Genomic DNA, 72,089 nt, shown 5'->3' with positions numbered 1-72,089 from the left:
AGATGGTAGATGGGACAGACGGTATGGCTACCGCAGCTGGTCGTGTGATGTCCCTGGCCACAGTGGCGTTGTGTCACGTGGGTCTGACCGCACTGTCCAAGAAAGACCGGGATGATCTCCTTGGGGCCCCCGTATCCACGGAAGGGCTCTTTGGGTCGATCACCTCGGTCACCCAGCCGAATGCTGCCGCTGGCTCGTCCTCAGGCTCTTCCTCTGTGTTTTTATTGCATGTACAACACTTTTGGCTTGACCAAAAATCGTTTTAAAAATGTGCTGTATAAATAAAACTTGACTTGATTTGATTCCTCAGGGGGGAGAGCGCTTTGTGGTAAGACGGAGAGAGAGGCGCCGGTATAGAGCCCCCGTGGCTCCCGTTGCTCCCTCTGCCTCCGCGGTTTGTCCCGGAGAACCGGCTCAATACTGGCCCCCCCCTCGGCAAAGGGCTTCAGGGTGGGGTGCACCGTCTTTCAGAAGCTGACTGGCGGAGAGTCACTTTCTGCACCCAGGACGCGAGGGCGAATCCCGCCTCCTCCCTGTATGATGCTACTGTTTTGATACGATCATCTTTTAAAAATAAAAATGATTGCATGTATCCTAGTCTAAGTGTCATTTCTCTCCACAAATCCACACTTCCATATAATCTTAACTGTACAGATTCCCCAATCGCTGCCCCAGTTGTAACTCCAGTAAAGGAAGCAGCTAGTGGGCATGCGCATTTGAGAGTGATAAACCGCGCTATGTGGGTAGAAGGACATCATGGCCTGCTTAGCAGGTTTAGGAGACACACAACGCCAAGTGTAAAAACTCTGCTTGATGCATTTCACCGTTTGGGTGAATGTATCATGGCGGAACGCACGCTTCAAAGACCTCATTAGATTATCGGCCTTTCTGTGTCGACCCTCCATGGGCAGAACTTCCCTTCACGGGGAGTTTTGCGGTGGAACGGGTCACCAGAGAGAAACACAGCTTTATAGCTGGGGCCCAGCAGCTGATTGCACATTCCCTAACGCAATGTTATGGGGAATGGAAGCACAGCTGTGTATTAACGGAGTGACTGGACAGGACGCTGAGACTGTGTTATTCACTCCAGTTTTGCAGCATCCCTCCTCCGTTCAAAGGCATAAAAGAGGCTCATCCCGAGGGGAGATAGGTTCCCTCTCGGCAGAGATTCAGGCCCTGTTGCAAAAACAGGGAGTGGCCGTTTCTCAATGTCGAGTACACATGCTGCAGAGCCACTATTTCAATATACTACATCATCGAGTGGCGCCGAAGGACTGCTTAAATGCATGTTGAATGCCCAGCATTCTGCGTCACTCTATGACGTAGCATACTTGAAATAGTGTCTCTGCAGCATGTGTACTCGACATTGAGAAACGGCCAGTGTCTTTTGTGCACTCTCAAGATAGAGAGGAAGGGCACTATTCCCTGTACTTCCTGGTTCCCAAGAAGACAGGAGAATTCAAGCCCATTCTGGATCTTCACAGCCTGAATCTCCACATTGCATGCAGAAAACTGTTAACCGTAAAACAGTTGATGGGACTGGTGCAGCCAGGCGATTGGTTCACAACCGTCGACCTTAAGGATGCTTACTTTCATGTCAGCATTGCTCCAAAGCGCAGAAAGTATTTGCGTTTTGCATTCCAGGGGTGTAGCCTACGAGTACAACAGACTATCGTTCGGCTACTCCCTATCCCCACGCACGTTCAGCAAATGTGTGGCCACAGCGCTTCAGCTGATGCGCGACCGTGGCATGATGGTGTTCTTTTATCTAGACAACCTCATAGTCATGGCCAGGTCCAGGGAATGGGCAATGTTTCACACAGCCCAATTGATCCTACGCCGAACCAAGTCAGGTTTCGGGGTCAATTGGAAGAAGAGCTCCCCCATACCTCTGTTCCTTCACTTTATTTTTATATACATTTATTTTGGACGAAAACTTAGCGTGAGAAAAGGCAAGTGTGGCGTGAGTGCGTGAGATATGGGTTAATTGCGTGACTCTCACGCTCAATGCGTGAGTGTTGGCAGCCCTGCTTTTAGGTGTGTAAGGAGGGACTGTTAGAAATTAAAATCAATGTTTTATGGCGTAATTTAGTTAGAACATACCGTCAGTTTAAATGCTATTTTATTCTGGAAAAAAACGGAAGTTCTCAATACCAAGCTTTTATTCTGAAAATCCTTCATGACGACATCCGGGACTACCGTCCTTTAGTATCATTAAAGTGGCTATTGACGCCGTTAACATGTATTACATATAAAGTTATGAAAGAGATAACCAGGAGAAAAGGCATGTGGAAGTAAGCAATGAATGTAAAATGTCGAAATCCTCTGTTTAACGCAACAACGGACATTAACCTCTTAAGCCCTGAGCCTGTTTTTCAGGTTTCAGGCTCCAAAATGCCACTAACACAGCAAAGACTATATATTCACTTCTAAAAGGGGTAAATTAATAATCTTTTCTCTCAAAGCAAGGTTACATCTGTGAGTTGGATGTAGAAGTGTCGGAATCAATCTAGATGTTTTTATTTTAAAGTAAATTCAGATGGAACATAGTAAAAACATGTAAATTATAATGTCCGCCTAAAAAAAACCCATTACTTATAGTGAAAACCACCCTTGAATGATGGGTTAGTAGACTAACAGCTCTGGGAATCCAAACTATAACATATAATAAGTACCCTGTATCAAGATTGATGCAAAACAAGTGAAATTTGACCTTTTTAGAGAGGTTTAGAAAAATAAAGTCCAGACGGACTCACCTCTGGATAATTTGGGAACCATCGGTTCCATTTGACCTTTTTCACTGTAAAAATAATTGTATTACTTTGAATTATCACTATAGGAATTCATTCCATCCAAATACAATTGTTGTGAAAAAATTTAAAATTAAAAAATTTAAAAAACATACTCTGTTATCCTCTTAGGCCCCACAATGCTAACAGTGAGCCTCTGGATTAGCCCCGAGCGAAAAATGCTAACCTATTACTTCACCGAAAATCACTCCTAGCTCCCTTATTACTTATCCCAGCTGCACATCCAACACATCGTTTATGATCGTAAAGACACAGAATCTAACGGTGCCCAGCTCAACACTGAAAGATACACACTTGCAACGTTATAAAAAAAAACGTAAATCAAAAGAAGTGGCGCTAGGTAGCTACACAATGCTAACGTGGCTTACCTTTGTCTTTGTCTGGTCTAAACTGGTCTTCAATGTTATTAAAACGATAACAACGATGATGTAGTTAATCCATAGGTTAATATCCAATGTGGCTGTGTCCCCTTTGAAATGTTCTGATAATCTATAAGCAATAAAACTGCAATTCCGTTATCTGCTGTCCGCTCTGTGCTCCGTGCACTCTGGGTCCTGCAATTCCTGCTTCCTTACGGTAGTAAACAATAAATTGAGTCGGCTGCGTAATGTTCTTACGCTGGCTGGCATTCTTCATACTTTACGCAGGACCATATCTCTGGAACCCATTGGTCGATTTGGGTGATTTACACCTTTTTCTTAACCAAAATATCCAATAGAATCGAGGGGCAGTTCCCAAATCCACCTAACATTACCACAGAACCATATAATAGATTAGCAAACAAAGCACATCTGAAAGTGAAAAATGGGACTCAATAAGTCTCCTTTTTTAAAGCTTCTCTCCCGGACGCGAGAAAAACGAACACAGTTAACAAGTCTCTTGAACCCGCACAGTGCTTTGTCAGAACTCGGTTTATTCCACTCACGTGCACACGACCACCTGCTGGCTTCCTATTCTGGGGTTTATAGCAGGGGCGGGGAGTGTAGGACAGTGTTTCTTCCTCTGGGGATGGGCAAGAAGCAGCCACGCTGCGACTACTCCTCATCCCTTGAGCAAGGAGATCGATCCAAAGAGCCCTTCCGTAAACACGGGGGCTCCCAGGAGATCAACACGATCCTCTTCGGAAAGTGCCACGCGGCGTGATATCCCAGGGACATCACACGGCGGGCAGCGGCGGCGGCCTGTGAGGAAGTAGGGTCGACCCTATATCATGTGAAGCCACCGAGCACCGGTCCCCAGGGGAACCGGGCCTGGGACAAGGCCCGTGGACCAAGCTACTTATTCGGCCTTGCGGCCCAATAATTGCTCTGACCTGGTGAGGCGGGGGCATCTCTAGCAATGAGTGAGTAGCCCACACACCCGCCGCCATGATCATCATCCAGGGAGACTACAGCCCTGGGCGGTGGACTTCCATGGATGCCAGACCCGGAAGGAATGGCGAACGTGAATGGCACCGCCTCGGCCATATCCTGGTCCCCCAAACACTCAAAGCAAAGGTGGTGGGGATCAGCGCCCGCTATTTCAGCCAGGGCATGAAGGACAGGCCCGGGTCTCTAGCAATGACGACTCCCTGGAGGTATCATAACTCTTTCTTCTTCTTTCAAACGTCTCAGTCTCTCGTGGAATCACTTCCGCTGCTGAAGAGAAAAGGATGCACGCGCATTCAGGTAGGCCCCCCAAAGGCCGGCTACATCTATAGAAGTCTCAGTGGGAGAATGCTCGCAGGGTAAAGTAGTACCCATAGAGTCCAGTAGAGGACGGAGCCTGTGAGAGATATAACCTGAACAATGTCTAGAGCCTTTAATATTCCTGGGCAAATTTTATCCATACAGTGGGGCATTTAGTCAGCCACCAATTGTGCAAGTTCTCCCACTTAAAAAGATTAGAGAGTCCTGTCATTTTCATCCTAGGTATACCTCAACTATGCAGACAAAATGAGAAAAAAAAAAATCCAGAAAATCACATTGTCTGATTTTTAAAGAGTTTATTTGCAAATTATGGTGGAAAATAAGTATTTGGTCAATACCAAAAGTTAATCTCAATACTTTGTTATATACAATTTGTTGGCAATGACAGAGGTCAAACGTTTTATGTAAGTCTTCACAAGGTTTTCACACACTGTTGCTGGTATTTTAGCCCATTCCTCCATGCAGATCTCCTCTAGAGCATTGATGTTTTGGGGCTGTCGCTAGGCAACACAGACTTTCAACTCCCTCCAAAGATTTTCTATGGGGTTGAGATCTGGAGACTGGCTAGGCCACTCCAGGACCTTGAAATGCTTCTTACGAAGCCACTCCTTCGTTGCCCGGGCGGTGTGTTTGGGATCATTGTCATGCTGAAAGACCCAGCCACGTTTCATCTTCAATGCCCTTGCTGATGGAAGGAGGTTGTCACTCAAAATCTCAAGATACATGGCCCCATTCATTCTGTCCTTTACACGGATCAGTCGTCCTGGTCCCTTTGCAGAAAAACAGCCCCAAAGCATGATGTTTCCACCCCCATGTTTCACAGTAGGTATGGTGTTCTTTGGATGCAACTCAGCATTCTTTCTCCTCCAAACACGTCTAGTTGAGTTTTCACCAAAAAGTTCTATTTTGGTTTCATCTGACCATATGACATTCTCCCAATCCTCTTCTGGATCATCTAAATGCTCTCTAGCAAACTTCAGACAGGCCTGGACATGTTACTTTGGTCCCAGCTCTCTGCAGGTCATGGACTAGGTCCCCCCGTGTGGTTCTGGGATTTTTGGTCACCGTTCTTGTGATCATTTTGACCCCACGGGGTGAGATCTTGCGTGGAGCCCCAGATCGAGGGAGATTATCAGTGGTCTTGTATGTCTTCCATTTTCTAATAATTGCTCCCACAGTTGATTTCTTCACACCAAGCTGCTTACCTATTGCAGATTCAGTCTTCCCAGCCTGGTGCAGGTCTACAATTTTGTTTCTGGTGTCCTTGGACAGCTCTTTGGTCTTGGCCATAGTGGAGTTTGGAGTGTGACTGTTTGAGGTTGTGGACAGGTGTCTTTTATACTGATAACGAGTTCAAACAGGTGCCATTAATACAGTTAACAAGTGGAGGACAGAGGAGGCTCTTAAAGAAAAAGTTACAGGTCTGTGAGAGCCAGAAATCTTGTTTGTTTTTAGGTGACCAAATACTTATTTTAGGAATTTACCTATTAATTCATTAAAAATCCTACAATGTGATTTCCTGGATTCTTTCCCCCCATTCTGTCTCTCATAGTTGAAGTGTAGGATGAAAATTACAGGCCTCTCTCATCTTTTTAAGTGGGAGAACTTGCACAATTGGTGGCTAACTAAATACTTTTTTGCCCCACTGTACATGTCACTGTGATATTGGGATATGGGTAAAGCTTCCTTATAATCTTCCAACTTTTCATTATCCATCGACAAATTTTGGATGTGTTTGGGAGCCCTTCAAAGTGCCTGACAGTATCAGGATATCAGCAGCTCTCCTCCTGAGCTGAAAACTCTGAAACCCTGTGTCCGTTTCCTGAGTCATCTGGGGGCTGCCAGAACTTTCTTGAGACGAACAAACAGTCAATCTCATTGGCCTTCCCAATGTCTTGCCTTTATGTCGTTTTTGTTTCAAAATAACCCTGGAACAACCAGGCCCAAAAGGCTAAATGACCTAATCCATTGTCTCGAAGCAAGTTGGCTTCATTGATCCATTGACCATAACTCTGAGGAGCCACTCCCACAATGTAATTTATCAGCATGGCCCACTTGGTTTCAATACTTAACGAAACATTTTTAATCTTTTAAGATTCTTTACACTGTAAAACCACTCTTGATGAGAAGGAAAAAGTGGCATCGATAATCAAATAAGATGATATCAATGCCGGAAATTATGAAAAAAATAAGTTGCTTGAAAGTGATGAAGACTGAGATGAAGATGACTGCAGAAAACAAAGTAGAGCTTAGGGATTTCAGTCTTAGCTAGAGAGAAAGTAATAGTAGGGGCAGGACAGATGAGAAGAGATATATCAGCTGTAGAACAGAGAGCTTTGCCAGAACACAGCAGCTTCTCAACAGGTCTCTCTAAAGATGGAGACTTCCCAAATGAATGAACTCTGCTTTCCACAACTCTTCAACAAATCCTGTAGGAAGCCTACGCCAGCTAAGTCAGATGTCCTGCTCCCTTACATCCTGCTGTCCTTCATCGCTCTGATCACCGCAGCTCTCAACCTGCTGGTCATCATCTCTATCTCCCACTTCAGGCACTGACAAACTTTCAGCTTAAGCTTGTATATGTTCATGATTGAAAATTAACATGATTTAGCAACGCATATATTCCTTTCAATTAATGTTTCAGATAATAGTTGTGCTGTTTTAAATGATAAAATATTCTAACCTGACGTTTTGTGACAAAATATTTAAAGCAGGCACTCCTCAAAAAATGCATATCCATTCAAATGTCTTTTTTTGTCTTTTACTGCTGTTTGTTGTGACAAGCTATTGTTGATAATTTTATTTATGATGATGTTCTTCCTTTCCAGGCAGCTCCACACCCCCACTAACCTCCTCATCCTCTCCCTGGCTGTCTCAGACTTCCTTGTGGGCCTAATTTTGATGCCTGTTACAATCCTTTTAACAGAGGCTTGCTGGTACTTGGGTGACCTGATGTGTGCTCTGTATAATATCGTTAATTTTATCATTACCTCTTCTACGGTTGGAAACATGGTGCTCATATCCATTGATCGCTATTTTGCTATTTGTGACCCTCTACATTACACCACCAGAGTTACTCTGAACAGAACAAAAATCTGCATCTGTCTTTGTTGGATTTGCTCTGTTATCTATAATTGTCTAATTTTAAAGTACTTTCTAAGACAACCTGTTTCACAGAATTCTTGCCATGGAGAGTGTGTAATTGTCATTGACAATATCACAGGAGCTGTTGATTTAGTTGTTACCTTTATTGCCCCCATTACTGTTATCATAGTTCTGTATATCAGAGTGTTTGTGGTGGCTGTGTCTCAGGCTCGAGCCATGCGATCTCATGTTATCGCTGTCACTATGCAACGTTCAGTTGGTGCAACTGCTAAGAAATCTGAGATGAAAGCAGCCAGGACTCTTGGTGTTGTTGTCCTTGTGTTTCTAATATGTTTTTTTCCATATTACACTCCATCCCTTATAGGTGAGGATATTGAAAATAGTAGTTCAGCCTCACTCATTGTAGTCTGGTTGCTGTATTTTAACTCCTGTCTGAACCCATTGATTTATGCCTCGTTATACCCCTGGTTTAGAAAATCTATCAAGCTCATTGTTACCCTTAAGATACTTAAGTCTTACTCGTGTGATTCTAAAATACTGTAATGACGGACTGTGGTTGAGTTATATTCTAAAAAACCTCTGTTCAGATGGACATATTTTTGCTATTGTTGCTGAGTCGGAATGCAATGTGTAATGGCTGAAGAAAGATAAGACATTATTTATTGAAGTAAAACATCTGTAAAATATATTAAATAATAGTTTTATACAAAATAAAACTTGAAAATATTACATTGTGTGGAAGAAGTAGTAGTTTTTGACCTGTGTTGATTTCAGTTTGACCAGTATTCTGGTAATGATATGCTCAATTGTTAATTTTATAGACAATATGCAGTACAGACTGATTGAGTATGTCGTTGGCAGAAGGTCAGTCTGCAACTTCAAACAAAAAGACAGAGCCGTTGCGTGTGTGTGTGTGTGTGTGTGTGTGTGTGTGTGTGTGTGTGTGTGTGTATGTGTGTGTGTGTAGGGGGGGTGTGTGTGTGTGTGTGCGTGCGTGCGTGCGTGCGTGCGTGCGTGCGTGTGAGCGAGAGAGAGAGAGAGAGAGAGAGAGAGAAAGGAGGGAAGGTTTTACTGACACATAACAGATTTGGTTCTCCAACACACTGACGATAAAATATAACAAGAACAAAAATAAATCTTGTTGAGTGCTCACACATGTTTATTTTACCATTGCCCATGATCATTTACATGTACTGTCTCTTGAAATAATGAGGGATTAAAATGTAGGAAAACATTCATAATATTTAGGCTGATAATAAGAACTAAAGAATGCAATTCCTGAAGAAATTGCGAGTTGGAATGCTTTATGCTGAAATGTAATGTGTAAGAAGAAAGTGAAGAATTTAGATTGAAATGATACATGAACACGGGGGCTTGATTGTGTGATGAGAGAAGAAAAGAAAGTAAAAAGGCTTGGAAAAGCAGCAGAATATTTGAACTGCAAACTTTTGAACTAACTTGATGGTGAATGATCTGTTGCCATGCCAACGGCATTTGATGACATCCCATAATACGCTTAGACGCGTTGATCGTTGACAAACCTGTGAAGTTTTGGGCCGTTTGGAGCATTTTCACTGAAGTTATGAGAAATCCGTGTTTCATGGCGGGCATTGTGTTGCCATGGCAACGGCATGTCCCATAGATGTCTTCACGACTGGACTGTTAGCATACATGTGAAGTTTGATTACTTTTTGAACCTTTTCATAGGAGTTATAGCGGCATCGTGTTTTATGGCGAGGGATGCGTTTCCATGGAAACAGCATATGGTGAGATCTCAGATTTGGCGTAGAGCTGTTGAGGCATGGACTGGTGATACACAAGTGAAGATTGGGGGACGATTGGACCGTGTCCATTGGACTTACAGCGACATCGTGTTTCACAGCGAGTGGTCTGTCGCCATGGCAACGGCATTTGATGACACCGGCATTTGATGACACCTCATAATACGCTTAGATGCATTGATGGCTGCATCGTTACCAAACCTGTGAAGTTTTGGGCCGTTTGGAGCATTTTCACCGAAGTTATGAGAAAACCGCGTTTTTAATGGAGAGCATTGTGTTGCCATGGAAGTGGCATTTCGAAGAAATCTCAAAACTGTCCCGTAGATGTCTTCACGGCTGGAATGTTAGCACACATGTGAAGTTTGAGCACTTTTTGAACATTTGCATAGGAGTTAATGTATAGCGACATTGTCTTTTATGGCGAGGGATGCGTTTCCATGGAAACGGCATATGATGACACCCCATAATTGACGTAGAGATATTGAGGGCAGGACCATTAACCTTTATCTGAAGTCTGCTGCTCTGAGCATGTCAGTTGGAGTTATGACATCATCGTGTTCCATGACACAGCTGTTTATATTTGAGCTAACGAGGTGTCCAGAGATCACAGGTTTCCATTGTTCTGAATGAGAGATAAACCTCTTACATGTGAATGTTTTGTTGAAGAACCGTAACAGATATCGGTGAAATTTCAAAGCTTGAAGCATCTCAAGGACCTTGAGTATCTGAAGTGTGCTTTTTGTGTACTTTCGGGTCAATAATGTGGCCTTTTTGGCAGATTAACTAAAAGGTGTGCGGCTGCTGCTGTGAGGAAATATCAGCCTGAAATTACAATGGGCTTTAATGGAGACATGTTGAAAGTTTTTGTCACTTCATGCCCTCAAGAGGCATTTTGATGAATTATTTCTGCCTAATTATTTGTCATTGTTCAAGCTACGAGATGTTTTCCTACGTTTGTCATGAACAATTATGTCTCAGGAATGTAGGGTTTGGGAATTATGGCAGTTTAAAAAAAATATATGAAGGCAAATTTCAAGATTTCCTACATCTGTGACATCACGGACTCTAGTTAATGTTAAAATCTGAAGAAGGCCTCTGCTCTGTACCAAGATCTGAACAATGTTTAATATCTCTAAAGATAAGAATCAGATTTAAAAGTTGTGTTACATGAATAATGTCAGAAAGATGTGTAACATTTTAACGTTGGAATGAGGTTTCTGAGTGAAAGCATGAATGAACAGTTAGCAGTTGAAGTCGCATAAAGATTTGTTGAAGTCTGAAGATTTTCTCCATTGACTTCAATGGTTAAAAATGTGATGAATTATGGGATATATCTCGGGAATTATGAAAGTTATGAATGAGAAAAGTAATAGCAATCGATTCCCGACCGAGCTGAACATTTTGATGTTTGAACTGAGTTTCTGCGATGTGTAATGTGGGAGAAAAAGACCAGTAAAATAACAGGTGGAATAATAAGAATAAAGAATTTTGTGCGTAGAAGAACAGATAGTCCACTAAATTAAAGCTTCAAGCAGCGATGATCGGGACCTCGCTAGTGCTGCTCGATTAAGGCAAAAATCATAATCATGATTATTTTTGTCAATATTGATATCCCGATTATTAAATACAATTATTCATTGACTTTGAAAACATCAATATATTGAACTTTTAAAAAAAGATAATAATAATTTGAACAGTATCTTTTTAACAGTTGATTACCCTGAACTTTAATTCAACTGAGAAACCAATATAAATAAAATAAATGATACATTTATATCTGCATTTAAATAAATAATATCAAATTAATAAATACCAATAAAGAAGATCAACACATATTTTGGGGCGCACTTCCGCAACCTACTGAACATAATACATATAATAAATACAAATAAATTAGATTATTGGCAAAGTATTCAGCTGAAGCCACATCTTTTCAACTTCCCCACGGCCTTTGTCATAAATGGCAAGCCGGGGTTCAAGTTATGTGGGAGCCTACGGCAGCTGAGCTCCCATGAACGCAGTGAAATCATACATCTGTGGGGATCGCTAATACATGAACAACAACCATTATTTTAATCACAAATAATGCATATGTCAATGTAACGAGTATTATTGACGTTAACGAGGTAAATAGGCTAAAAGAAAAACATATTTTCCAAAATAACTATTCATCGTATTCTCTCTTGAATGAAAATATGCCTGCACTTCACCTCCAAGGTGCGCAATACATACCTGAAATCATTCCTTTCTCGTTTGCAAGTATTTTTAGGTTCATATGTGTTCATGACAACCTATCTTTATACCTTTTGATGTCAAGTATTTCATATTTGATTTTAATTGTATAAAGGAGAAGAAGAGGGATTGATTCAGATTAAAATTGTCCAACAACACTGTGAATGGAATTATGATAGTATTTTTACTATTTGCCCAATGTGTTATATGTCTATTGCTTGCATATGTATATTATTCAATGGGTTACCTCCCGCTGTGAATAGTGGGTTTTTCCATAATGGACATGAAGGGAGGGAAATACCAGTGATGCCTCCTTTGTACAGATTTAACCACACTGATAGAAAATTGATTTAATGGATTATTCAGACTGGATTTGGGGGAGTGCCATAATGAATTTAAAGATATTGATTTATTATTTTCTGTAATTATTCGTCCTTCCAGCCAATCCCAGTTAGCTTTTTTCAGTGTCACTCCATAACCCCATAGGGAATCTGGCATTTTATGAGAGATAATATAAGTATAAATTGGGTACCCCCAGTCCACCAGTTCTCCTCGGCATAGACAACTTGTTATGGTTTATTTGTGGTTTTTGATACTTCCATTTGAATTGAGAGGATATAGTGTTTATTTCTTTAAACCAATATTGGGGGTTTGAAGGGGAATTGAGGATATTACTGTATAGGTCAATCTTGGAAGGACATTCATTTTTAACACATCCACCCATCCCCACAGCGATAGGGGTAAAGAAGTCCATCTTCTCAAGTCATCTTTAATAGTTCTAAGTAAGCCTGGACCATTCATTTCGAAATTATTGTTAATTGGTGATCTTATGTTTAAGTATCTCAATCCATCAACTTTCCAAACAAATGAAGCAGAGCCTGTGATTAGAGTGAGTCGGACAGTTTAGTGGCATGGCTTAACTTTTACTCCAATTTATTTTATATCCTGAAAATAAGCTAAATTCTAGAATAACCTCCAGCACCTTAGGTATAGAGTTTAGTGGGTCAAATTGTGGGTGGCACAAGCCAAGGGCTCAAGAGCTTGTAGGGGGAAAGGATCAGAAAGCATGTTGTTGCTTCTGACTGAGGAGACTGGCTTATTGTAAAGTGATTTAAACCATCTCATACAGACAAGGCCAAATCCAAATTTGTATCGAACATTAAATAAATATGGCCATTCTATTCTTTATAAGGCTTTCTCTGCATCCAGTGATATTGCCATTGCTGGGAGATGGAGGGGGATAGCCTGGAGCAGCCTTCTCATGTTATTAGCTGACTGGCGTCCAGCTACAAATCCTACCTGGTCTAGATTCACTAGGGATGGAATAAGTTCCTCCAAACGAAGGGCTAGGATTTTTGCAAGGTGTAACAATTATTACACCTTGTAATCATTGTTAAGAATCTTAGGGGTCGGTAGTTGCCCATGTATTGCTGATCTTTCCCAGGTTTTGGAAGTAGACATAATGTGGCGCTGGTACGCATTGTTAGGGGCATTGATTGATTTTCTATCATGTCGTTATACAACATAACCAACAATGGCGACAACACTTCCAGAAAGCATTTATAAAATTCAATACTTACTCAGAACCAGTGGCGGCTGGTGCATTTTAACATGATTAAATGCAACAAATGTAACATGATTTAGCAACGCATATATTCCTTTTAATTGATGTTTCAGATAATAGATGTTCTGTTTTCAATTATAACACATTCAAACCTTACGTTGTGTGACAAAATAGTTAAAGCAGACACTCCACAATAAATGCATGTCAATTCAATTGCTTTTTTTGTGTTTTAGTGCTGTTGATTGTTACCAGCTATCATTGATAATTTTATTTATGATGATGTTGTTCCTTTCAAGGCAGCTCCACACCCCCACTAGCCTCCTCATCCTCTCCCTGGCTGTCTCAGTCTTCATCGTGGGCATACTTTTGATGCCTGTTGAAATCAAACTGAATGCAAGGTTTAAGCATGGATTTAATCAACTGATATATCCTAAAGATGTCATGTTTTAATTCGGACTAAAGTAAAGTCACATTTTGATTTAAATGAGAGGACTACTGCCGCTGGCGGAGGAACTCTGTGGAACTGCAGCGGGGATCCAATTGAGGCGGAGTGATACGTGAACCTATACAGTCTGAAACCAACCCAGTCTCACAAAAAAACGTGTAATAACTATGTTGGTCCACAACTTGGGACTACAAAAACGCCTCTGAAATTGAAAGATCCCTACGTTTTTTTTCACCACTCATTTCCAATGGCTGGCGTCTATGTCACGTGATCTTCAAATTTCTCCCTGCAGAAAAAAAAAACATGGCCGACATTCGTTTTATTCTCAGTGGAAAATGCCTATTTTAAGGTTAGTTTGGCCATTAAAATGCGTTTTGATGTCATTTGATGCGAGAAATATGAGTTGTTATTTCAGATTATGGGTGCAGTGGATGCACATGATCTTTATTTTGCTAGTTATTACGAAGATTACTTCAAGAAATTGTGTCCATTCAACGTTTTCATTGTTACCAAGGTGGTTGCTAGGGACGCTGCTATCAATATTATTTCTGTTATGTTGTGTAACTGTTTAATGGTGTTATCTTTATTGATACCCCCTTCCCCGTCCATTTATAGTGTTGGTCCACAGCGCAAACATATTAGTTTAACAAAAAATCTGCTTCTAAAAAGGTGGCATAGATACGTTATTTTCCCCTGTGCAATTCTCCAACCCAGTCTCACATCTCACATCACATCGTCATAAACAAATACCGAAAACAGACCGAAAACATTTAAAAAAAAAAAGAAAATACTTTATTCCGAGTGTGCTTGCTTTTCTCTATGAAAGTCATCACAAAATGGCATTGTAATACACGGTTCGGCTGCATTACATATTAAATATCTGCCGTAGTTCTCTATTTATAGAGCCCTGATGAGAAGACTTCTAGACAAACATCAGGAACTGCCGCCAAAACTGAAAACGTGACGTGGATCATAAATATATCAGCAATTAAACAACATCTTACATTTCTTTTCACACAATACGTCTCTTTGCAGGATCAACACTAATTCGGTTGACTTTTATATTTGATCCAATTGGTAGATAGGCTGTATTTACACCATAACGGTGCACAGCTGATATAAAGGGACACCTAGTGGTTAAAGCATGTTATTGAATTTCATTATTTTTATTATTAGATATTAATAGGATCCCTATAAAGTATATTCATTACTCGTTATTCTCTACTAATAGTTAATTAAAGACTGTATATAATGACTATTTTGCACATCCCTTTCAAGATTTTCTAAGGTTTATTGACATATCATATTATAAACAACTACGGTGTAGTTATGCATTGAACGAAAAACTTGGGTCGCAGGTTCCTCAACAGTGCATTACAACACATATATAAATATGTGTGTATACCTCCAGCAATGTTATGTTGAAGCACTTATTTTAACTGATATTATACATATGTATTATACTCTTATAAGATGTATGTAGATAGTATAAGAAATGTGCAGAATATGACAGTTTAATGGTGGAGGTACACACATATTGATAGATGTCTTGTAATGCACTGTTGAGGCACCTGCGACCCAAGTTGTTCATCTCCGACCTTGTCAGGTGTTGAACAATCAATAAATAAAGAACACAGAATTATTAAATATAAAACATAGAATTTGTGTGATTATACGAAATGATTTACAAATAAACACGACTGCATATTTACAACAGTTACACATGCTGATGTAACGCAAGATGATCGATGGCTACTGCCATATTTGCAAAATTTGCCTCTGAACCTTGACAAGTGCATGTTTCAGGCTTATCAATGAACAACAGGAGGGGTCATAGACGTAAGATCAGCTGTTAAATAAAAATCTTCTGACCTTAGCTGGCATGTGGGTATTATTAATGCTGCCCATTATGGGCACAAGCAATTTTCACCCATTTGTTAATTATATCTTTTACATTTGAGTGTTCCTATCCCCTAAACCTCCAGGGATGTTCACAGTTTAATACTGGCAACTTCTTATTATGGGAAATACGAAAACGTCTTTTTAAACTACAATTCCCAGGAGAGACGTGCCATAGAGAACATGTTGCGAAACACAATAGCCAGCATGTGTAGTTCTGGGGACGGTGTGGGGGAGGGGGGGACGAGGTGGACCCATTCAAATCCAGTTTTGGAAAGTCTGCCGTGCTTCCATCCCATTTCAAGTGCTGTTCGACGCTCGGCGTAACCCTCGGAGCACACTCAAACATCCAATCACAGAGATTTGAGGACTATCACGGGGTTTGTCCATGGGTTTTTGTCAAGCGAAGCTGAGAGAATACTTACTTCCGGGTGTAATATTCTCTAAAGCAAATGAGCTGCTCCGACCCTCGGTCCTGACGGACTCCAACTTGTGTTTATTAATCAAACAAATAAATATACACAAGGATAATTATGTGTTATTGTTGAGTAAATGGAGAATTGCACAAGGGAAAATAACGTATCTAGCAGCGTCCCTAGCAACCACCTTGGTAAGAATGAAAACGTTGAATGGACACAATTTCCTGAAGTAATCTTCGTAATAACTAGCAAACTAAAGATTGACTGCACACATAATCTGAAATAACAACTCATATTTCTCACATCAATTGACATCAAAACTCATTTTAATGGCCAAACTAACCTTAAAAAAGGCATTTTCCACCGAGAATAAAACGAATGTCGGCCATGTTTTTTTTTTCTGCAGGGAGAAATTTGAAGATCACGTGACATAGACGCCAACCATTGGAAATGAATGGTGAAAAAAACGTAGGGATCTTACAATTTCAGAGGCGTTTTTGTAGAAATACTACGTCCCAAGTTGTGGACCAACGTAGTTATTACACGTTTTTTTGTGAGACTGGGTTGGAAACACCGGCTAGGACCGTGACGGAGGGTAACTGTGTGGAATGTGGTTACCAATTCACAATGAACCCTCTTTTTCGTATTCAGTAGATTTTCTAAAAACTGTTCGGAAACTATTGAACCATTATGTAAACACTCAAATTTTTTGTTTTGTATTTGAAACAATGTACAACTGTTTACAATGTATGTAAAGTTGCAATTAAAGTTAATATAACCAATAGATCTAAGTTTAAATAAATGTATTATTACAATCTTCTTAACTTGAAATGATGAGTTATATAAATGTAGAACTTGAAAGTGTGAGTTATAATAAAACTGAAATGTGAGTTTATTTGACTTGTTAAATCACGTTTTCTTGCACTGATCAACTCTGAGTATAAAGGGTAAATCAACTTAGACAACTTAAAAAACAATGTTAACACAACTACAACTAGGCTTGGGCGGTATGACGGTATTACCGTATACCAGGGTATTTCGAAATACCGTCGGTATGATTTTCAATACCGTGACGTCACAGACTGTGCGCCAAGTCACAGATGCGTTTCATTCCATTACACTGACACGGAGTTTTGATAGGGACGACATTGGTTGTAATGCACAGCACGCGCCGGCAGAGGGCAGGGGAGGGCAGTCCGTCTTTCCCGCTCTCAGAGCTCAGCACAGAGCTGAGCTGAGCAAGATGGCGGCAGCATTTGCCGACCCCGAACTCGGACAACTAGTAAAAAAGAAAAATGCCTCTGCGCCTGTTTGGGACTATTTTGGGTTTACTCGTCGCCAGTGACTTCATCCAGCACAACGAGAGACAGAGGCACTTCTTTGGGAATGTTTAAGACGGGGTGAGTGAGTGTTGAAATGTTTTAATCCTATGCAACTGGTTGATGGTTTTGTAGTGGAGGTCGGACGGTTTTAAAAACGAAAGCATTAACGTGCTAAACATTCACGCGAGTAATCCAATGAATCAAATGGAAATAAGGTTTTTAACACATGCACGGAATAATATTGCCAAACTAGTTAGTGAATATAGCAAACTTTATTCAATAAGTCAAGTATTTACTCCCGGAAAATGTTTATGTATGATGATATATTGTTAACTTAGCTCACAATGGAAACAACGTCGGACATCTACAAACGCGTCCTGTATCCGATCTCAAAATGTGCCATTTGCACAATGTGTCATGTATGCAGCTCTTTTTTTGCACTTGCGCGCACGTCGCGGCCCTTTGCGAGCGTCTACCGGCTCGGGCTGCATTTTACACCGAACATATAATATACCGTTCGAAACATCTATGTTACGATGTGAGGTGCAGGTGAAAGAACGATACGTGGAGAGAGGGTTTTCTTGCAAAAAATAAACAGGCGTTTTATTCTTAGCCTTCCACATTATTCCACAGAAACACAAACTGCATGCCTGGTGCTGCATTCACCAGCAAGGAACAAACACAAAATGCCCCCTTCCCCTCTCTTCCCAACAACATTTATAGGAGACTGCCCGCCTTCCCACTCCAACCTGGCCAATCAGGTCATGGTTCTGAAAGCGGTGGGAAGGGTTAAATACAAACTTAAACACTGTTGTCTACATTTAATAAAACCCTAACGGCTTAAGTAAATTCATTATTGCATCAACATACATATTATACCTTCAAAAACAACAAGGTCTGCTTAAAACGGATAGTTTTTAACCTAATTGACACTCATAAAATCACACATTTCCTGACCAATCGCGTCCAAGACTCCGCCTACTCATACGCCACATATAACGAGTACTTTGGAGGCGTGCTCCCCCTTTGAGCACTGGGACAAGATGGCCTCCAGGTCTGAACAAAGGAAATGGTGATTACTTGGTGCTTGTGTATTTTACAGACTGACAAATTAATTTAGATGCATTTTATTAGTTTGTCTATGTAAACTGTTTTTATAACTTAAACTGAACTAAAGACAACTCTCAAAAAACATGTACTACCTTTCTTAACAAACAAATAGTTAAGACCAACATGTTAGTGAGGGAGTGTGTGCGCTTCCTCACAATCTATTTGCCGCCGAACGCCACCTCGCTCAAGTCGACCCAAGTCATACCGTCATATACCGTATACCACGGTATGATGTCAGCAAGGTATGACAGTATGAAAAAAATGATACCGCCCAAGCCTAACTACAACCTTTAAATCATATCAATGATATGTACTTGAGTTCATGAGTTGAAACAAAGACAGCGACGTCAGAGTCTAATCCCGCCTGCTCCAAATAAGGGCAAAGAGGCGGAGCCGAGGCGGGACCTGCTGCCTCCGAACTGGAAGTAAACAGAGCTAGCTCAGACTAAGAAGCTAAGCTAACATGAAATACATGCATACCAAGTTACTGCTAACAGTGTAGTTCCCATATATAAACGTTACATTCATAATCAAATGAGACAATCTGCAAGAGAACTAGCTATATTTTGTTATTCTTAATGCTTGTCATTCACACGTTAAGAAAATAAGTACCGATACATAGCAGAACAATTGTGGCGATGTTCAGCTTAATAAGCCTTGTTCAACATAATTTATTTAGCTAATACTACAGCAGGCGAACCAAGTCTGCGTTTCGCTGCATTCCTCTATCTCCAGTTATAACGACGGACTCCATCGCCCGGATCTAACGGAGCCGCAGTGGGCTAGCTCCGTGACGCCGGCTGGAGCTAGCCCCCTGCGGCTCCGTTGGCTCCGGCGGCCACCACTGGGATAATTGGGTCCCATATTAACATTTGCTCCCATTTAGCATTATGGGCGTCATAGCCATAGATTATAAAAGTCTTACCCAAGGCTGAATCATAAACTAAAATGTATATGTATGGATAAAGGGTTACGTCCTTAGCTGGCTAATAAGTAACAAGATAAGCTACCAAGCACACAAACACCTGTGAACGGGACATGTATAATATTATCATTTTAGACTTCTTGGAAGTTCTGTTAGTACATTCAAGCGCACAGCACAACATTTTAATTGTCTGGTATTTGTAACAATATTCCCTAAAAGGCACAATCACCACGAACACGGCTAAAGCTAAAGGGTCAAGTACAGTAACTACAACTAACTAACGTTGTAGCCTCTATGGTTGTAGCCTAGCATAGTGGACAAGTTGCTGTTAGCTGACAGTGAGGCATGTACATGTCCATCAAAGTGACCACGCCCTAATTTATGCAAAAGCTTTAAGGCTTAATATTAATTAAACAGATGAGTAGAGAAAATATTCACCCCCCCAATCCATATTCATGAAGGGGGGATCTAACTATACAGAGAATATGGTTTTTTGAACCACGATGTAAACATGTTTAATTCTGCTCTAAAGTTGGGCATTTTAACATTGGGGTCTATGGAAATTCTGCAGACTGCTCCTACTGGCCACTAGATGAACTGCAGTTTGAGACACTTCCGCATTGGCGTCCCGGCTCTTCCCCAGAGTTTGCCGCTTGTTAGCAACACGATATCTTGATATGAAGAGGAGTTAGCCCTTAACCGTCACTCAAGATGGAAGAGACATGTCTGCCAGAAACCTGAACAATGTCTAGAGCCTTTAATATTCCTGGGCAAATCTCATCCATACCTGGCGCTGTGATATTGGGATATGGGTAAAGCTTCCCAATAATCTTCCAACGTTTCATTATCCATCAACAACATTTTGGATGTGTTTGGGAGCCCTTCAAAGTACCAGCAGGGACAGACATTTGGAGGGACTATTGCTCTAAACTAGAAAAAGGGCCCGGCCCCCCCCCCCCCCCCCGAAAAAAACATAAGAACTTTTGAATTTGTTTCTAAATGAAATCCAGGGACATTTTTTGTTTTGCGGTCCATATCTCATTAAAATATCTAATGTTACTAACTATTAAAGAAAAAATGGGGACGATTCTGTTTTAATGTAGGCTAGTTTGACCATTGTAACTTCTGTGCAGACATACTGATAAAATAGGGCTTCTAAGTAACTTTCTTAAATAAACTCACTAATTAATTAAACCAGTTCAATAAGCATTATTCGTATTCTTATCATTCTTTATGAGCGCAGTAACGGTAAGGTATCTAATTACTTATTTCTTTAGTATTCCATGACTTAATAAAGGCGTTGTTAAACTAAAGTGGTAGAGACATGGCAGAAATCGTACAATAAAGCGGGACAGTGAAGTGTTCTCCGTGAGAGGGCGCTCAAGAAAAGAGAGCGAGCGGCCGTTGAGGGAGTATACGGAGCACATGAAAATACACAGAAAGACAGAAGCACAATAACAAGTATATTTAGTTTTTTGTGTGTAAATAACCGATGGTTTCAAGAGGAAGTAAAGTCCCCTGGTTTGTCCCCTACTCTAAGTGCCATGAGAAAACTCAAAATCAATTTAAGCATATTTAAAAACGGGGACATTTCCGGGGACAGATTGACTTGCATTTGGTATGATCACCATAGCCATGAGGCCAGATTGTAAACAAAGTCACGTGACTGGGGGCAGATGACAGCTCTGACAAGGTGTGTTTAATCGCAGCGAGACGCTACAATAGTAATTGTGGGCTTATCATGTTTATTCGGCCACAACAGAAAAAAAATGGGCAGGTCAGCCAAAAAGGGCAAAAGGGCCGTTGCCCGGGCAACATTAGCCCGTACCTGCGCACGTCCCTGCCTGACAGTATCAGGATATCAGCAGCTCTCCTCCTGAGCTGAAAACTCTGAATCCCTGTGTTCCTTTCCTGAGTCATCTGGGGGCTGCCAGAACTTTCTTGATGCGAACAGTGGTCAATCTCATTGGCCTTCCCAATCTCTTGCCTTTATGTCGTTTTTGTTTCAAAATAACCCTGGAACAACCAGGCTCAAAAGACTAAATGACCTAATCCATTGTCTAGAAGCAAGTTGGCTTCATTGATCCTTTGACCATAACTCTGAGGAGCCACTCCCACAATGTAACTTATCAGCATGGCCCACTTGGTTTCAATACTTAATGAAACATTTTAATCTTTTAAGATTCTTCACACTGTAAAATCACTCTTGATGACTAGGAAAAAGTGTCCACCATAATCAAATAAGATGATGTCAATGCCGGGAATTACGAAAAAAAATAAGTTTCATGGAAGTGATGAAGACTGAGATGAAGAGGAATGCAGAAAACAAAGTAGAGCTTTGGGATTTCAGTCTTAGCTACAGAGAAAGTAATAGTAGGGGCAGGACGGATGAGAAGAGATATATCAGCTGCATAACGGAGAGCTTTGCCAGAACACAGCAGCTTCTCAACACGTCTCTCTAAAGATGGAGACTTCCCAAAGGGATGAACTCTGCTTTCCACAACTCTTCAACAAATCCTGCAGCAAGCCTACTCCAGCTCAGTCAGATGTCCTGCTCGCTTACATCCTGCAGTCCTTCATCGCTCTGATCACTGCAGCTCTCAACCTGCTGGTCATCATCTCTATCTCCCACTTCAGGCACTGACAAACTTTCAGCTTAAGCTTGTATATGTTCATGATTGAAAAGTAACATGATTTAGCAACGCATATATTCATTTTAATGAATGTTTCAGATAATAGTTGTGCTGTTTTAAATGATAACATATTCTAACCTGACGTTGTGTGACAAAATAGTTAAAGCAGACACTCCACAACAAAAGCATTGTTGTTCCAAGCTATTGTTGATAATTTTATTTATTCTTCCTTTCCAGGCAGCTCCACACCCCCACTAACCTCCTCATCCTCTCCCTGGCTGTCTCAGATTTCATTGTGGGCCTCATTTTGATGCCTGTTGAAATCATTTTAACAGAGGCTTGCTGGTACTTGGGTGACCAGATTTGTGTTCTGTATAATATTGTTACTTTTACCATTTTATCTGCTACTGTCGGAAACATGGTGCTCATATGCATTGATCGTTATTTTGCTATTTGTGACCCTCTACATTACACCATCAGAGTAACTCTGAACAGAACAAAAATCTGCATCTGTCTGTGTTGGATTTGCTCTGTTATCTATAATTGTCTAATTTTAAAGGACTTTCTGAGACAACCTGATTCACATAATTCTTGCCATGGAGAGTGTTTAGCTGTCATTGACAATATCACAGGAGCTGTTGACTTTGTCGTTACCTTTATTGTCCCCATTACTGTTACCATAGTTCTGTATATGAGAGTGTTTGTGGTGGCTGTGTCTCAGGCTCGAGCCGTGCGATCTCATGTTATCGCTGTCACTATGCAACGTTCAGTTGGTGCAACTGTTAAGAAATCTGAGATGAAAGCAGCCAGGACTCTTGGTGTGGTTGTCCTTGTGTTTCTAATATGTTTTTTTCCATATTACACTCCATCCCTTATGGGTGAGGATATTGGAAATAGTAGTTCAACCTCACCCATTGTAGTCTGGTTGCTGTATTTTAACTCTTGTCTGAACCCATTGATTTATGCCTTGTTATACCCCTGGTTTAGAAAATCTATCAAGCTCATTGTTACCCTTAAGATATTTCAATCCTACTCGTGTGATTCTAAAATACTGTAATGACGGACTGGGGTTGAGATATATTCTAAAAAAACTCTGTTCAGATGGACATATTTTTGCTATTGTTGCTGAGTCACTCAATTAAAGTCAGAATGCAATGTGCAATGATTACACATTACGTACTGTAGTAAAACATTATGTAACAATAAAATATTCAATCATTTTTGGAAAATATTACATTGCGTGGAAGAAGTAGTCGTTTTTTACCTGTGCTGACTTCAGTGTGAACAATATTCTTCTTAATTTAGTAGACAGTATGCATTACAGACTGATTGATTAAGTTGTTTGCAGAAGGTCAGTGTGCAACTTCAAACAAAAAGACAGAGCTGTCGCATGTGTGTGTGTGTGTGTGTGTGTGTGTGTGTGTGTGTGTGTGTGTGTGTGTGTGTGTGTGTGTGTGTGTGTGTGTGTGTGTGTGTGTGTGTGTGTGTGTGTGTGTGTGTGTGTGTGTGAGAGAGAGAGTGAGAGAGAGAAAACGGAGAGAAGGTTTTACTGACACATAACAGGTTTGGTTCTCCAAAACACTGACGATACAATATAACAAGAACAAAAATAAATCTCGTTGAGTGCTAACACATGTTTATTTTAACATTGCCTGTTATCATTTAGATGCACTTTCTCTTTCAACAATGAGGGATTAAAATGTAGAAAAACATTAATAATATTTAGGCTGACATTAAGAATTAAAGCTTCAGGCAGCGATGATCGGGACCTCGCGAGGGCTGCTCGATTAAGGTAAAAATCATAATCATGATTATTTTGGTCAACATTGATATCATGATTATTAAATATGATTATTCATTGACTTTGAAAACATCCATTTATTGAACTTTAAAAAAAGGAATAATATTCATTTGAACAGTATCTTTTGAACAGTTGATTACCCTGAACTTTAAGTATAATTCAACTGAAAAACCAATATAAATATAAATAAAATAAATTATACATTTATATCTACATTTAAATAAATAATATCAAATTAATAAATACCAACAAATAAGATCAACAAATATGTTGGGGCGCACTTCCATAACCTACTGAACATAATACATATAATAAATGCAAATAAATTAGATTATTGCCAAAGTATTCAGCTGAAGCCACATCTTTTTCAACTTCTCCAAGGCCTTTGTCATGAAGGGCAGGCCAGAGTTCGAGTTATGTGGGAGCCAATGGGAGCTGTGCTCCCATATGGAGGGGTCTGAGCTCCCATAAGTTCTAATATTACACTAGATAGTAAACTAGAATGCTTTTCAGCCATAAACCTTGAACAATTAAATTCAATGATTCTCTCTTCTAAACCATCAACGTATATCTTAGACCCGATTCCAACTAAGCTGTTAAAGGAAGTTTTTCAATTAATTAGCACTTCTTTATTAAATATTATGAATATGTCTTTATTATCCGGCTATGTTCCACAATCATTTAAAGTTGCAGTAATAAAACCTCTTCTTAAAAAGCACAACCTCGATCCAGAGGTTTTAGCCAACTATAGACCAATTTCTAATCTCCCATTCCTCTCAAATATTCTGGAGAAAGACAGCTGTGTGATTACTTAAAAAAACAATGATTTATTTGAAGATTTTCTGTCTGGCTTTAGAACACATCATAGCACAGAGACAGCTCTGGTTAAAGTCACAAATGACATTCTAATAGCCTCTGACAAGGGACTTGTCTCTATTCTTGTTTTGCTCGATCTCAGTGCTGCATTTGATACTATCGACCATGATATCCTATTGCAAAGACTAGAGCACTTAGTTGGCATACAGAGAACTGCTTTAGGCTGGTTTAGGTCCTATCTATCTGAACGCTCTCAGTTTGTACGTGTCAACGGTGGATATTCCATGCAAACCAAAGTTAGCCATGGAGTGCCACAGGGCTCAGTGCTCGGACCTATTTTGTTCACACTATATATGCTTCCAATAGGCAATATTATAAGGAATCATTCTGTACATTTCCACTGTTATGCGGTAGATACTCAACTATATTTATCCATCAAGCCTGATGAAACCAATCGCCTATATAAAATTCAAGACTGCCTCAAGGACTTAAAAACGTGGATGACCTTAAACTTTTTGATGTTAAACACGACCAAAACTGAAGTTATTGTACTCGGCCGAAATAATCTACGAAACAAATTATCTAAAGATATACTAGTTATGGATGGCATTCATTTGGCCTCCAGTGAGACTGTAAGGAATCTTGGTGTTATATTTGATCAGGATTTATCCTTTAACGCCCACATAAAATCAATCTCAAGGACCGCCTACTTCCATCTACGCAACATTGCCAAAATCAGGCATATCTTGCCTCAAAACGATGCAGAGAAACTAGTCCATGCATTTGTTACTTCTAGGCTGGATTATTGTAGCTCCTTATTATCAGGGTGTACCAAGAAGTCAGTTAAGTTGCTTCAGCTGATTCAAAATGCTGCAGCTCGTGTACTAACCAGAGTTAGGAAAAGGGACCACATTTCTCCTGTTCTGGCTGCCTTACACTGTCTCCCTATAGAACACAGGATAGAATTTAAAATTCTTCTTCTCGCCTAAAAAGGCCTTAATTGGCAGGCGCCATATTACCTTAAAGAACTCATTATACCCTACTGTCCTACTAGGGCATTGCTTTCCAAGAATGCAGGGTTGTTGGTTGTTCCTAGAGTCTCTAAAAGTACAATGGGAGCCAGAGCCTTTTCTTATCAAGCTCCACATTTGTGGAATCAGCTTCCAGTTTGTGTTCGGGCGGCAGACAGCCTATCTGTTTTTAAGAGTACGCTTAAGACCTTCCTTTTTGATAAAGCTTTTAGTGATACAATAAAATAATCTAATAAGAGTGCATTGACGTAGCTACTGAAATTATTTCATTATTCACACACAAATAAAACAAAAATGTTCTGCTCCTTAAAGGCGACATTTACCATTTCATTATGTACCTTTAGGTTAATATGAACCGACTTCGGCCGAGATGGGCGCCTCCAGTGTAAAAAAACTACAGTAGCCATACTAATGCAATGAGTACAACTTTGTACGGAGCCATACACATCAGCGTTGCGAGCTCATTTCCATTGGTTTCATGTCTGTGCACTGCAGCAGCGCGCACCGCTCACAACCGAGAAACATCTCAACTTCCGTAAACACAAGTGTACGGCAAATATGGAAGATAAATTCATTTCACAGCGGGTGGATCGTAACCCTTACTTGATCTGTCCGGCATGTCCCCCATATTCATGGTATGTGCACCGCTGCTAAAATGTAACACAATCATTAATATCCTCCACTTTCCAGTATCAAGTGTCGTTTTCCGGGACACACCCCCACACACAATATTGTGTCTCTGTTTTGATCTGTTTTGATCTGTGTGTATTTACGGTATTTACATGAGCACAGAGCGGATCAAAGCAGAGACATAAACACCGTTTTTTAGGGAAAACACTGCGGTCCCACAGACAATATTGTATCTTTAACAATCAACACCTTAAATGGGTAAAGATGGTCGCTTAACGTAAGGTATGCCTACAACCTGCATCAGCGCCCTTACAAGTCGGCACAAGAGTAGACATGCAGAGCCGGACCGACGCAGTAAAGTTCCACACCGCCTGACAGCAGACATGAAACAATCATTTAAAACAAGACGTAGCCTATAGACATGCAAACATACCGCAAGCTCATCCATCAGCTATGACTCCCCCCTCCCCACTGAGCTCGGTTTACTGTGCATAACTTTGGGCAAGGTTCATAGTTTTAAATATTGTAAATCAAGCAACTGCCGGTGTTACAGTATAAGTTGAGTCATGACAACTGGCGACATTCTATTATTTTCGTCATAGGAATCCGGGGCGTGTACATTGAGGACCCATTGTTGACTTACCAGGAAAGAAACATCGTTTGTCGTTTACGTTCATCTTTTGCTATATCTGCCTTCCTAAGATCACTTTGCTGCACATTCAGTACTCGTATGTGAGGTTGTGGGTGAGAGTCCGATATCGTGACGCTTACAGGGAGTTATCGAACATTACAAAGTAGGTGACTGTGTGGATGCCTGTTCAAAACATTGCAAACTTCAATAAATCATTTAAATTATATATTTGTGTCCGACTTTCATTTGTTCATCTTTCTTAATGTGATGTATAGTAGCTTTGATAGCTGTCCATACCTTCAGACAGCCTAAAAGTAAAACACAAGTTGTTTATTCACAGCCCGAACGCTCATCGAGATGACTGGATCAGTCATGAAACTTGTGATCAGCTCCGATTAAATTGTGATATCAATTCTGTAGCTAACCTCCAGGGAGCACGTTTATTTTATGAAATACCTGTATCCCTCTCATCACAACAAGACTCTACACTGTGCAGGAAAAACAATTACATACATGAAAATAACCTTGATGCATGGGAATTAAACACACAAACTATCTTCCGTGGCTATACTGATATGTCACAGTAACGGTAAACCACAGAAAAGTAAGTCCAGCGGGGCACAAGTTGAATACATATAATACGGTAGTTCTATTATGCCTTTAAGCCTATACGTTTAACGTTTATTTCATAAAATAAACGTGCTCCCTGGAGGTTAGCTACAGAATTGATATCACAATTTAATCGGAGCTGTGATGTGATGCTAGTTGTCATGACTGATCCAGTCATCTCGATGAGCGTTCGGGCTGTGAATAAACAACTTGTGTTTTACTTTTAGGCTGTCTGAAGGTATGGACAGCTATCAAAGCTACTATACATCACATTAAGAACGATGAACAAATGAAAGTCGGACACAAATATATAATTTAAATGATTTATTGAAGTTTGCAATGTTTTGAACAGGCATCCACACAGTCACCTACTTTGTAATGTTCGATACCTCCCTGTAAGCGTCACGATATCGGACTCTCACCCACAACCTCACATACGAGTACTGAATGTGCAGCAAAGTGATCTTAGGAAAGCAGATATAGCAAAAGATGAACGTAAACGACAAACGATGTTTCTTTCCTGGTAAGTCAACAATGGGTCCTCAATGTACACGCCCCGGATTCCTATGACGAAAATAATAGAATGTCGCCAGTTGTCATGACTCAACTTATACTGTAACAACGGCAAATGTGAACTCTGCTTTTTGCAAACAATGCGTCTTGTGATAACCTGTAACTATGACGAACATTTTATGACATTAAATAACTTTAAATAACTTTTACCTTGTAGATATGTTCTCGGGACAGAACCAGCTTACTCCTCCGATGCGGGAAGAAAATATGGTAGAACCCCTCCCCCCCTCAGCTTCTAAATAATCATTATAAAACGGACAAGTCAAATCAAGCAATCTGATTGGTTCTTAGCCGTGATATACTGAGCGTATACCACGGGTAGAATTGTAAATTACTTTTCACAACAAGTCAGTATCCCTCCGCGTCTGAGAAAAACAGTATACCGTTGGGCTGTTTGCTTTTCATACTGGAACAAGAAAGCAGCGGAGAAGCAACGGGGCAGAAGCCCTCCTTTTTGACGCAGCGGTCCAGACATAGACATCAAACGCCAAAACATATTCAGTGTGCAGTTCCTTTGGCATTAGGGCAGGGATATCTAGATACTTTTGAAGGTTTAACATAATGAATTGTGCTACTTTTAAAGCAAGCAACGATGTTTTCAAATCTGTAATCAAAGAGGTCCGCAAAAACGCTATTGACCAATCAGATTGCTTGATTTGACTTGTCAGTTTTATAAATATATTAAAATGTCTTCCGTTACGAAACAAACTTACAAAGCATAAAATGGAAACATTTAAGATTAACTTCGACCTCCGGGGGGGTCTTACTATAGTATTGAGGAGTGGATTGAGCAGTGCCGATCTCCAGAAAAAAAGCACCTAAACTACGACATGCAGAGCTACGTGAAGAGCAGGTAGACCAACTGGAAAAGTAGCACCACTCAAAGCTTTCTGATGCGGGTCTTGAAACAAAGCAGAGAAATTATGACCGTTAGTAGCCAAAGGTGCTAAAGCTCTCTCCAGAGCTACTGGAAGCCGAATCTCGGGGACCGGAGAAAGTGGAGCAATATTCTCGCCACGCCAAGCAACAGCCTCGAACAACCTCAACCTATACAAGTGACCACGTAAGCCATGCTACTGATGCTGGACAGTTTTTCAGTGGATGCACAATAAACAGCAACATACACATTAATGTAAGTAAACAGCCAAATAATGGATCAACGCTCTCTGTCTAATATGTTCGCTTGCTGTTAGTGTTGTTGCATAGCAACCACCTTGCACTATGTTTTGTGCAGAAGGCAACGGAGGGACTATTTTTTTTTGAACATCATTATTTACTAATAAAAAATATTTAAATTAGAGTGTGTATTTTTCTTTCATATTGCCACACTTCGTAACCGTTTTATAAAAGCAATAGCTCACTTCAGGCCGTGATATATGCTCATTATATCACAGCTAAGGGGGTTGTCGACCCGACGCTTCGCGTCGGGCCGAACCACGCCCCTTAGCTGTGATATAATGAGCATATACCACGGCCTGTCGTGAGCTATTGCTTAATTAGAAGCTGAGTAATCGGCTGCAGAGCAAGCTGCTGATGTATGTGCTCAGTGGGCGGAGTTACAGAGATAAACATAACTTTGTTCTTATTTCTTAACATGATTGAGATTTATAGAACGTACAGCACTCAAGATTAAAATAGTTCTACATGATTGATTCATGTTTCGACGAGAAACATGAATAAATGATGTCTCATATATTAACTGCATATTTGCAAATTGAACAACCCCACTTTCCCCTTTTTTTCAGTGTGGCCACTGTTCCTTAGTATAGTTGTTTGTGCTCAGTTTTCTCCATCTTTTCTAAAGTGCTCTATCATCTGAAGCACTTTGACATAAACATCTCAAGGTCATACCTACATCCATAACCTACATCTTGATTATCATTTGCATCTCTAAAATGTATTTTACATTTGTGCCAACTGTGATGTTAGAGTGACTCCAAACTTGATTTAATCTGTAAAGCACGTGGCGATTCAAAGTGCTATATAAATTAAATTGCCTTGCATTGCCTTGATAGAGCATTAATCACAGAAGTTGTCATGAATGCTTGTTTAAACATATATATATATATATATATATATATATATGTATTTGTATGTATAAAGTATGACATAAACATACATTTGCAGATAATCCATCAACACAAAGCCTCTTCTGAGCATCTGCCGCTGGTGTAAACAATGTTGTGTGTTGGACGTTTGGATATGTTACAGTGTTCAAACACATTACATGATGCATTGATTCCGATGTACAGCATTTAAAATATTGTGATTGACATGCATATCACAGGTTTTTTCACTATTTACTACCTTTAAACTTCTTTCAAAAAGAAGCCACTGTTAATTGTATTGGGTTTATTGAGCTGTCAATATAATGTAATGATTTGGTACAGCAAATGTTGCTCCCTAGCTAGCTATCTAGCATCAATCGTGTGTAGGGCACAGCATCCATGTGTGATTTGAGACAACGCTACCTGGTTGACATTCACGCAATGCGCAAGTGTTTACATTATTTAACAAGACATTGTTCAAAGGGAAGTATTTGAATTGTGACACAGCAAGGGACTCACATCAGCATGCACGAGTGGCCGGCGCAGGTGCAAAACAAATCAAGAAGCTCAGATTTGAACAAACACAGAGGGGGTGTTATCATCTATTTGCTGCGGGCTAATGCACTTTAAACTTTTTTTAAAAATTGCAACTGCATAAAAAGTATAATTCACAAGTTTGTCTTTTCAGTGGAAGATGCAACTTCCATCATGGGATGATAACTATTTTCATCTCCTCACAGAGTTTTCATCATGTGTTGATGTTTGGATCTTACATCATTTGCTTTGGAGCATGGATGACGTCCTTTACACCTCTGATTGGGAGGATCCCTCTGAGATGAGAGTTTGAGATCATCTGACATGAACACAAGAAGGTGTGAATTCTTAATGAGAGCAATGCGCTGATGTTTGTTGTGTAAAGTTCCTGACAAAAAATCCAGTCTAATGGGCTTCATTAGTCAGGTAGAAAGGTGTGTGTGTGTGTGTGTGTGTGTGTGTGTGTGTGTGTGTGTGTGTGTGTGTGTGTGTGTGTGTGTGTGTGTGTGTGTGTGTGTGTGTGTGTGTGTGTGTGTGTGTTTGGTAATGTAAAAGCTAAAGGAATGGTGAAAAAACATATTGTAAGATGCACATATTTACCATAATTTGTGAATTCCATGTGAAAAGTTAGGAATTCCTTGTCTCACCACACCGAGGACTCTGACACCGTTTCATTAATCATTACATTACATTGCATTTAGCTGATGCTTTTATCCAAAGCGACTTACAATAAGTACATTCGACCAAGAAGATACAAACTTGAAGAAAACAGAATCATTTAAGTAAATCAGGTTTCATAGAGCCAAAACATTTCAAGTGCTACTCAACTAGCTTTAGATAAGCCAGTCCTTTATCAGTATATACATGCTTTTTTAGTAATTTATTTCTCGAAGTGGAGTCGAAAGAGAAATATTTTTCAGTCTGCGCCGGAAGATGTGTAAGCTTTCTGCTGTCCTGATTTCAATGGGGAGCTCATTCCACCATTTTGGAGCCAGGATAGCAAACCCACGTGTTTTTGATGATGGGAACTTGGGTCCCCCTCGCAGTACGGGTGCAGCAAGCCGTTTGGCTGATGCAGAGCGGAGTGCACGTGCTGGGGTGTATGGTTTAACCATGTCTTGGATGTCGGAAGGGCCGGATCCATTCACAGCATGTGAAGTACAAGTACCACTGTCTTGAAGTGGATTCTAGCAGTTACCGGAAGCCAGTGAAGGGAGCGGAGGAGCGGTTTGGTGTGGGAACATTTTGGAAGGTTGAAGACCAAACGAGCCGCTGCATTCTGGATGAGCTGCAGAAGTCGGATGGCACATGCAGTTAGACCAGCCAGGAGGGAGTGGCAGTAGTCAAGGCGTGAGATGGCGAGAGCCTGCACCAGAAGTTGCGTCGCTTTCTGGCTCAGGAGGGGACGTATTCTCCTGATGTTGTAAAGAGTGTATCTGCAGCAGCGGGTTGTAACAGCAATGTTTGCGATGAAGGACATGTTGTTATTTAGGGTCATACCCAGATTCCTTGCAGTCTGAGTCGGGGAAACAACAGAGGTGCCAATGTTGATTGTTAGGTCAAGAGTGGGACAATCTTTTCCAGGAAGAAAAAGCAGTTCAGTCTTGTCAAGGTTGAGCTTGAGGTGGTGAGCAGACATCCACCGAGAGATGTCAGTTAGACAAGCAGAGATGCGTGCGACGACCTGGGTTTCTGAACGGGGATAAGACAGAATTAATTGGGTGTCGTCAGGGTAGCAGTGGTATGAAAAACCATGCGGGCTAATGAATGATCCGAGCGAGTTTGTGCACAGAGAGAAGAAGAGGAGGGGACCAAGGACAGAGCCCTGAGGGACCCCTGTAGTTAATTGACAAGACTCGGACCCTCTCCAAGTTACCCTGTAGGTGCGGTCTTTGAGGTATGAGATGAGTAGGGAAAGTGCAGAGCCTGAAACTTCAAGTCATATCTAACACAGGCTCCGCCCTCTATTGGACTATATGGGTACTACCTCTCAACCATACTATGTGAGCATTCATCAACTGTATAAGCCGACCGTATAAGGTGGCCTCGCCTCCTGACTGTCATCATTTTCTCTTCAGCGAGCAAGGAAACAACTGAGCGCAACAATGGACTCACCACTTTTAGAGAAACAACGCTGCCCTTCGTGCACGGGCTTGATCGCAGGTGCTGATTTCCACCACCGCTGCTTCCAGTGCCTGGGGCCTGACTACGCGGCTGGCGGCCGGGCTGATCCAGTCCCCGGCCAGCAACGCCTGCCGCCTGATCCCGCGGCTCAGCCACCGCCGGCGTCTGGAGCCCTTCCAGGCGCAGTATGTCTCACCGGAAGAGGCGGAGGAACGGGACCACGAGGTGGTGGAGATGGACGAGCAGGATGTCGGTGTGCCCTTCGTGTTCGCCATGCCAGTTCGCTGTGCAAGGCCGCTCGGACACGGAGTGTCCCGGTTTGCCCCCCCTTGATGAGATCCTGGCGGCCCATCTGCTATATATATATATATATATATATAAAACTGTTAACCTCTAATAAGAAACAAAGAACTCCTATAAGGAGAATTACAAATAATACACAGGCCTACTTTAAAATAAATTAAACACAGCACTTGGGGAGTCCTCTGCACATTTGAAGGAAAAAAATATATTATTAAAATGGGCCCACTTTGAAATAAATAAACATATAGCTGCACCCTAAAAAGAGTTAAAGGTGGGGTAGGTAAGAATGGAGAAACCAGCTCGAGTGCGCTAGAATTTGAAAATACACAACCGGAAAAAATAGGCCTCTTCCTTCAGACTTTCTTACAGAGTCCCTCCTCCAACACATACGAACGCGCATCATCAATGAGGCCACGAGATAAGTTTGTGCACAGATGGAAGGCTGACAGGCAGGTAGGCCATCCAGTTATTTTAGCCGGGTCGGCTAAAATGATTGGTCGTGCTTTTTACAGCGCTACGGCTTCCAGAGATGAATTTTTGTATGTATTTATTGTCAAAGCATTTAATATATTCATTGCTATCGGGACGTTAAGAGCATTCCATGGAATATAACAAAAAGTGTTTTCTGAAATAAATTACATACCCCATTGAATTATGACTGAAGATTGTCAGCTGTCTTCCTCTCCCGTGTTGTTCCTCGATACGTAAAGGCTGCAGCACCTTTGACAACTTCTCTCTACATATCAAACATACCGGTAAACCAGCATCGTTTGCTGTGAAAGCATATAACTCTGTCCACACAGAATGAAATCCTGTGTTCCTCCGGTACTTTTCTTTGATTTATCCAAAGTTCGCTCATCGAGCCGGGGGTCCCCGCGCGAGTGCCTCCAAGAAAAGGCGCTCGCGCGGGACCGTAGCAGGATGTGACGCATATTTTAGTTGACCTAATTAAAACCGTTTTGTTTTTTATTTATGTGTCACAGTATCACCTCAAAATACAAGATACGAAACATTTTCAACAGTGCAACAAAATATAAATAGTCCTACAAATACTTTTATTTTATTTCCTTCTTATTTTTGTCTAAGCTCAAGGGAGCCAGAGCAGAGGGCTTAAAGGGCCGCATGCGGCCCGTGGGCCGCGGGTTGCCGACCCCTGAAATAGGGGCATGAACCTATAGCCCTCTTCAGGCAGGTCCCTCCCCATCCTGTTCTGGATGCGTCCGTGAACACTGTGATGTAGGAGGTCATCCGTCCCAGTGGAGACCCCCTCCGGAGGTGATCCGGGGACCCCCAAAACCGGAGGTTGCCATCCACTGAGGGGGGGATGGTCACCAGCCGCCGTTTGTGCCTCTTGGGATCCAAACGCAGGCTGGAGAACCACCTCTGTAGGCGGCGCATATGCAGTAACCCCAGCGGGACCACAATGTGAGACTCAAAGCCTGCATGACCGTTAAAGCTGTCACTGTTGCCCCCTGTCGCAGCCTGTGAACCGCCGGGAGAAGGGACGCACTTCTGGTCTCTGACAGGGTGGCGCGTAGCGCGCCTGCATCGAGCACCACTCCCAACTACAACGCCTGTTGGTGTGGTATGGTGGTGTTCTTTTTTCAATTGATCGCAAAGCCTAATTTGGTTAGATGTGTGATCAATTGTGCTGTGCAAAACATTGCCTGTTCCCGGGAACCAGCCATGACTATGAGGTCGTCTAGTAAAAGAAAACTCTCATGCCGTGGGCGCGCAGCGGTTGAAGCGTTGTGGCCACACATTTGCTGAATGTGCGTGGGGATAGGGAACAGCCGAACGGCAGCCTGTTGAACTCGTAGGCTATCCCCTGGAAGGCAAAACGCAGACACTTTCTGTGCTCTGGAGCAATTTCTACATGAAAGTACGCGTCTTTCAGGTCGATGGTGGTGAACCAGTCGCCTGGCTGCACAAGCCAGTAACTGTTTCATAGTTAACATGCGGAATTTCCTGCAGGAAATGTGGCGATTCAGGACGCGGAGATCTAGAAAAGGTCTGAATTCCCCTGTCTTCCTGAGAACCAGGAAGTACATGGAATAAAGATCATCCTCTCTGTGCTGAGGGTGCACAACAGACACAGCCTGTTTCTGTACCAGAGCCTGAATCTCTGCTGAGAGGAAACACATCTCCTCCCGGGAGGACATATTTACCTCTTGCATGCCCACAAAAAGAGGTGGGTGTGGGACACCCACAAGACAGTGGTCCATGTGATACAGTGGTACAGTGTATTGACATGTGGTACAGTGGGACGCTGCAAAACTGGAGTGAATAGCCCCGTTTCAGCGTCCTGTCCCTCCACCTTGTTAGTACACAGCTGAGTTTCCATTCGCCAGAACATTGTGTTAATGGACAAGCCCTCAGCTGTGGGGCCGCAGCTATGAAGCTGTGATACTCTGATGACCCGTTCTGCCGCAAAACTCCCCGCGAAGGGAAGATTTGCCCATGGAGGGTTGGCACAGAAAAGGCCGATTATTTACTGAGGACCCTGAACGCACCGACAAGAGCGCGCGCTCCACCCTAATGCTGTTCTCACCACTACGGTACACAGCATTAATCGGAGTCTTTATAGGCGTAGTGTGTTTTACTAAGGTCCCTGAACACACCGCCCCGCGCTCTTGTGTGAGTGCGGGCTCCGCCATAATGCAGCCTTTACCACTACGGTAAACTGGATTGGAGTCTTTGCTCTAGGCGTAGTGTGTTCTCTGACAGTAATACGCTGGCCTTAATGTCCCTTTACCCGCATAGTGCTCTCCTTCAGTGTTGCCAACTTGGCGACTTTTTCGTTAAATTTGGCGGCTTTCCAAACCATCCGGCTACTTATTTTTGTCAAAAGCGACTAACGACTAATCTAACGACTTGTAATGGTGTTATTAGGGACTTTTCTGGTGTTTGGAGACTCACGTATTGTTCTGCAGTTAACGAGCTGCCGTGAGCCCCTCAGCCCTCCCTTAGTACTCACAGGCGCGCAGACTCACAGTTGCCTCCCGTAGCAGCTCAGCTGCAGTCAGAGCAGAGAGGAGACAGCCACACTCTCCCGCATCGAGACAGCTTCAGTCACTTAATCACCTCGTCCACTGTGTGTGTGCCTCTCTGTGACAAGCTAAACATCCACGTAGGTCATCATGTCACAGTCTAAACTGTATCCACAAAAGTACAGAAAGGAGTGGGAATCGTGGGTTTGCTATCCTGGCTCCAAAATGGTGGAATGAGCTCCCCATTGAAATCAGGACAGCAGAAAGCTTGCACATCTTCCGGCGCAGACTGAAAACTAATTTCTTTAGACTCCACTTCGAGCGATAGAATTACTAACAAAGCACTTATATACTAATAAAGGACTGGCTTATCTAAAGCCAGTTGAGTAGCACTTGAAATGTTTGGCTCTATGAAACCTGATGTACTTAAATGATTCTGTTTTCTTCAAGGTTGTATCTTCCTGGTCGAATGTACTTATTGTAAGTCGCTTTGGATAAAAGCGTCAGCTAAATGCAATGTAATGTATTAATGTAATGAATCAAACCCTGAGTTTAAAGGATGGTTAAAGACATTTATTGGAGATGACACACGGGCATACTATACTGCCTTTATTGTAAGGGATATTTCTACTAAAAACTATTTCTACTTTCTACTTTTTCTAATAGAGACATTTCTGATCTACTGTCGTCTGGATTTACACTGGTGGTTTCAAGTTTTGATCCTTGAAGGGGGTGGAAAGTATTTTTACCGCCATTACATGATATGTAAATTAGGCGATGACGTCATTTAGGGACTTCTGGCGACTTTTCGGACAGCCAATAGCTACTTTCCCTACTATGGAGTTGGCAACACTGCTCTCCTTTAGATAGCACTCCCTGCGGTTCATCCCTCTCATCTGCGCATGCCCACTAGCCACCTCCTTTACAGGAGCTACAGCTGGGGCAGCGAATGGGGAATTTGTACGGTTAACATTGTGTATAAATGTAGCCTTTGTGGAAACAAAAGACACTTTGATTTGGATACAGGTCAACCTCATTCTTATTAAAAAACGTAGTGATCTGTGCATTATACAGGGAGGAGGCGGGATTCGCCCCCTTGTCCCGGGCGGAGAGATTTTCTCCCCCTGCCAGTCAGATCCGTAAAGACGTAAAGCCCGTCCCCGTGAGTGCCGGCACGCCGGTTCCACGTGGTGGGCCAAAGAGGTGGAGGGCACCGCGGGCACGGGATCTCCGTGCCGGCACCTCTACCTTCGTCTCCAGGAAGCCTGTGGAGGAGGAGCGCGCGCTGCGGTGACTCTTCTCTCTACTGAGGTCTTTCAACGCACAGTGGCCCGCCCTCGGGGGAGGTGGCCGCGCGCGCCGTCACAATGCCGTCTCTTTGAAACGGACATTATGGGGAAAAGTGGAATTGTGGAGAGAAATGACTCTTACTCTGGGATAAATGCAATAGTCTTTACTGAATGCATTTTTCCTAAACACACACCTCACTCCAGAACTAAAGTTTACAAACGTAAAGCACAGTTCTCCGGCGGGGGTCCCTGAACGCACCGCGGCCACTCTCACGAGGGCCGCGCGCCCACGTATTAACCAAGCGGCAAACTCTGGGGAACAGCCGGGACGCCAATACGGAAGTGCAACACACTTCAGTTCATACATGGGCCGCTAGGGACTGACTGCAGAAAGGAGCTATTTCCATAGACCCCCATGTTAAAATGTCCAACTTTACAGCAGGAAAAAACATGTTTCTACCCATGGATGCAATAAATATTATTATGAATATAGTTAGATTCCACCTTCATGATTATAAATCTGTGAGTGAATTATTTTGTAACACGACCCTTTTATTTATATTAGGTCTTAAAGTTGTTGCATCAATTAGGGCGTGGTCACTTTGATGTGAGGGTCTAAGGACAGAGGGTGTCGTATTGTCATACTGATATTCTGTACAAACTGTGAAGTCCACTGAGACAAATGTAACATTTGTGATATTGGGCTATATAAATAAACATTGATTGATTGATTGATTGATTGATTGATTGATTGATTGATTGATTGATTGATGGACATGTACATGCCTCACTGTCAGCTAACAGCAACTTGTCCACTCTGCTAGGCTACAACCATAGAGGCTACAATGTTAGTTAGTCATAGTACTGTACTTGACCATTTAGCTTTAGCCGTGTTCGTGGTGATTGTGCCTTTTAGGGAATATTGTTACAAATACCAGACAATTAAAATGTTGTGCTGTGCGCTTGAATGTAATAACAGGACTTCCGAGAAGTCTAAAATGATAATATTATGTTGACAGGAATATCTATGGCTATGACGCCCATAATGCTAAACGGGAGCAAATGTTAATAGGGGAATTATCCCAGTGGTGGCTGCCGGAGCTAACGGAGCCGCAGGGGGCTAGCTCCAGCCGGCGTCCCGGAGCTAGCCCACTGCGGCTCCGTTAGATCCGGGCGATGGAGTCCGTCGTTATAACTGGAGATCAAGGAATGCAGCGAAACGCAGACTTGGTTCGCCTGCTGTAGTATTAGCTAAATAAATTATATTGAACAAGGCTTATCAAGCTGAACATCGCCACAATTGTTCTGCTATGTATCGGTACTTCTTTTCTTAACGTGTGAATGACAAATATTAAGATATTAATATTAAGAATAACAAAATATAGCTAGTTCTCTTGCAGATTGTCTCATTTGATTATGAATGTAACGTTTATATATGGGAACTACACTGTTAGCAGTAACTTGGTCTGCATGTATTTCATGTTAGCTTAGCTTCTTAGCCTGAGCTAGCTCTGTTTACTTCCAGTTCGGAGGCAGCAGGTCCCACCTCGGCTCCGCCTCTTTGCCCTTATTTGGAGCAGGCGGGATTAGACTCTGACGTCGCTTTCGAGCCGTTAGTGGCCGACTCCGCCTACTAAGGGCTTCTCAGCAACTCTGCAGAATCCTATGGGTGACGTCACGGACACTACGTCCATTTATATATACAGTCTATGGTATTAACGCTGTATTTCCCATTGGTTGCAACGGTGAAATGCATTAATCGGAGCTATTATACCAGGAAAAGTGTGTTTTCTGACAGTCTCTTGAACCCGCACAGTGATTTGAATGCACTCGGTTTATTCCACTCACGTGCACACGCCCACCTACTGGCTCCCTATACTGGGGTTTACAGCAGGGGCGGGGAGTGTAGGACAGTGTTTCTTCCTCTGGGGATAGGCAAGAAGCAGTCACGCTGCGACTACTCCTCATCCCTTGAGCAAGGAGATCGATCCAAAGAGCCCTTCCGTAAACACGGGGGCTCCCAGGAGATCAACACGATCCTCTTCGGAAAGTGCCACGCGGCGTGATATCCCAGGGACATCACACGGCAGGCAGCGGCGGCCTGTGAGGAAGTAGGGTCGACCCTATATCATGTGAAGCCACAGAGCACCGGTCCCCAGGGGAACCGGGCCTGGAGCAAGGCCCGTGGACCAAGCTAATTTTTCGGCCTTGCGGCCCAATAATTGCTCTGACCTGGTGAGGCGGGGGCATCTCTAGCAATGAGTGAGTAGCCCACACACCCGCCGCCATGATCATCATCCAGGGAGAGTACAGCCCTGGGCGGTGGACTTCCATGGACGCCAGACCCGGAAGGAATGGCGAACGTGAATGGCACCGCCTCGGCCATATCCTGGTCCCCCAAACACTCAAAGCAAAGGTGGTGGGGATCGGCGCCTGCTATTTCAGCCAGGGCATGAAGGACAGGCCCGGGTCTCTAGCAATGACGACTCCCTGGAGGTATCATAACTCTTTCTTCTTCTTTCAAACGTCTCAGTCTCTCGTGGAATCACTTCCGCTGCTGAAGAGAAAAGGATAGGCGCGCATTCAGGTAGGCCCGCCCAAGGCCGGCTACGTCTATAGAAGTCTCAGTGGGAGAATGCTCGCAGGGTAAGGTAGTACCTATAGAGTCCAGTAGAGGGCGGAGCCTGTGAGAGATATAACCTGAAAAATGTCTAGAGCCTTTAATATTCCTGGGCAAATCTCATCCATACCTGGCGCTGTGATATTGGGATATGGGTAAAGCTTCCCTATAATCTTCCAACTTTTCATTATCCATCGACAACATTTTGGATGTGTTTGGGAGCCCTTCAAAGTGCCTGACAGTATCAGGATATCAGCAGCTCTCCTCCTGAGCTGAACACTCTGAAACCCTGTGTCCCTTTCCTGAGTCATCTGGGGGCTGCCAGAACTTTCTTGAGACGAACCAACAGTCAATCTCATTGGCCTTCCCAATCTCTTGGCTTTATGTCGGTTTTTTTTCAAAATAACCCTGGAACAACCAGGCCCAAAAGGCTAAATAACCTAAACCATTGAAGCAAGTTGGCTTCATTGATCCTTTGACCATAACTCTGAGGAGCCACTCCCACAATGTAACTTATCATCATGGCCCACTTGGTTTCAATACTTCACGAAAAATGTTAATCTTTTAGGATTCTTTACACTGTAAAATCACTCTTGATGAGAAGGAAAAAGTGGGCACCATAATCAAATAAGATGATGTCAATGCCGGGAATTATGAAAAAAATAAGTTGCATGAAAGTGATGAAGACCGAGATGAAGATGACTGCAGAAAACAAAGTAGAGCTTAGGGATTTCAGTCTTAGCTAGAGAGAAAGTAATAGTAGGGGCAGGACAGATGAGAAGAGATGTATCAGCTTTGAGCTTTGCCAGAACACAGCAGCTTCTCAACACGTCTCTCTAAAGATAGAGACTTCCCAAATGGATGAACTCTGCTTTCCACAACTCTTCAACAAATCCTGCAGGAAGTCTACTCCAGCTCAGTCAGATGTCCTGCTCCCTTACATCCTGCTGTCCTTCATCGCTCTGATCACTGCAGCTCTCAACCTGCTGGTCATCATCTCTATCTCCCACTTCAGGCACTGACAAACTTTCAGCTTAATCTTATATATGTTCATGATTGAAAATTAACATGATTTAGCAACCAATATATTCCTTTCAATGAATGCTTCAGATAATAGTTGTGCTGTTTTAAATGGTAACATATTCAAACCTGACGTTGTGTGACAAAATAGTTAAAGCAGGCACTCCTCAAAAAATGCATATCAATTCAAATGTCTTTTTTTGTGTTTTACTACTGTTTGTTGTTACAAGCTATTGTTGATAATTTTATTTATGATGATATTCTTCCTTTCCAGGCAGCTCCACACCCCCACTAACCTCCTCATCCTCTCCCTGGCTGTCTCAGACTTCCTTGTGGGCCTCATTTTGATGCCTGTTACAATCCTTTTAACAGAGACTTGCTGGTACTTGGGTGACCTGATGTGTGCTCTGTATAATATTGTTAATTTTATCATTACCTCTTCTACGGTTGGAAACATGGTGCTCATTTCCATTGATCGTTATTTTGCTATATGTGACCCTCTACATTACACCATCAGAGTAACTCTCAACAGAACAAAAATCTGCATCTGTCTTTGTTGGATTTGCTCCGTTATCTATAATTTTCTAATTTTAAAGTACTTTCTAAGACAACCTAATTCACATAATTCTTGCCATGGAGAGTGTGTAATTTTCATTGACAATATCACAGGAGCTGTTGACTTAGTTGTTACCTTCATTGCCCCCATTACTGTTATCATAGTTCTGTATATGAGAGTGTTTGTGGTGGCTGTGTCTCAGGCTCGAGCCATGCGATCTCATGTTATCGCTGTCACTATACAACGTTCAGTTGGTGCAACTGCTAAGAAATCTGAGATGAAAGCAGCCAGGACTCTTGGTGTTGTTGTCCTTGTGTTTCTAATATGTTTTTTTCCATATTACACTCCATCCCTTATGGGTGAGGATCTTGAAAATAGTAGTTCAACCTCACTCATTGTAGTCTGGTTTCTGTATTTTAACTCCTGTCTGAACCCATTGATTTATGCCTCGTTATACCCCTGGTTTAGAAAATCTATCAAGCTCATTGTTACCCTTAAAATACTTCAGTCTTACTCGTGTGATTCTAAAATACTGTAAAGGCGGGCTGGGGTTAAGTTATATTCTAAAAAACCTGCAATATGTAATGGCTGGAGAAAAATAAGACGTTATTTATTGAAGTAAAACATATGTAAAATATATTAAATAATAGTTTTATACAAAATAAAACTTGAAAATATTACATTGTGTGGAAGAAGTAGTAGTTTTTGACCTGTGTTGATTTCAGTTTGACCAGTATTCTGGTAATGATATGTTCAATTGTTAATTTTCTAGACAATATGCAGTACAGAATGATTGAGTATGTCATTGGCAGAAGGTCAGTCTGCAACTTCAAACAAAAAGACAGAGCCGTCGCGTGTGTGTGTGTGTGTGTGTGTGTGTGTGTGTGTGTGTGTGTGTGTGTGTGTGTGTGTGTGTGTGTGTGTGTGTGTGTGTGTGTGTGTGTGTGTGTGTGTGTGTGTGTGTGTGTGTGTGTGTGTGTGTGTGTGTGTGTGTGTGTGTGTGTGTGTGTGTGTGTGTGTGAGCGAGAGAGAGAGAGAGAGAGAGAGAGAGAGAGAAAGAAAAAGGAGAGAAGGTTTTACTGACACATAACAGATTTGCTTCTCCAACACACTGACGATAAAATATAACAAGAACAAAAATAAATCTTGTTGAGTGCTCACACATGTTTATTTTACCATTGCCCATGATCATTTACATGTACTGTCTCTTGAAATAATGAGGGATTAAAATGTAGGAAAACATTCATAATATTTAGGCTGACAATAAGAACTAGAGAATGCAATTCCTGAAGAAATTGCTAGTGGGAATGCTTTATGCTGAAATGTAATGTGTAAGAAGAAAGTGAAGAATTTAGATTGAAATGATACATGAACACGGGGGCTTGATTGTGTGATGAGAGAAGAAAAGAAAGTAAAAAGGCTTGGAAAAGAAGCAGAATATTTGAACTGCAAACTTTTGAACTAACTTGATGATGAATGATCTGTCGCCATGCCAACGGCATTTGATGACATCCCATAATACGCTTAGACGCGTCGATGGCTGCATCGTTAACAAACCTGTGAAGTTTTGGGCCGTTTGGAGCATTTTCACTGAAGTTACGAGAAATCCATGTTTCATGGCGGGCATTGTGTTGCCATGGCAACGGCATGTCCCATAGATGTCTTCACGACTGGACTGTTAGCACACATGTGAAGTTTGATTACTTTTTGAACCTTTTCATAGGAGTTATAGCGACATCGTGTTTTATAGCGAGGGATGCGTTTCCATGGAAACGGCATATGGTGAGATCTCAGATTTGGCGTAGAGCTGTTGAGGCATGGACTGGTGATATACAAGTGAAGATTGGGGGACTATTGGACCGTGTCCATTGGACTTACAGCGACATCGTGTTTCATGGCGAGTGGTCTGTCGCCATGGCAACGGCATTTGATGACACCCCATAATACGCTTAGTTGCGTTGATGGCTGCATCGTTACCAAACCTGTGAAGTTTTGGGCCGTTTGGAGCATTTTCACCGAAGTTAAGAGAAAACCGCGTTTTTAATGGAGAGCATTGCGTTGCCATTGAAATGGCATTTTGAAGAAATCTCAAAACTGTCCTGTAGATGTCTTCACGGCTGGACTGTTAGCACACATGTGAAATTTGAGCACTTTTTGAACATTTTCATAGGAGTTAATGTATAGCGACATCGTCTTTTATGGCGAGGGATGCCATGGAAACGGCATATGATGACACACCCCATAATTGACGTAGAGATATTGAGGGCAGGACCATTAACCTTTATCTGAAGTCTGCTGCTCTGAGCATGTCAGTTGGAGTTATGACATCATCGTGTTCCATGACACAGGTGTTTATATTTGAGCTAACGAGGTGTCCAGAGATCACAGGTTTCCATTGTTCTGAATGAGAGATAAACCTCTTACATGTGAACGTTTTGTTGAAGAACCGTAACAGATATCGGTGAAATTTCAAAGCGTGAAGCATCTCAAGGACCTTGAGTATCGGAAGTGTGCTTTTTGTGTACTTTCGGGTCAATAATGTGGCCTTTTTGGCAGATTAACTAAAAGTGTGTGGCTGCTGCTGTGAGGAAATATCAGCCTGAAATTACAATGGGCTTTAATGGAGACATGTTGAAAGTTTTTGTCACTTCATGCCCTCAAGAGGCATTTTGTTGAATTATTTCTGCTTAATTATTTGTCATTGTTCAAGCTACGAGATGTTTTCCTACGTTTGTCATGAACAATTATGTCTCAGGAATGTAGGATTTGGGAATTATGGCAGTTTAAAAAAAATATATGATGGCAAATTTCAAGATTTCCTACATCTGTGACATCACGGCTCTAGTTAATGCTAAAATCTGAAGAAGGCCTCTGTACCAAGGTCTGAACAATATTTAATATCTCTAAAGGTAAGAATCAGATTTAAAAGTTGTGTTACATGAATAATGTCAGAAGGATGTGTAACATTTTAACGTTGGAATGAGGTTTCTGAGTGAAAGTATGAATGAACAGTTAGCAGTTGAAGTCGCATGAAGATTTGTTGAAGTCTGAAGATTTTCTCCATTGACTTCAATGGTTAAAAATGTGATGAATTATGGGATATATCTCGGGAATTATGAAAGTTATGAATGAGAAATGTAATAGCAATCGATTCCCGACCGAGCTGAACATTTTGATTTTTGAACTGAGTTTCTGTGATGTGTAATGTGGGAGAAAAAGACCAGTAAAATAACAGGTGGAATAATAAGAATAAAGAATTTTGTGCGTAGAAGAACAGATAGTTGGAATGCTGTTAACAGCATTCCCACTAAATTAAAGCTTCAAGCAGCGATGATCGGGACCTCGCTAGTGCTGCTCGATTAAGGCAAAAATCATAATCATGATTATTTTGGTCAATATTGATATCACGATTATTAAATACAATTATTCATTGACTTTGAAAACATCAATATATTGAACTTTAAAAAAAAGATCATAATAATTTGAACAGTATCTTTTTAACAGTTGATTACCCTGAACTTTAATTCAACTGAGAAACCAATATAAATAAAATAAATGATACATTTATATCTGCATTTAAATAAATAATATCAAATTAATAAATACCAATAAAGAAGATCAACAAATATTTTGGGGCGCACTTCCTTAACCTACTGAACATAATACATATAATAAATACAAATAAATTAGATTATCGGCAAAGTATTCAGCTGAAGCCACATCTTTTCAACTTCCCCACGGCCTTTGTCATAAAGGGCAAGCCAGGGTTCAAGTTAGGTGGGAGCCTACGGCAGCTGAGCTCCCATGAACACAGTGAAATCATACATCTGTGGGGATCGCTAATACATAAACAACAACCATTATTTTAATCACAAATAATGCATATGTCAATGTAACGAGTATTATTGACGTTAACGAGGTAAATAGGCTAAAAGAAAAACATGTTTTCAAAATAACTATTCATCGTATTCTCTCTTGAATGACAATATGCCTGCACTTCACCTCCAAGGTGCGCAATAAATACCTGAAATCATTCCTTTCTCGTTTGCAAGTCTTTTTAGGTTCATATGTGTTCATGACAACCTATCTTTATACCTTTTGATGTCAAGTATTCAATATTTGATTGTAATTGTATAAAGGAGAAGAAGAGGGATTGATTCAGATTAAAATTGTCCAACAACACTGTGAATGGAATTATGATATTGTTTTTTACTATTTGCTATTACTATTTGGGGGAGTACCATAATGAATTTAAAGATATTGATTTATTGTTTTCTGTAATTATTCGTCCTTCCAGCCAATCCCAGTTAGCTTTTTTCGGTGTCACTCCATAAGCCCATAGGGAATCTGGCATTTTATGAGATAATATAAGTATAAATTGGGTACCCCCAGTCCACCTGTTCTCCTCGGCATAGACAACTTTTTATGGTTTATTTGTGGTTTTTTATACTTCCATTTGAATTGAGAGGATATAGTGTTTATTTCTTTAAACCAATATTGGGGGTTTGAAGGGGAATTGAGGATATTACTGTATAAGTCAATCTTGGTAGGACATTCATTTTTAACACATCCACCCATCCCCACAGCGATAGGGGTAAAGAAGTCCATCTTCTCAAGTCATCTTTAATAGTTCTAAGTAAGCCTGGACCATTCATTTCGAAATTATTGTTAATTGGCGAACTGATGTTTATGCCCAAGTATCTCAATCCATCAGCTTTCCAAACAAAAGAAGCAGAGCCTGTGATTAGAGTGAGTCTGACAGTTTAGTGGCATGGCTTAACTTTTACTCCAATTTATTTTATATCCTGAAAATAAGCTAAATTCTCGAATAACCTCCAGCACCTTAGGTATAGAGTTTAGTGGGTCAACTAATATTAAAAGGATATCATCAGCGTATACGTTTATTTTGAACTGATGTCCGGGTGGCACAAGCCAAGGGCTCAAGAGCTCACATTAACATTAGAGGGGATATTGGACATCCCTGCCGTGTTCCCCGATGTAGGGGGAAAGGATCAGAAAGCGTGTTGTTGCTTCTGACTGAGGAGACTCGCTTATTGTAAAGTGATTTAAACCATCTCATACAGACAAGGCCAAATCCAAATTTGTATAGAACATTAAATAAATATGGCCATTCTATTCTTTATAATGCTTTCTCTGCATCCAGTGATATTGCCATTGCTGGGAGATGGAGGGAGATAGCGCTAAATATCACTTGGAGCAGCCTTCTCATGTTATTAGCTGACTGGCGTCCAGCTACAAATCCTACCTGGTCTAGATTCACTAGGGATGGAATAACTTCCTCCAAACGAAGGGCTAGGATTTTTGCAAGGTGTAACAATGATTACACCTTGTAATCATTGTTAAGAATCTTAGGGGTCGGTAGCTGCTCATGTATTGATGATCTTTCCCAGGTTTTGGAAGTAGACATAATGTGGCGGCGGTACGCATTGTTAGGGGCATTGATTGATTTTCTATCATGTCGTTATACAACATAACCAACAATGGCGACAATACTTCCAGAAAGCATTTATAAAATTCAATACTTACTCGGAACCAGTGGCGGCTGGTGCATTTTAACATGATTAAATGCAACAAATGTAACATGGAGTGCCACAGGGCTCAGTGCTTGGACCTATTTTGTTCACCCTATATATGCTTCCGTTAGGCAATATTATAAGGAATCATTCTGTAAACTTTCATTGTTATGCGGATGATACTCAACTATATTTATTAATCAAGCCTGATGAAATTAATCATCTAAATAAAATTCAAGACTGCCTCAAGGACTTAAAAACGTGGATGACCTTACATTTTTTTATGTTAAACACGACCAAAACTGAAGTTATTGTACTTGGCCCGAAGAATCTACGAAACAAATTATCTAAAGATATATTAACTATGGATGGCATTAATTTGGCCTCCAGTGAGACTGTAAGGAATCTTGGTGTTATATTTGATCAGGATTTATCCTTTAACACCCACATAAAATCAATTTCAAGGACCGCCTACTTCCATCTACGTAACATTGCAAAAATCAGGCATATCTTGCCTCAAAACGATGCAGAGAAACTAGTCCATGCATTTGTTACTTCAAGGCTGGATTATTGTAACTCCTTATTATCAGGGTGTACCAAGAAGTCAGTCAAGTCGCTTCAGCTGATTCAAAATGCTGCAGCTCGTGTACTAACCAGAGTTAGGAAAAGGGGCCACATTACTCCTGTTCTGGCTGCCTTACACTGGCTCCCTATAGAACACAGGATAGAATTTAAAATTCTTCTTCTCGCCTACAAAGCCCTTAATGGGCAGGCGCCATCTTACCTTAAAGAACTCATTATACCCTATTGTCCTACTAGGGCATTGCGTTCCAAGAATGCAGGGTTGTTGGTTGTTCCTAGAGTCTCTAAAAGTAAAATGGGAGCCAGAGCCTTTTCTTATCAAGCTCCACTTTTGTGGAATCAGCTTCCAGTTTGTGTTCGGACGGCAGACACCCTATCCGTTTTTAAGAGTGCGCTTAAGACCTTCCTTTTTGATAAAGCTTATAGTTAGGGCTGATTAGATTCAGCCCCTAGTTTTGCTGATATAGGCTTAGTTTGTCGGGGGACATCTTACTTCTTCCTTCTGTCTGTCTATACCTGTGTACTCTCATGTTCCGATTAACCCAGCTTCCCCAAATTTCTTTCTTTTTGGTGTCTATATACGCCAGGATCCGGAGTCATGGATGATCCTGCGGTCCTGTGTCATGGATTGCGAGTCCTGGATCTTGAGTCGTGGCTGTGGTCCTGGATCATAAGTCCTGGATGGATATCCTCGTGGATTCATCTTCTTATTATACACACATGCATTTCCAAACATTTGGACTACCTATGTTGCAAATGTATTATCTTTTCAATTTATACACGGCATCTATTGCACGTCTGTCCGTCCTGGGAGAGGGATCCCTCCTCTGTTGCTCTCCCTGAGGTTTCTCCCATTTTTCCCTTTAAACTGTGGGTTTTCTCTGGAAGTTTTTCCTTGTACGATGTAAGGGTCTAAGGACAGAGGGTGTCGTATTGTCATACTGATATTCTGTACAAACTGTGAAGTCCACTGAGACAAATGTAACATTTGTGATATTGGGCTATATAAATAAGCATTGATTGATTGATTGATTAACATGATTTAGCAACGCATATATTCCTTTTAATTAATGTCTCAGATAATAGATGTTCTGTTTTCAATTATAACACATTCAAACCTGACGTTGTGTGACAAAATAGTTAAAGCAGACACTCAACAACAAATGCATGTCAATTCAATTTCTTTTTTTGTGTTTTAGTGCTGTTGATTGTCACCAGCTATCATTGATAATTGTATTTATGGTGATATTCTTCCTTTCCAGGCAGCTCCACACCCCCACTAACCTCCTCATCCTCTCCCTGGCTGTCTCAGACTTCCTTGTGGGCATACTTTTGATGCCTGTTGAAATCAAACTGAATGCAAGGTTTAAGCATGGATTTAATCAACTGATATATCCTAAAGATGTCATGTTTTATTTCGGACTAAAGTAAAGTCACATTTTGATTTCAATGAGAGGACTACTGTCGCTGGCGGAGGAACTCTGTGGAACTGCAGCGGGGATCCAATTGAGGCGGAGTGATACGTGAACCTATCTGAAACACCGGCTAGGACCGTGACGGACGGTAACTGTGTGGAATGTGGTTACCAATTCACAATGAACCCTCTTTTTCGTATTCTGTAGATTTTCTAAAAACTTTTCGGAAACTATTGAACCATTATGTAAACACTCAAATGTTTTGTTTTGTATTTGAAACAATGTACAACTGTTTACAATGTATGTAAACTTGCAATTAAAGTTAATATGACTAATAGATCTAAGTTTAAATAAATGTATTATTACGATCTTCTTAACTTGAAATGATGAGTTATATAAATGTAGAACTTGAAAGTATGAGTTATAATAATACTGAAATGTGAGTTTATTTGACTAGGTTAATAACGTGTTCTTGCACTGATCAACTCTGATTATAAAGTGAAATCAACTTAGACAAGTTAAAAAACAATGTTAACACAACTACAACCTTTAAGTCATATCAACGATATGTACTTGAGTTCATGAGTTGAAACAAAGTTTGTCTTCAAGTTGACTTGATTGTCTTTTTCAATGCAGCAGGTGGACTTTCATTTTCAATTTAAACTGACAAGAAATGTTTTACTGTGTAGTCTCACCACACCAAGGCACCTGACACCCTTTAATTAATCCTTTCAGAAGTAAATGGTTTTACTGTGTACAGGAAGTATAAGGAGGCTTCTAACAAAGGGGGACAGCAAAGCACGACAGCAAGATGTTCAAAACAATTGGTCAGATCTTCCTTTGAATACCTTGGCATAAGCTTTTCCTGGGTGGTTGAGCAACTTGATACCTTGATATAAAAGAGGAGTTAGCCCTTGACCATCACTCAAGATTAAAGAGACATGTCTGCCAGAAACCTGAACAATGTCTAGACCCTTTAATATTCCTGGGCAAATCTCATCCATACCTGGCGCTGTGATATTGGGATATGGGTAAAGCTTCCTTATAATCTTCCAACTTTTCATTATCCATCGACAACATTTTGGATGTGTTTGGGAGCCCTTCAAAGTGCCTGACAGTATCAGGATATCAGCAGCTCTCCTCCTGAGCAGGAGGAAATGCAGTGCTCATGGCTCTCTCTACCGATTTTTAATCCTAATTTAATCATCATCTTAAAGATCATTTATTTTTATGTTCGCCAAATTGACATGAAAGCACCAACAAATATGAATATACTGTAGTCAACTTTATTCAAACTTTATTAACTTGCCCAAACTTAGTAATTCACTAAAAAGGTTTATTTTTTAATTAAGCCTCGTCATCTCACCATGGGCAAACGGCCTATAATATTATACTTTTGTTAATAGTTTACTGTATTATTAGTGTTTAATATTACTGCTATAAAAATCTCACATTGAGTTCATTGTTGTGCAATGTTAAAATCAGACCTCTTTTTTTGTTAAATAGTCAGAATGAAACGGCAGCTCTCAGGTGATCAGCTGTGTGTTTACACACCTAATGGCCCATCAGCCATGGCCCCCGCTCCCCTCTGAGTGACAAGCTTACAGTTAGCTGTCTTTGTGTATTGCAACCAGGGAGAGCAGTGATGGACGCTGCCACAATGAAACTCATATGAAATAAACAGCTGATTCCTCACACACACAGTAGCCTGTTGTTTCTATGCATAAAATAGTGAGAAACATGCCTCTGGTTAATTATTATATAACTTATTTTATGTTATGGTCTGAGATACGTGTTGCTGCACAGATTTCACCCACAGAGACAGACAGTCCAAACGATAATACTAAATCTAAAGTGTGTCCTTTTTCGTGTGTTGGGCCAGCCACGGACTGAATGAGACCGAAAGAATCGAGGAGCTTTAAAAAGTCCCTAACCAGAGGTTTGGACCCGCAACACCCGCGACATTGAAGTCTCCGCAAATCAAAACACGATCATATTTCACCATGATCCGGGACAGAAAGTCAGAAAAGTAATTGATGAAATCCTTATTGCACTTTGGCAGACGATACACGACTGCACAAAGCACAGAGGAGGCCGGGTTCAGTTCAAAAAGCTGCAACTCAAAGCGTAGCTAGTTATAGGGTGAAGCACTCGAATTGGAAGCTATATAGCTCTAAACACTGATGCTATTCCCCCACCATGGCCGGTGGTACGGGGGAGGCTGAAGAATGTACAGTCGGGAGGAAGAAGTTCAGAGCATGGTGTATACTCGCCAGCGTGGGCCCAGGTCTCCATCAGAAACATAAAATCCAGTTCACGAGAGGTGAAGAAGTCATTTCACAGGAACTTCTTGTTTGCTCTTGAACTAGCATTTAGCAAAGCCATGAAAAGCGAGGCAGGGTGCAGGGCAACCGGCAGGTAGGTGGGAACATCCGACTGTAGAGGGAGGGGAGTCGATTTATGGTTCCCATATGTAGGTTTGGGCAGCAGTATAAACTCCAATGAAGGTCTGAGGTGGAGGAGAGCTTGGCGATCGTAGACGAGCAGAGCAGAGACATTCTGACATACATAAAACAAAAGCAGGATAGATAAATGCAGAGAGCTGAGGGAGCGGCGAGCCGACACAGGCGCCATCTTCCCACACTGGTCACAGCTGTACGGTCTCTCTCTCCTCTGCAGAGGAGTTAGCCCTTGACCATCTTCAAGATTGAAGAGACATGTCTGCCAGAAACATGAACAATGTCTGGAGCCTTTAATATTCCTGGGCAAATCTCATCCATACCTGGCGCTGTGATATTGGGATATGGGTAAAGCTTCCCTATAATCTTCCAACATTTCATTATCCATTGACAACATTTTGGATGTGTTTGGGAGCCCTTCAAAGTGCCTGACAGTATCAGGATATCAGCAGCTCTCCTCCTAAGCTGAACACTCTGAAACCCTGTGTCCCTTTCCTGAGTCATCTGGGGGCTGCCAGAACTTTCTTGAGACTAACCAACCGTCAATCTCATTGGCCTTCCCAATCTCTTGCCTTTATGTGGTTTTTGTTTAAAAAATAACCCTGGAACAACCAGGCCCAAAAGGCTACATGACCTAATCCATTGAATCAAGTTGGCTTCATTGATCCTTTGACCATAACTCTGAGGAGCCAGTCCCACAATGTAAGTTATCAGCATGGCCCACTTGGTTTCAATACTTCACGAAAAAAGTAAATCTTTTAAGATTCTTTAAACTGTAAAACCACTCTTGGTGAGAAGGAAAAAGTGGGCACCATAATCAAATAAGATGATGTCAATGCCGGGAATTACGAAAAAAATAAGTTGCATGGAAGTGATGAAGACTGAGATGAAGATGACTGCAGAAAACAAAGTAGAGCTTAGGGATTTCAGTCTTAGCTAGAGAGAAAGTAATAGTAAGAGCAGGACAGATGAGAAGAGATATATCAGCTCTAGAACAGAGAGCTTTGCCAGAACACAGCAGCTTCTCAACACGTCTCTCTAAAGATGGAGACTTCCCAAATGGATGAACTCTGCTTTCCACAACTCTTCAACAAATCCTGCAGGAAGTCTACTCCAGCTCAGGCAGATGTCCTGCTCGCTTACACCCTGCTGTCCATCATCGCTCTGATCACTGCAGCTCTCAACCTGCTGGTCATCATCTCTATCTCCCACTTCAGGCACTGACAGACTTTCAGCTTAAACTTGAATATGTTCATGATTGAAAATTAACATGATTAAGCAACACATATATTCTTTTCAATGAATGTTTCAGATAATAGTTGTGCTGTTTTAAATGATAACATATTCAAACATGACGTTGTGTGACAAAATAGTTAAAGCAGGCACTCCTCAAAAAATGCATATCCATTCAAATGTCTTTTTTTGTGTTTTAGTGCTGTTTGTTGTTACAAGCTATCATTGATAATCTTATTTATGTTGATGTTCTTCCTTTCCAGGCAGCTCCACACCCCCACTAACCTCCTCATCCTCTCCCTGGCTGTCTCAGACTTCCTTGTGGGCCTCATTTTGATGCCTGTTAAAATCCTTTTAACAGAGACTTGCTGGTACTCGGGTGACCTGATGTGTGCTCTGTATTATATTGTTAATTTTATCATTACCTCTTCTACGGTTGGAAACATGGTGCTCATATCCATTGATCGTTATTTTGCCATATGTGACCCTCTACATTACACCATCAGAGTAACTCTCAACAGAACAAAAATCTGCATCTGTCTTTGTTGGATTTGCTCCGTTATCTATAATTGTCTAATTTTAAAGGACTTTCTAAGACAACCTGATTCACATAATTCTTGCCATGGAGAGTGTGTAATTTTCATTGACAATATCACAGGAGCTGTTGACTTAGTTGTTAACTTTATTGCCCCAATTACTGTTATCATATTTCTGTATATGAGAGTGTTTGCGGTGGCTGTGTCTCAGGCTCGAGCCATGCGATCTCATGTTATCGCTGTCACTATGCAACGTGCAGTTGGTGCAACTGCTAAGAAATCTGAGATGAAAGCAGCCAGGACTCTTGGTGTTGTTGTCCTTGTGTTTCTAATATGTTTTTTTCCATATTACACTCAATCCCTTATGGGTGAGGATATTGAAAATAGTAGTTCAACCTCACTCATTGTAGCCTGGTTGCTGTATTTTAACTCCTGTCTGAACCCATTGATTTATGCCTCGTTATACCCCTGGTTTAGAAAATCTATCAAGCTCATTGTTACCCTTAAAATACTTAAGTCTTACTCGTGTGATTCTAAAATACTGTAAAGGCGGGCTGGGGTTGAGATATATTCTAAATAACCTCTGTTCAGATGGACATATTTTTGCTATTGTTGCTGAGTCAGAATGCAATAAGTAATGGCTGAAGAAAAAATAAGACGTTATTTATTGAAGTAAAACATATGTAAAATATATTAAATAATAGTTTTATACAAAATAAAACTTGAAACTATTACATTGTGTGGAAGAAGTAGTAGTTTTTGACCTGTGTTGATTTCAGTTTGACCAGTATTCTGGTAATGATATTTTCAATTGTTAATTTTCTAGACAATATGCAGTACAGACTGATTGAGTAAGTCGTTGGCAGAAGGTCAGTCTGCAACTTCAAACAAAAAGACAGAGCCGTCGCATGTGTGTGTGTGTGTGTGTGTGTGTGTGTGTGTGTGTGTGTGTGTGTGTGTGTGTGTGTGTGTGTGTGTGTGTGTGTGTGTGTGTGTGTGTGTGTGTGTGTGTGTGTGTGTGTGTGTGTGTGTGTGTGTGTGTGTGTGAGCGAGAGAGAGAGAGAAAAAGGAGAGAAGGTTTTACTGACACATAACAGATTTGGTTCTCCAACACACTGACGATAAAATATAACAAGAACAAAAATAAATCTTGTTGAGTGCTCACACATGTTTATTTTACCATTGCCCATGATCATTTACATGTACTGTCTCTTGAAATAATGAGGGATTAAAATGTAGGAAAACATTCATAATATTTAGGCTGATAATAACAACTAGAGAATGCAATTCCTGAAGAAATTGCTAGTGGGAATGCTTTATGCTGAAAGGTAATGTGTAAGGAGAAAGTGAATAATTTCAATTGAAATGATACATGAACACGGGGGCTTGATTGTGTGATGAGAGAAGAAAAGAAAGTAAAAAGGCTTGGAAAAGCAGCAGAATATTTGAACTGCAAACTGTTGAACTAACTTGATGGTGAATGATCTGTCGCCATGCAAACGGCATTTGATGACATCCCATAATACGCTTAGACGCGTTGATGGCTGCATCGTTACCAAACCTGTGAAGTTTTGGGCCGTTTAGAGCATTTTCACTGAAGTTATGAGAAATCCGTGTTTCATGGCGGGCATTGTGTTGCCATGACAACGGCATGTCCCATAGATGTCTTCACGACTAGACTGTTAGCACACAAGTGAAGTTTGATTACTTTTTGAACTTTTTCATAGGAGTTATAGCGACATCGTGTTTTATGGCGAGGGATGCATTTCCATGGAAACGGCATATGGTGAGATCTCAGATTTGGCGTAGAGCTGTTGAGGCATGGACTGGTGATATACAAGTGAAGATTGGGGGACGATTGGACCGTGTCCATTGGACTTACAGCGACATCGTGTTTCATGGCGAGTGGTCTGTCGCCATGGTAACGGCATTTGATGACACCCCATAATACGCTTAGATGCGTTGATGGCTGCATCGTTACCAAAACTGTGAAGTTTTGGGCCGTTTGGAGCATTTTCACCGAAGTTAAGAGAAAACCGCGTTTTTAATGGAGAGCATTGTGTTGCCATGGAAATGGCATTTTGAAGAAATCTCAAAACTGTCCCGTAGATGTCTTCACGGCTGGACTGTTAGCACACATGTGAAGTTTGAGCACTTTTTGAACATTTGCATAGGAGTTAATGTATAGCGACATCGTCTTTTATGGCGAGGGAAACGGCATATGATGACCCACCCCATAATTGACGTAGAGATGTTGAGGGCAGAACCATTAACCTTTATCTGAAGTCTGCTGCTCTGAGCATGTCAGTTGGAGTTATGACATCATCGTGTTCCATGACACAGCTGTTTATATTTGAGCTAACGAGGTGTCCAGAGATCACAGGTTTCCATTGTTCTGAATGAGAGATAAACCTCTTACATGTGAACGTTTTGTTGAACAACCGTAACAGATATCGGTGAAATTTCAAAGCGTGAAGCATCTCAAGGACCTTGAGTATCGGAAGTGTGCTTTTTGTGTACTTTCGGGTCAATAATGTGGCCTTTTTGGCAGATTAACTAAAGGTGTGCGGCTGCTGCTGTGAGGAAACATCAGCCTGAAATTACAATGGTCTTTAATGGAGACATGTTGAAAGTTTTTGTCACTTCATGCCCTCAAGAGGCATTTTGTTGAATTATTTCTGCTTAATTATTTGTCATTGTTCAAGCTACGAGATGTTTTCCTACGTTTGTCATGAACAATTATGTCTCAGGAATGTAGGGTTTGGGAATTATAGTAGTTTAAAAAAAATATATGAAGGCAAATTTCAAGATTTCCTACATCTGTGACATCACGGACTCTAGTTAATGCTAAAATCTGAAGAAGGCCTCTGTACCAAGGTCTGAACAATGTTTAATATCTCTAAAGGTAAGAATCAGATTTAAAAGTTGTGTTACACGAATAATGTCAGAAAGATGTGTAACATTTTAACGTTGGAATGAGATTTCTGAGTGAAAGTATGAATGAACAGTTAGCAGTTGAAGTCGCATGAAGATTTGTTGAAGTCAGAAGATTTTCTCCATTGACTTCAATGGTTCAAAATGTGATGAATTATGGGATATATCTCGGGAATTATGAAAATTATGAATGAGGAAAGTAATAGCAATCGATTCCCGACCGAGCTGAACATTTTGATGTTTGAACTGAGTTTCTGCGATGTGTAATGTGGAAGAAAAAGACCAGCAAAATAACAGGTGGAATAATAAGAATAAAGAATTTCTTGCGTAGAAGAACAGATAGTTGGAATTGCTGTTAACAGCATTCTCACTAAATTAAAGCTTCAAGCAGCGATGATCGGGACCTCGCTAGTGCTGCTCGATTAAGGCAAAAATCATAATCATGATTATTTTTGTCAATATTGATATCACGATTATTAAATACAATTATTCATTGACTTTGAAAACATCAATATATTGAACTTTTAAAAAAAGATAATAATAATTTGAACAGTATCTTTTTAACAGTTGATTACCCTGAACTTTAATTCAACTGAGAAACCAATATAAATAAAAATAAATGATACATTTATATCTGCATTTAAATAAATAATAAATACCAATAAAGAAGATCAACAAATATTTTGGGCGCACTTCCGCAACCTACTGAACATAATTCATATAATAAATACAAATAAATTAGATTATTGGCAAAGTATTCAGCTGAAGCCACATCTTTTCAACTTCCCCACGGCCTTTGTCATAAAGGGCAAGCCAGGGTTCAAGTTATGTGGGAGCCTATGGCAGCTGAGCTCCCATGAACGCAGTGAAATCATACATCTGTGGGGGTCGCTAATACATAAACAACAACCATTATTTTAATCACAAATAATGCATATGTCAATGTAACGAGTATTATTGACGTTAACGAGGTAAATAGGCTAAAAGAAAAACATGTTTCCCAAAATAACTATTCATCGTATTCTCTCTTGAATGACAATATGCCTGCACTTCACCTCCAATGTGCGCAATAAATACCTGAAATCATTCCTTTCTCGTTTGCAAGTCTTTTTAGGTTCATATGTGTTCATGACAACCTATCTTTATACCTTTTGATGTCAAGTATTCAATATTTGATTGTAATTGTATAAAGGAGAAGAAGAGGGATTGATTCAGATTAAAATTGTCCAACAACACTGTGAATGGAATTATGATATTGTTTTTTACTATTTGCTATTACTATTTGGGGGAGTACCATAATGAATTTAAAGATATTGATTTATTGTTTTCTGTAATTATTCGTCCTTCCAGCCAATCCCAGTTAGCTTTTTTCGGTGTCACTCCATAACCCCATAGGGAATCTGGCATTTTATGAGATAATATAAGTATAAATTGGGTACCCCCAGTCCACCTGTTCTCCTCGGCATAGACAACTTTTTATGGTTTATTTGTGGTTTTTTATACCTCCATTTGAATTGAGAGGATATAGTGTTTATTTCTTTAAACCAATATTGGGGGTTTTGAAGGGGAATTGAGGATATTACGTAGACTCCAACAGCTGTAGCTTTGCCGCAGAATTTATGTCACTTCTGGACTGCCTCAACATAACACAGCATGTCCAGGGCCCTACCCACTCCAAAGGTTACACGCTGGATCTAGTCTGCTCCACTGGTGCCCCCCCCTCTCACCTGCAGTGCCTAGACCTGGCAGTATCAGACCACCATGCCATCATCTTCACCATCCCCATCCCCCTGCCTAGGCAGCGCCCCAGGCGCACAATCACCTTCAGAGACACCAAATCAGTGAGTGCATCAGCCCTATCAGACCTCCTCATAACCCACATGGCCCCGGCTCTCTCCGATACTTCGCCGGACGTGTTGGTGGCCCGCTACAACACTGCCCTCTCTCTCAGCCTGGACTCTCTGGCTCCCCTCAGAAGCCGGACGGTGTCTTTTCTCCGCCCGGCACCATGGTTCACCTCTGATCTTCGCACAATGAAGCAAACTGGTCGTCGGCTGGAGCGGCTTTCCAGACGAACTGGCCTCACCGTCCATCGTATGGCCTTGGTGGACCATGTGAGGTCCTACAAGGAGGCTCTCTCCAAGACCAAGACCGCCTACTACTCCTCCCTCATCACCTCACAACAAAATCACCCCAGATCCTTGTTCTCCACCATCAACCGACTGCTCCGCCCCCTCCCTGCCACGTACACTGCTGAAGCTCCTGACCTCTGCTCTAAATTCCTCAACTTTTTCAGGCTAAGGTGATCTCCATTCATCAACAACTCCTGGTGCCCGCCCCCTCCCCCTCTCTGCAATGGCCCCTGACACAGAAATGCGCACTCCCAGCTCAACCCCTCAATCCCCAATGCTCTCTCTCCTCCTTCTCCCCAGTGGATGTTCCACTTGTCTCGAAGCTGGTGACCAATGCTAAGGCCTCCACCTGCTCCCTTGACCCCATGCCCACGGTCCTGGTCAAGGCCTGCCTTCCCACCCTCTGCCCCATCATAACAGACATCATCAACTCCTCTCTGTCATCTGGAATAGTTCCCTCCTGCTTCAAAACCGCCTCCATCACTCCCATCCTCAAGAAGCCTGGTCTTGACCCTGAGGAGCTGAACAACTACCGACCGATCTCCAACCTTCCTTTCCTTAGTAAAACCTTGGAAAGAGCAGTCGCCGCCCAGCTTCATCAACATCTGTCCAACCATGAGCTCTACGAACCCCTACAGTCAGCCTACAGAGCACATCACAGCACAGAGACCGCCCTCCTCAAGATCACTAATGACCTCCTTCTCGCTGCTGACTCCGGACAAATCAGTATTCTCATCCTCCTCGACCTCTCTGCGGCCTTTGACACCGTTTCTCATACAGTCTTCCTGAAATGCCTCTCCGACAACCTTGGCATCACTGGCACAGCTCTGTCATGGTTTCAGTCCTATCTCTCAACCAGGTCTCAGTTTGTCAGCATCAGCGGCTCATCCTCACCCCCGGCCCCAGTCAACCATGGTGTCCCCCAAGGCTCCGTGCTTGGTCCCCTACTTTTCACCATTTACATGCTCCCCCTTGGCCAGAACATACGTCACTTCGGTCTCAATTTCCACTGCTACGCTGATGACACTCAGCTCTATCTCAGCCCCTCACCATCTGCCCAGCTCCCTCCACAGTCTCTGGTCAATTGTCTCCATGCCATAAAAACCTGGATGACAGCAAATCTACTCAAACTCAACAGTAAGAAGACTGAGCTCATGGTTGTGGCCCCCAAGGCACTGCTCCGGAAGGTTGGGGATCTCCTCCTCCACATTGACGGCTGTTCCATCTCCCCGTCTCCCGAAGTCCGTAACCTGGGTGTCATCCTTGACTCAACTCTCTCATTTCAGTCACATATCAAATCCGTCACCAAGTCTGCCTTCTATCACCTCAGGAACATCTCCCGTCTACGACCATCACTCTCCGATTCCGTGGCCGAGACCCTCATCCATGCCTTCGTCTCCTCCCGGTTGGACTACTGCAACGGAGTCCTGTTCGGGGTTCCCAGTAAAGCCCTGGACAGGCTCCAGTATGTGCAGAACTCGGCTGCCAGGGTGCTCACTCACACCAAGCCCTGGCAGCACATCACCCCCACCCTCATCCACCTCCACTGGCTCCCAGTCAAGCACCGTATCACATATAAACTCCTTCTTCTGACCTACAAATCCCTCCATGCCCTCGCCCCCCAAAACCTGTCTGACCTACTCCGCCACCACACTCCATCCCGGAAACTCCGATCGTCTGGACAGGATCTCCTCTCTACCCCCCGCACCAGGTTGCGGACTTTCGGTGACAGAGCTTTCAGTGTAGCATCCCCCACCCTCTGGAACTCTCTCCCCCCCGAAATCCGCAGCGCCCCAACCTTGGACACTTTCAAAAAAGCCCTCAAAACGCACCTTTTCACCAAGGCTTTCCCCACTATATAGTTAGTTTGATAGGTTTTTTTTCCCGCTACTTGCTTGCCCCCCCCCCCCACCTGACCTGTCTGCCTCTTTTCCCCTACTCCCCCCCCCTGCCCGACTTGTTAAGCGACCTTGGGTTTCGTGAAAGGCGCTATATAAATATTATGTATTATTATTATTATTATTAATGTATAGGTCAATCTTGGTAGGACATTCATTTTTAACACATCCACCCATCCCCACAGCGATAGGGGTAAAGAAGTCCATCTTCTCAAGTCATCTTTAATAGTTCTAAGTAAGCCTGGACCATTCATTTCGAAATTATTGTTAATTGGTGAACTGATTTTTATGCCCAAGTATCTCAATCCATCAGCTTTACAAACAAAAGAAGCAGAGCCTGTCATTAGAGTGACTCTGACAGTTTAGTGGCATGGCTTAACTTTTACTCCAATTTATATATATATATATATATATATATATAGTTCAGAGCACGGTGTATACTCGCCAGCGTGGACCCAGGTCTCCATCAGAAACATAAAATCTAGTTCACGAGAGGTGAAGAAGTCATTTCACAGGAACTTCTTGTTTGCTCTTGAACTAGCATTTAGCAAAGCCATGAAAAGCGAGGCAGGGTGCAGGGCAACCGGCAGGTAGGTGGGAACATCCGACTGTAGAGGGGGAGGAGTCGATTTATGGTTCCCATATGTAGGTTTGGGCAGCATTATAAACTCCAATGAAGGTCTGAGGTGGAGGAGAGCTTGGCGATCGTAGACGAGCAGAGCAGAGACATTCTGACATACATAAAACAAAAGCAGGATAGATAAATGCAGAGAGCCGAGGGAGCGGCGAGCCAACACAGGCGCCATCTTCCCACACTGGTCACAGCTGTACGGTCTCTCTCTCCTCTGCAGAGGAGTTAGCCCTTGACCATCACTCAACATTGAAGAGCCATGTCTGCCAGAAACCTGAACAATGTGTAGACCCTTTAATATTCCTGGGCAAATCTCATCCATGCCTGGCGCTGTGATATTGGGATATGGGTAAAGCTTCCTTATAATCTTCCAACATTTCATTATCCATCGACAACATTTTGGATGTGTTTGGGAGCCCTTCAAAGTGCCTGACAGTATCAGGATATCAGCAGCTCTCCTCCTGAGCTGAACACTCTGAAACCCTGTGTCCCTTTCCTGAGTCATCTGGGGCTGCCAGAACTTTCTTGAGACGAACCAACAGTCAATCTCATTGGCCTTCCCAATCTCTTGCCTTTATGTTGTTTTTGTTTCAAAATAACCCTGGAACAACCAGGCCCAATAGGCTAAATGACCTAAACCATTGAATCAAGTTAGCTTCATTGATCCTTTGACCATAACTCTGAGGAGCCACTCCCACAATTTAACTTATCAGCATGGCCCACTTGGTTTCAATACTTCACGAAAAATGTTAATCTTTTAAGATTCTTTACACTGTAAAATCACTCTTGATGAGAAGGAAAAAGTGGCATCGACAATCAAATAAGATGATATCAATGCCGGGAATTACGAAAAAAATAAGTTGCATGAAAGTGATGAAGACTGAGATGAAGATGACTGCAGAAACCAAAGTAGAGCTTAGGGATTTCAGTCTTAGCTAGAGAGAAAGTAATAGTAGGGGCAGCACTGGCGGCACATATCAGACCCGGGCCGGGGGGCGGGGCCACATGACCGGGCCCTTTAAACCCAATAAAGCTTGACAAAAATATCGGGAGTCCGGGGTGGTAATCTGACGCTCGTGCGTAAAAAGTCGCTCAGTCAGTAAGATTACAATTTAAAACAATGTTTGAAAGAAAAGTAACTAAAGAAAAGGTGTAATATTTAAGATTTCGTTTCTGCAAAGGGTATAGAAATGAAATATATATCAGAGATAATAATGATATAACATGACATAAAGTCCAACAAACCACAAGGACAACGAAAACATAGCCTAATAAAATGACTACATTTCTGACACACCATTCACCATGGACAGCCAGCAGCCACCATGAGAGCAGAGCAGTGTAAAATTGGCACGGCGGCCCATACATTCACGTACAAGTAGGCTACTGTTCAAATTAAATTTGAAGTGTACTCACCACTACTTGAAGGGCACTTGGCGAGCCTTGCGCTCCGCGAACTCGTCAACAATGCGCTGTATGTCCAATTTCTTGGCTCGGTCACTTTCGATGGACAGCAAGGCCAGTCCACTCAGTCTCTCCTGTCCCATCGTGCTCCTCAAATAGTTTTTGATGAGTTTTAATTTGGAGAAAGAGCGCTCTGCGGTTGCCACGGTGACAGGAAGAGTCAAAAATAAGATGAAGGCTGTGCAAACCTCACTGAATGTAGATGTTACTGCTGGGTTGTAAACAATGAGCATTTTTACCAGATCCGCGACAGATTTTAGTTTTTGTATTTGGTCCCTGAAACAGGTTCTGAAAGAAAGCAGCTGGCCAGGGAAGCTGGCGGCGATGTCCCGACTGTAGTGCTCTCTAAGCCGCTGGGCAGCTTGGTGTAAATCCTCATCCTTTGCTTGTAGTAGTGTGTTGGGGTGAATTGCCTCAAACATGTTCACAGTTGCATTTAAGCTGGTGAATCTTTGGGACAGTTGCTGGATGATTATATCGAGACATGCATTGAAAACGGTCACCCGAAAGTTGCTCTCTGCGTCAGTGAGGCGGCTGTCTTCAGAAAGTTCATCAAAGTGTCTCTTAACTTTCCTGGCCCTGGTTGTTTCAAACTGTGTTTGACTTCCCCATTTAGTAGCCAGGGCAAGAGTGGCGGACTTCGCCTCATCAAATTGTCCCCTATACTCCACCAAAACACTGATGGCATTTTGCAGTAGAGTAGATGATTTGAGAATATCCGCGTCTTTTGCTTGCAGTAAATTTGAACCACAATTTATGCTTTCCAAAATCTTGGTCTGCATGTTGACCAAAAATAGAAAGCTACATTTGCTTATGGCATTCTTGAGTGCACTTGCTTCATTGCGCTCATCTTTTTTGTCACTGGTAAGGGATATTTTGACGAGGGCTTTTATAATGTCTCCATATCTGTGCCTTAACGCAACAAGCGCATCATGGCGAGATGACTAGCGAGTGGGACATAAGCGTTTTAATGTGATAGTTCTGCTGTCTGGCGTCATTAACTCACTGAGCAATGCCCATCGTTTGATACTGTGACCAAAAAAGTTGTAGAGCGTCTCTACAGTGTCATAGAACTGCTTCACTCCAGGGACATTTTTAACAGAGTCGTTGAGTGCTAGGTTGAGATTATGAGCAGCGCAATGAACATAGTGGGCAAGGGGCTCCTTCTCGGCTATTCTTGCTTGCACGCCTGAATACACACCACTCATATTAGCCGCCCCATCATAGCCCTGTCCGCGACATTTAGACAGATCTAATCCGTTTTTCTCTATAGAACCAAGGATTTTGTTTTCAAGCTCTGAAGCTGATGAACCTTCAGTCACTTCAAAACCCCAAAAGACTTCATTGATCTGTATATCTGTTGCAATATCCATGTCGTTCTTAACAACAGTTATGTAGCGGTAAACCTGACTCAACTGGTCTATCTTTGACACATCTTGCGTTGTGTCCATGATGACGGAATAAAATGGGGCTTCGTTTATTTCATCAATGATGTCAGCTTTCACATGTTGAGATAATATGTAAATAATCTCATCTTGAATCTGGTGACTGAGGTATTTCACTGACCCTTCTGGTCGGTTGATTAGCTCTTTCAAAACAGGGTCGTAGCGAGCCAATAATTCTATTATTGACAAAAAGTTGCCAGCTTTTCCCTGACCTAGAACCTCTCGATGGCCCCTGAATGCCAAGTTGCTTGAAGCTAGAGTGAGAGTTACATTAACAATGCGCTCCACGACCTGTCTCCAAAATTGGGCGGCATTGAGCACATTCCTCTCCATGTCAGCGTCTATTGTGCCGTTGGTTTTCCACTGCTCATATACTACGCATGCACCAAGGTGTATTTGAGTGGATTCATGCCTCTCAATTTTAGTAGAAAGATGTTTCCAGTCTTTTATTCCGTTTACCCATGCATTGTTGTAGAACGGTGCCTTTCGGTTGGCAAAAAGCCAGCAAGGCTCACAGTAGCAGCAGTCCAATCTTGGGGAATGGCACATCCAGCTACGTGGAAATTTCATCCCAACTTTAGTGGTGGAGGTGTAATAGCTTTATGAAAAGCAACGTTATCCTTGTCTTTGGGAAATGGACCTTTGGGTTTGCATGGGCCCATTTTAAGGATATATCTTTTGATATTGGCGTCCTCAATGTTTTCAAAATAGTTTGCCCGATCAGTCGGAAAACGCTCCAGAGGATAATTGCAGGACACATCATGATCCGTGGTCTGAGTTTCACCCGTAGGAGTAGCGTGAGGAGGAGACCTGCTGCTGCTTTCATTCCCAGTGTCCGGTACTTCTTCACCTTGTGGGGCAGCAGGTAAGGAGCCGGAGGGGGAGGGGTGCGGCTGGTCAAGCGTCAGGCCTGGCTCTCCTCTCGACGAGCAGCTAGCAACTGCTGAGTCGTCCCTATTATTATTATTATTATTATTATTATCATCATCACTACAGCCGAGAGACAGAAAAGGAAATAAGCTAGGCGGCCGAGCTACACGAAGTAACAACAACCATGATATCAACATTTACCACAAACTCACATTTTCTTGTTGACAGTGTGTGTCCGTCATTGTAGCCTACCTGTAAATCTGGCTAACCCTCACTAACGTTATTGGCGGGCTGGGGCTCGGGGATGAAACACGGCTGGCAGTGGCAAAAACTTCAGGTTCATCTCCCGCAGGAGGAGGAGTAGGGCGAAAAAAATATCCATCTAGCTTGGACAATTTAGCTTTTCCTTGGTCCTTTTTATCTTTTTCTTTGCGTTTTGTAGCTCCACTTTTGTGTTTATAACTGCTCATGCTTAGGCAGTGCTCTGTTGAATGACAAGTGATTGATGATGACGTTGACGTTCATTTACGTATGATGTTGATGGACGGCTGTTGATGATGATTTTACCCGAAATACATTTGGAGACAATAGAAGGGATTCACTTGCAATTTTTCATGTTTTAATGTTAAATGTGAGTGTGAAAATAGCAGCACAAGTTCAACTCATATTATAGGCTACAATGCTAATACCTAATATGACCACGAACGTCAGTGCACTCAGTGGCGCGAGGCAGCAGGGCCCGCCGGCGAATATCTCCTGCTGCCTCGGCGACGGGCCCCCATTGGGTCCCGACCGTTCCGGGCCCGGGGAGCCCTGCCCCTACAGCCCCCCCTGAAGCTCCGCCCCTGAGGGGCAGGACAGATGAGAAGAGATGTATCAGCTTTGAGCTTTGCCAGAACACAGTAGCTTCTCAACACGTCTCTCTAAAGAGGAAGACTTCCCAAATGGATGAACTCTGCTTTCCACAACTCTTCAACAAATCCTGCAGGAAGTCTACGCCAGCTCAGTCAGATGTCCTGCTCGCTTACATCCTGCTGTCCTTCATCGCTCTGATCACTGCAGCTCTCAACCTGCTGGTCATCATCTCTATCTCCCACTTCAGGCACTGACAAACTTTCAGCTTGTATATGTTCATGATTGAAAATTAACATGATTTAGCAACAAATATATTCCTTTCAATGAATGCTTCAGATAATAGTTGTGCTGTTTTAAATGATAACATATTCAAACCTGACGTTGTGTGACAAAATAGTTAAAGCAGGCACTCCTCAAAAAATGCATATCCATTCAAATGTCTTTTTTTGTGTTTTAGTGCTGTTTGTTGTCACAAGCTATTGTTGATCATTTTATTTATGATGATATTCTTCCTTTCCAGGCAGCTCCACACCCCCACTAACCTCCTCATCCTCTCCCTGGCTGTCTCAGACTTCCTTGTGGGCCTAATTTCGATGCCTGTTACAATCCTTTTAACAGAGGCTTGCTGGTACTCGGGTGACCTGATGTGTGCTTTGTATTTAATCGCTAATTTTATCATTACCTCTTCTACGGTTGGAAACATGGTGCTCATATCCATTGATCGTTATTTTGCTATTTGTGACCCTCTACATTACACCACCAGAGTAACTCTGAACAGAACAAAAATCTGCATCTGTCTTTGTTGGATTTGCTCTGTTATCTATAATTGTCTAATTTTAAAGGACTTTCTAAGACAACCTGATTCACATAACTCTTGCCATGGAGAGTGTGTAATTGTCATTGACAATATCACAGGAGCTGTTGACTTAGTTGTTACCTTTATTGCCCCCATTACTGTTATCATAGTTCTGTATATCAGAGTGTTTGTGGTGGCTGTGTCTCAGGCTCGAGCCGTGCGATCTCATGTTATCGCTGTCACTATGCAACGTTCAGTTGGTGCAACTGCTAAGAAATCTGAGATGAAAGCAGCCAGGACTCTTGGTGTTGTTGTCCTTGTGTTTTTAATATGTTTTTTTCCATATTACACTCCTTCCCTTATAGGCGAGGATATTGAAAATATTAGTTCAACCTCAGTCATTGTAGTCTGGTTTCTGTATTTTAACTCCTGTCTGAACCCATTGATTTATGCCTCGTTATACCCCTGGTTTAGAAAATCTATCAAGCTCATTGTTACCCTTAAGATACTTCAGTCTTACTCGTGTGATTCTAAAATACTGTAAAGGCGGGCTGGGGTTGAGTTATATTCTAAAAAACCTCTGTTCAGATGGACATATTTTTGCTATTGTTGCTGAGTCAGAATGCAATATGTAATGGCTGAAGAAAAATAAGACATTATTTATTGAAGTAAAACATATGTAAAATATATTAAATAATAGTTTTATACAAAATAAAACTTGAAACTATTACATTGTGTGGTAGAAGTAGTAGTTTTTGACCTCTGTTGATTTCAGTTTGACCAGTATTCTGGTAATGATATGTTCAATTGTTAATTTTCTAGACAATATGCAGTACAGACTGATTGAGTATGTCGTTGGCAGAAGGTCAGTCTGCAACTTCAAACAAAAAGACAGAGCCGTCGCGTGCGTCTGTGTGTGTGTGTGTGTGTGTGTGTGTGTGTGTGTGTGTGTGTGTGTGTGTGTGTGTGTGTGCGTGTGTGTGTGTGTGTGTGTGTGTGTGTGTGTGTGTGTGTGTGTGTATGTGTGTGTGTGTGAGTGTGTGTGTGTGTGTGCGTGTGTGCATGTGTGTGAGCGAGAGAGAGAGAGAAAAAGTAGAGAAGGTTTTACTGACACATAACAGATTTGGTTCTCCAACACACTGACGATAAAATATAACAAGAACAAAAATAAATCTTGTTGAGTGCTCACACATGTTTATTTTACCATTGCCCATGATCATTTACATGTACTGTCTCTTGAAATAATGAGGGATTAAAATGTAGGAAACCATTCATAATATTTAGGCTGACAATAAGAACTAGAGAATGCAATTCCTGAAGAAATTGCTAGTGGGAAGGCTTTATGCTGAAATGTAATGTGTAAGAAGAAAGTGAAAAATTTAGATTGAAATGATACATGAACACGGGGGCTTGATTGTGTGATGAGAGAAGAAAAGAAAGTAAAAAGGCTTGGAAAAGCAGCAGAATATTTGAACTGCAAACTTTTGAACTAACTTGATGGTGAATGATCTGTCACCATGCCAGCGGCATTTGATGACATCCCATAATACGCTTAGACGCGTTGATGGCTGCATCGTTACCAAACCTGTGAAGTTTTGGGCCGTTTGGAGCATTTTCACTGAAGTTATGAGAAATCCGTGTTTCATGTCGGGCATTGTGTTGCCATGGCAACGGCATTTCCCCATAGATGTCTTCACGACTGGACTGTTAGCACACATGTGAAGTTTGATTACTTTTTGAACCTTTTCATAGGAGTTATAGCGACATCGTGTTTTATGGCGAGGGATGCGTTTCCATGGAAACGGCATATGGTGAGATCTCAGATTTGGCGTAGAGCTGTTGAGGCATGGACTGGTGATATACAAGTGAAGATTGGGGGACGATTGGACCGTGTCCATTGGACTTACAGCGACATCGTGTTTCATGGCGAGTGGTCTGTCGCCATGGCAACGGCATTTGATGACACCCCATAATATGCTTAGTTGCGTTGATGGCTGCATCGTTACCAAACCTGTGAAGTTTTGGGCCGTTTGGAGCATTTTCACCGAAGTTATGAGAAAACCGCGTTTTTAATGGAGAGCATTGTGTTGCCATGGAAATGGCATTTCGAAGAAATCTCAAAACTGTCCCGTAGATGTCTTCACGGCTGGACTTTTAGCACACATGTGAAGTTTGAGCACTTTTTGAACATTTGCATAGGAGTTAATGTATAGCGACATCGTCTTTTATGGCGAGGGATGCGTTTCCATGGAAACGGCATTTTCCCATAGATGTCTTCACGACTGGACTGTTAGCACACATGTGAAGTTTGATTACTTTTTGAACCTTTTCATAGGAGTTATAGCGACATCGTGTTTTATGGCGAGGGATGCGTTTCCATGGAAACGGCATATGGTGAGATCTCAGATTTGGCGTAGAGCTGTTGAGGCATGGACTGGTGATATACAAGTGAAGATTGGGGGACGATTGGACCGTGTCCATTGGACTTACAGCGACATCGTGTTTCATGGCGAGTGGTCTGTCGCCATGGCAACGGCATTTGATGACACCCCATAATATGCTTAGTTACGTTGATGTCTGCATCGTTACCAAACCTGTGAAGTTTTGGGCCGTTTGGAGCATTTTCACCGAAGTTATGAGAAAACCGCGTTTTTAATGGAGAGCATTGTGTTGCCATGGAAATGGCATTTCGAAGAAATCTCAAAACTGTCCCGTAGATGTCTTCACGGCTGGACTGTTAGCACACATGTGAAGTTTGAGCACTTTTTGAACATTTGCATAGGAGTTAATGTATAGCGACATTGTCTTTTATGGCGAGGGATGCCATGGAAACGGCATATGATGACACACCCCATAATTGACGTAGAGATGTTGAGGGCAGGACCATTAACCTTTATCTGAAGTCTGCTGCTCTGAGCATGTCAGTTGGAGTTATGACATCATCGTGTTCCATGACACAGCTGTTTATATTTGAGCTAACGAGGTGTCCAGTTTTTTTTTTGTTTTTATGGTTGATTTGTGTTTTTTTATACTTCCATTTGAATTGAGAGGATATAGTGTTTATTTCTTTAAACCAATATTGGGGGGTTTGAAGGGGAATTGAGGATATTACTGTATAGGTCAATCTTGGTAGGACATTCATTTTTAACACATTCACCCATCCCCACAGCGATAGGGGTAAAGAAGTCCATCTTCTCAAGTCATCTTTAATAGTTCTAAGTAAGCCTGGACCATTCATTTCGAAATTATTGTTAATTGGTGATCTGATGTTTATGCCCAAGTATCTCAATCCATCAGCTTTCCAAACAAATGAAGCAGAGCCTGTGATTAGAGTGAGTCGGACAGTTTAGTGGCATGGCTTAACTTTTACTCCAATTTATTTTATATCCTGAAAATAAGCTAAATTCTTGAATAACCTCCAGCACCTTAGGTATAGAGTTTAGTGGGTCAAATAATATTAAAAGGATATCATCAGCGTATACGTTTATTTTGAACTGATGTCCGGGTGGCACAAGGCAAGGGCTCAAGAGCTAAAATTAATATTAGAGGGGATATTGGACATCCCTGCCGTGTTCCCCGATGTAGGGGGAAAGGATCAGAAAGCATGTTGTTGCTTCTGACTGAGGAGACTGGCTTATTGTAAAGTGATTTAAACCATCTCATACAGACAAAGCCAAATCCAAATTTGTATCGAACATTAAATAAATATGGCCATTCTATTCTTTATAAGGCTTTCTCTGCATCCAGTGATATTGCCATTGCTGGGAGATGGAGGGAGATAGCGCTAAATATCACCTGGAGCAGTCTTCTCATGTGATTAGCTGACTGGCGTCCAGCTACAAATCCTACCTGGTCTAGATTCACTAGGGATGGAATAACTTCCTCCAAACGAAGGGCTAGGATTTTTGCAAGGTGTAACAATGATTACACCTTGTAATCATTGTTAAGAATCTTAGGGGTCGGTAGCTGCTCATGTATTGATGAACTTTCTCAGGTTTTGGAAGTAGACATAATGTGGCGCTGGTACGCATTGTTAGGGGCATTGATTGATTTTCTATCATGTCGTTATACAACATAACCAACAATGGCGACAACACTTCCAGAAAGCATTTATAAAATTCAATACTTACTCGGAACCAGTGGCGGCTGGTGCATTTTAACATGATTAAATGCAACAAATGTAACATGATTTAGCAACGCATATATTCCTTTTAATTAATGTTTCAAATAATAGATGTTCTGTTTTCAATTATAACACATTCAAACCTTACGTTGTGTGACAAAATAGTTAAAGCAGACACTCAACAACAAATGCATGTCAATTCAATTGCTTTTTTTGTGTTTTAGTGCTGTTGATTGTTACCAGCTATCATTGATAATTGTATCTATGGTGATATTCTTCCTTTCCAGGCAGCTCCACACCCCCACTAACCTCCTCATCCTCTCCCTGGCTGTCTCAGACTTCCTTGTGGGCATACTTTTGATGCCTGTTGAAATCAAACTGAATGCAAGGTTTAAGCATGGATTTAATCCACTGATATATCCTAAAGATGTCATGTTTTATTTCGGACTAAAGTAAAGTCACATTTTGATTTCAATGAGAGGACTACTGTCGCTGGCGGAGGAACTCTGTGGAACTGCAGCGGGGATCCAATTGAGGCGGAGTGATACGTGAACCTAGTCTGAAACACTGGCTAGGACCGTGACGGAGGGTAACTGTGTGGAATGTGGTTACCAATTCACAATGAACCCTCTTTTTCGTATTCTGTAGATTTTCTAAAAACTTTTCGGAAACTATTGAACCATTATGTAAACACTCAAATGTTTTGTTTTGTATTTGAAACAATGTACAACTGTTTACAATGTATGTAAACTTGCAATTAAAGTTAATATGACTAATAGATCTAAGTTTAAATAAATGTATTATTACAATCTTCTTAACTTGAAATGATGAGTTATATAAATGTAGAACTTGAAAGTATGAGTTATAATAATACTGAAATGTGAGTTTATTTGACTAGGTTAATAACGTGTTCTTGCACTGATCAACTCTGAGTATAAAGTGAAATCAACTTAGACAAGTTAAAAAACAATGTTAACACAACTACAACCTTTAAGTCATATCAACGATATGTACTTGAGTTCATGAGTTGAAACAAAGTTTGTCTTCAAGTTGACTTGATTTGCTTTTTCAATGCAGCAGGTGGACTTTCATTTTCAATTTAAACTGACAAGAAATGTTTTACTGTGTAGTCTCACCACACCAAGGCCACTGACACCCTTTCATTAATCCTTTCAGAAGTAAATGGTTTTACTTTGTACAGGAAGTATAAGGAGGCTTCTAACAAAGGGGGACAGCAAAGCACGACAGCAAGATGTTCAACACAATTGGTCAGATCTTCCTTTGAATACCTTGGCATAAGCTTTTCCTGGGTGGTTGAGCAACTTGATACCTTGATATAAAAGAGGAGTTAGCCCTTGACCATCACTCAAGATTAAAGAGACATGTCTGCCAGAAACCTGAACAATGTCTAGACCCTTTAATATTCCTGGGCAAATCTCATCCATACCTGGCGCTGTGATATTGGGATATGGGTAAAGCTTCCTTATAATCTTCCAACTTTTCATTATCCATCGACAACATTTTGGATGTGTTTGGGAGCCCTTCAAAGTGCCTGACAGTATCAGGATATCAGCAGCTCTCCTCCTGAGCTGAACACTCTGAAACCCTGTGTCCCTTTCCTGAGTCATCTGGAGGCTGCCAGAACTTTCTTGAGACGAACCAACAGTCAATCTC

At 41.7% G+C, this 72,089-nt stretch overlaps 5 protein-coding genes across 5 annotated transcripts; all 5 read left to right on the top strand.

The window, feature by feature from the left end:
• Positions 1–6,889: 6,889 nt before the first annotated feature.
• LOC307029733 (trace amine-associated receptor 13c-like) lies at positions 6,890–8,146 on the top strand (the record flags this gene model as incomplete). Its single annotated transcript, XM_079665814.1, has 2 exons — positions 6,890–7,047; positions 7,327–8,146. The coding sequence occupies 2 exons, from the start codon at positions 6,890–6,892 to the stop codon at positions 8,144–8,146; spliced, it is 978 nt and encodes a 325-aa protein (XP_079521940.1).
• Positions 8,147–21,764: 13,618 nt separating this feature from the next.
• Positions 21,765–26,352, top strand: LOC307029732 (trace amine-associated receptor 8a-like; the record flags this gene model as incomplete). Its single annotated transcript, XM_079665813.1, has 2 exons — positions 21,765–21,937; positions 22,171–26,352. 2 exons carry the CDS (start codon positions 21,765–21,767, stop codon positions 22,988–22,990), a joined length of 993 nt encoding a protein of 330 aa, XP_079521939.1. The 3' UTR covers positions 22,991–26,352.
• A 13,247-nt stretch (positions 26,353–39,599) lies between these two features.
• On the top strand, positions 39,600–42,046 carry LOC307029731 (trace amine-associated receptor 1-like; the record flags this gene model as incomplete). Its single annotated transcript, XM_079665812.1, has 3 exons — positions 39,600–39,808; positions 40,834–40,947; positions 41,227–42,046. 3 exons carry the CDS (start codon positions 39,600–39,602, stop codon positions 42,044–42,046), a joined length of 1,143 nt encoding a protein of 380 aa, XP_079521938.1.
• A 10,511-nt stretch (positions 42,047–52,557) lies between these two features.
• On the top strand, positions 52,558–53,814 carry LOC307029730 (trace amine-associated receptor 13c-like; the record flags this gene model as incomplete). The annotated part of the gene is made up of 2 exons (XM_079665811.1): positions 52,558–52,715; positions 52,995–53,814. The coding sequence occupies 2 exons, from the start codon at positions 52,558–52,560 to the stop codon at positions 53,812–53,814; spliced, it is 978 nt and encodes a 325-aa protein (XP_079521937.1).
• Positions 53,815–65,585: 11,771 nt separating this feature from the next.
• Positions 65,586–66,836, top strand: LOC307029729 (trace amine-associated receptor 8a-like; the record flags this gene model as incomplete). Its single annotated transcript, XM_079665810.1, has 2 exons — positions 65,586–65,743; positions 66,017–66,836. The coding sequence occupies 2 exons, from the start codon at positions 65,586–65,588 to the stop codon at positions 66,834–66,836; spliced, it is 978 nt and encodes a 325-aa protein (XP_079521936.1).
• Between the last annotated feature and the right edge of the window lie 5,253 nt (positions 66,837–72,089).

Source organism: Notothenia rossii (genome assembly GCF_949606895.1).
Source record: "Notothenia rossii genome assembly, chromosome: 2".
Taxonomy (NCBI): Eukaryota; Metazoa; Chordata; class Actinopteri; order Perciformes; family Nototheniidae; genus Notothenia; species Notothenia rossii.
Note: the sequence above shows the minus strand (reverse complement) of the source record. Positions and strands in the feature narration are given on the sequence as shown.